Genomic DNA, 72089 nt, shown 5'->3' on the forward strand with positions numbered 1-72089 from the left:
ACTAACAAATCGTCCTTAAAAATAGGCTTCTATCATAAATAAGCTGCATACGTTTTCAAATGTTTTTATTTAGTTTTTTATAAAAATAGTATAAAATAGTTACCTGATTCTTAAAAAGTATATATAAAATTTTGTGGTCAGCCTATCTTTACGAAAAATAAAAAAATAATAACTTTTTATAAACCTTATTTAGATTAATAACAAAATAAAGTAAGAGAAATAAAATCTTAATTATCATTTTAGTAATTTATTATTATTATCAAAACTACATAGATAATTACAAGTTGAAAAACAAAACCGATGCAAAATAATTTAACTTAAGTAATATGAAATTAAACTAGTTGTAAAATGTGTAAATAAAATAAATAAGAATCATCTACTATACTTTTCCTAGACAGTTGATATTTTTTAGTTCTACTATACATAACAATTACTGTTTGTTGTTATTTAGTAAACTGTCCCTAGAACAAAAACTAAAGGTTTTATCAATTCCGCTATGCTTAGAAACTAAGACAGAAACAAATACTTTTTAAGTGTAACAAAACGAATGTTGGGGAGTTAATATAAATGTTAATTAATATTTTGTTGTAAAATACATTAAAAATACTAATAAAATCTTTAATAAGAAAATCCAAATAAAAACTTTAAACTATGAATTGGTGGTAGTAAATACGTTTCAAAAATGTAAAGTTGATACATGTATGCAATTAATTTAATTTTGTATAAAGATATTTTATATACATATCAAGTGTTATAATATGATGCTATATAAAGCATAATTAGATTTAGCTGTGATAAGTTTTGTTTGCGTTGTATATGACAGTTTCAATTAGTTTGTTAAATAACAAAAAGAAACGCTAAAAATATTTGGTCCTAAGACCTGGTGTACAAAGAACCTTTCGGTTGTCGAGTCGAACACCACGGATACCTTTTAATGTCTTGTCCAGGATAAAGGTTATACAATAATGATACTTGTTTTTTATATCTAATTACCAGCACTAAAACTTTTATCAGAGAAAATTATAATCTACATCAACGAATAAATAAAATTTAAATATAATTTGCAATAAGTTAAAATTTATAACTTTAAGTCAAATTTATAAAAACTAATAATATTTGTTTAATCCAAGTTTACCAAAAGTGAACAATATCGACATATGAAAAGTTTAAGTGATTCTTTTATGGAAAATAGGTCGTTATTAAAAATAGTTTTGGAAATCTCGTTGTTAACAGAATCAAAAATTTTAGTGAAAAATTAATACTACAACGCTTTTAATTCAACCCAATAACAGAAACAAACTAAAATTGCAACAAATCAACCAAAAGCAATTATAGAAACAACAAGTCAACAATCAGCAGCGCAAAATGCGAGTGCTTGAAACAAGCGTAGTGACGTAACGAAAATTTTTGCTACAAAAATTTATTTACAAGCAGAATAAGTTGCGACAACAAATGTTACATGTATCTGCTGGCTAGCCATCGCATCATAATGATAATTGTTTGAAACAAGCAAAATGCTTGTACATTAACCATTCACTTATTTAAATTCTTTTATTATTAGCTAAATGTGTTTTGTTTTAAATTAAAACGTTTGCAAAACATAAATTTGCAGTACCCTATTTTTAAATTAAAAAAAAACAACCGCCAACATTTATTAATATTAATCTTTACTAATTAATTACCCATATGTCTTCTAACCCATTCACTTCTAATTCCCCTCTTACAGCCAGAATCGCTCACTTTGAGAAAACCTGATATAAAATACTTACAACTATTTAAATTGTATGTTAATGAGTAAACATAATCATAACGTACAAGCTTGTAGAGTGGATACTTTTTACCTTTGGTATTATTATAACTATTTTTAATATTACAAATGTACTAAAAAAGTTTTTTACTACTAAGTAGTTTTTATAAACAGTTTTTATATAGAAAAACAATATATTTCTTTTGAACCATTATTCAAAAAACGAAAATTCGCTATAAAATTTTATTTACGTGAGACGAATAACAAGATGTTATATATTATAATTTTATATTTTGTACTAAAAGTCTACTCATAACCATACTAAGTATTAAATTTTCATTGTTTAACAACCTTTTTTTTTGTAGTTTTTATGTGTCGAAACACTTTGAATGACAGACAATAACTTAGAAAATAACTTGATAGTCAGTAAGTTTTAACTTAGTTTTATTTTGAAAACTGTAAGCATATCTATCTGTAGTTAAAAAAACAAAGCAATTAAATTGTACTCTACATAACCGTTCTAAAAGCCACATAAATCCATCTAACTGGAATTATTTTAGAAGTATTAGTAGTCTTCTTTTTTTTTCCGAAAATTGGTGCAAATCTTTACATTTAAGTCGGATCATAGGAAAAAAATATTAAAAATCTATAGAAGCTTAATAAGCCTTGGTTTGAATATTTTTAAAAATTCTAAAAAAGTAATTTTAATTAATAAAGTGTTTACAAGCAACATCTAAACATATTTTAAAGTAAATAAATTGATTTAAACATACGAACATTGTAAATAAAAATTACTAAAAATATTTTGTATAGGTTTACGTAGCAAAAACAAAAGAGTAACTAATTTAGTTTTATTCAACTGATATCTATAAACAGTTAACAAAGAACTTAAAAACTATAAGCTTTAAGTTTTTACAAGCTTAACCATTTTAAACTCTAGTTGAAAGAAACTGAAAGCTAACAGATAAATTTTTACTTGTTATATTTCTAAAATATGATTTATCAATGATATAACAAGTTTCCTCTACAATTTTCATCTTTTTTACAATTGCAAAAAACTGCTATCATAAACATTCTGGATTTAAGTAACTTAAATTTTAAAAGTTTAAAATTTCATTGTAACGTACTGATAATACCGACAGCAAATTATAACTGCGCACACTGTAATAATAAATTTTTACAAGTGTTAGGAATAAGTTATTAATAAAAAACAAACACCTGAGACAGCTGGTTATATGACAATTCAAATTCTTACACAAAAATTTAAAAGACTATCTTTCAAAAAGTAATATAAACTTTAGAAAAAAAATATACATGTAGATCTTATTAAAATCTAAAAACCACTTTTTTTTTTTTGCAAAATCTTAAATATTTTTTAAGCTGTTTTAATATTACTAAAAATAACCACGTTTTTTACTCTATTTACACCATATCTCAAAAAATAATTAGTATTTTGCATAAAGAAATAAATTTCTTGTAGATATTAATAGGAACTACATATGTATTTTTTATATTTGACAAATATACATTGCTTTTTTTAATTGTGGCCTTTTCAATTTTTTTAAGAATTTGAATTGTCGGAATTTGAATAGTCGTGCAACCGAGACAGCTGATAGGCAGCACAAAAATGGTACAGTGTTAGTCAATATTGTACATGTTTTTTATAAGTTAATGAAACAAAATTGAGTACTATTGTTTATTGAACGATAAAAAATTCTCAAAAAGTTTGGTCTAAGGATCTGGTGTACAAAGGAACCTTTCGGTTATCGAGCCGTACACCACTTGAACCTGAAGTTATCTGAAATGAGTAGCTTGAATCTGACCTGCGAGTCTGAAGAATTACGTTTGTAGTGAATCAAAATTCAATTGTTCGGCAAGACTGTTGACCTTCTTGATTTTTATTAGCATTTGCAGTGTCATGAAGTTTATTAGTCTGTATAACATTTTACAATTAATAAGCTGTTATAAACGATTTTGGCTAAATGCAGCTTGCAAAGTTCACTTTTGACTTAGAACTATTTTGCTTTCATAGAATTACTATGTTGAGCAAACTAAATTGTCTACTTTTTTGTCAATGTTCAAAATGCTTTAACTTTTTAAAGGATTTTATGATGGTTAATATATCAAACAATAACAAATAATTTAATGGTTAGGTATTTTAGCATATTTTTTACACTCCCCGAAACTGCTGAAAAACGACTTCAAAACATAACTTAGTTTTTTTTAATAAAGCTTAGTATACTTAAATACACAGAAAACAGAAAAAATATTTAAGAACTAAGTTTTTATAAATACTTAGTGCTAAATTTTGTATAAAAATATTTTTTTTTACTGTTTAATTAGCTCTATATGAGTCACATTAGACAAGGTTTGTTGTGCTAGGGCAGAACAAACAAGACTGGAATCAATTAAGTTAATATGCTAATAAATAAAGTACTTAGATGCATTCCATATAAAATATATAGTAAGCAACCTAACTGTGATAAAAGGATTATTAAATGTTAAAAAGAAATTATGTACATATTTAAATATGACTTTTTCCTCGATAAATTATAATAATGTTTTTAAAATGTTGATAAACCAAATTAATGCTCGACATTTTTTTACAAACAAACTTTATAAAAAAAATTACTCTATATGAGTCACGTTAGATAAGAATTGTTGTTTTAGAGCAGAACAAAAAAGCTGTATCAATGAAATCAATATTTTATAAATAAAGCACTTAGATGCATTCATTATAAAATGTATAATAACAAACAAAATAAAGTAATAAAAAGAATATTAAATGTTAAAAATTTGTTAGTCAAGAGCATTTATGTACATTTTTTATTATGACTTTTTACCAGTTAATTTTAGATTGTATTTTTTAAATGTTGATAAAGTAAATTAACACTAGACATTTTTTTACAAAATTGACTATAGACAAGGGCATAAATTTCTAATTTATCAGTGTAATAAACTGTGGACTATTATACCAAATGACTTATTAAGACTATCTAAAATTATATAAAAATAAAATTAACTACTTTGTAATTAACTAATAACACTTACAAAACATATATTTATTTATATACAAAAGTTTTGTCTAAAATTTAACTCATTGTAAATAATAAAACAAAAGTGTTTTGGTTGCATTTTTTTAATAAATAAATAAAAACACCACAAAAAGCATTTTGACAAAAAAATAACAATATTATCTATAATTGTATAAAAGTACTTTATGGACTGAAACTTAGCATTAAAAGAAATACAATAACTATATGATCAACTTTTATAAAATGTTAGACTATATTTGTGTTTTAGTTTGACAAGAACTTATAAAATTTTCAGGTAAAAAAGTAGACACAATTTTAATATATATTGATCAAAAAATCAGACTTTAAATGTATTTTAAACAACAATTTTTCTAAATATACTAAAAGCACTTTTTGTTTTGTTTTCTTTAAAAAGCACAACATAAATAAATGAGAAAAACGCAATTTAGAGTCAATAAAACAAAAGTTTTAAATATTATATGGGAACAAAAACAGAATTATTCTAACTAAACATAAACTGTTTTTTTTTGTTTTTTTTGTTTAATTGTTTTTCTTTAGCACAATTTTTAAATGAGCTAATTACTCAAAAAATGAAAAGCACAAAAAAATTACTCTTTTTAAATAATTTAATAATTAAATATTAACAGCTAGCTCTAGGCTAGATAACATTAAACAAAAATATATTCAAATTATAAACTTTGTAACCGTTTTTTTAGTAAATAATAAATATAACTTTTCATATTAAAATTGGCCATGGATAGAAATACTTTTAAAAATCATTTCAACATATATGTATAACTGTACGTTAAAAATCTATTTCGAAGAAAATAATGTATAAAATATTTTTTGACAACTCTACAAAAAGTACTAATCAACAACAGTACAAAAAATTTAAAAATTATCTTTTCAATTGAAATAAGAATTCATATCAGAAAAAAAAAATCAGCCTTCTTAATTTAATCTTATCTATAAAAGTTCAAAATTTTTAAATCTAGTTTTTAGATCATAACAAATTACATCTCATTCAAAATATTTACCAGACAAACTTATAAATTCATAATAATTTAGTCAACTATATGGTGCTAATTTATAAAAGTTCAAACATTATATACTATTTTAAAATAGTTTTTTTTTTATTTTTTATCTTCTTAGTTTGCTGATTTGTTTCCTTATCTGTTGCATGTGGGGAGCCACTGTTGAAAAAAAACATAAATTAATTTTGAGTAAAGATTTGATTAAATAATATGTACAGTGCTTATTCACTTATCCGGACGCTCACTTATCCGGACAGTTTCGTTCAGAAGAAATCGGGAAAATCTTGCGCAATGTGTCCGGATAAGTGAATAAGCACTGTACCAAAAATTGATTGAAAAAAAAAACTCTGTATTGAGGTTTAACACAAAAGGAAATTTTAGATTATAACATATATATATATATATCTTAATTATTGTAAAGGTGCTACTGTTAATAAAAATACATAATTAAATAATTTTTACAACTCAAATATATTATATATGGAGATTGATTTTAAAAATGGGAAATGTATATCAGAAACAATAGAAAGATTTTTGATATTTAGATGTACTTATAAGCGAGCTACAGTTATTTTAACTAAAAAATGTTCTATTTCTTTTAGGTATTAAGTGGCTAAAAATAATATTAAATTTACTTTTTTAAAAAACAACATAGCATTCTATTGTTTGCAACTTAAATAAATAGTCTTAAAATGATATTGAAAATCAAGTTTATCATATTGTTATCGCTTAAACATTTAAAAACAACTCTAGTCATATATTTGAATTGCAATAAAAGCAAAATTTATACAAATTATTCATTTATAGACTAATTTGATTTGATAAAGTTAAATGAAAATAAAAAGAAAACTTAAATAAACTTAACAGCTTATAAAACTAGAAAAAAAACTCATTTTCTAAAACCAGTTAAATGAATAGGTAAAGCACTATATAATAACTATAACAAGCATCAATATAAAGTAAAATTAATAAACAACCTTTCTTTTTTCTTTGTTGTTCAGCGTACCTCCTTTTGAAATCGTCTCTGTTTCTTTCATTGATAGAAGAAGCAGTAATTTGACCGGGTCGAACGTTCATTCTTATCTGGGACATCTTATCACGCATACTAACACTCGACTTTTCTGAAAATTAATTTATTATTTAATATTATTTGTTATAAGTTTTACGTTCATCCTTATTTGGGACATTTTATCACGCATTGTTACACTTGACTTTTCTGAAAATTAATATATTATTTAATTTAATATTATTTGTTATAAGTAAAATTAATATATTATTTAATTTAATATTATTTGTTATAAGTAAAATTAATATTTTATTCAATATTATTCGTTATAATTTTGAAATTCATTCTTATTTGGGACATTTTACCTCTCATACCAACACTGGATTTTTCTGTATAAATACTAGATAATTAATTATTTATTTGTGTTATTTATATTCTAAATTATAATTTATTTGTCAAGGTAGAACATTCATTCTTATCTGGGACTTTTTATCACTCATAGTAAGAGTCGATTTTTCTGTTTAATTATTTTAACATTTCTCTATTTATATTTAGTTTTTTATTATTTAATAATAAATATTTATATATCTATCATTCATACGGGTTTGAGACGTTTTATCTCCTATTAACCAACTGAGTTTTTCTGTAAATTCTTTTATCATTCAACATTATTTATCATACATAGATCTAATATTCATTCTAATCTAAACCATTTTATCTATTATTTGAGTATTTGATTTTTCTGTAAAAACAAATAGTTTAAATACACACTTTATATTAATATATTAGGTAAATCTTAATTTTTTTCTGAAACAACTTAGTTCAGCCTATACACATCAGTGAAATTTATTATATAATTTTATTTTATATTAATTTAACATCTTCTAAATGCTTAGCTAATTATCTGAATATGATATTTCAAAACTTTTAAAATAGTTTGTCTGATCAACTTTGAAATAAAAACTCTATTAAGCTCATAAAACAAAAAACATTGATTAGAATCATTTTAAGGGCATATTATAAAAGCTCTTTTATAAATTAAACTAATTTATTGATTTCGATTGTGTAAGAAGCAAAAAAAAAATATTTTCAAACAAAGAAAAAGTTCTAAAAAATTCTATAAAAAAAAACAGAACTTTTATAAATAAGTTATGCTAAGATCATTACTTTAAGTCTTTTTGTTAAAAACTAAATACTGTAATAAAGATATTCAAGTATGTCTACAAATTGATTTGGAAAATTTAGAAACTTATTTGTAAACTAAGAAATATTTTCATCAATAGAAATCAAAAATAATGGAAAAATTTTAATCAAAAATGAAGTTATGCTTAAAAAATACACCAAAATACTTTTAAATATTTATAACAATCAATTATTGCTCCCTGTGTAATTGTTGGTTTCAAATCTTATTTAGCGATTAGTAGCACATCAGACTTATAACAGATTTTAATTTTTTCTCAAACACATTAATCAATCTATACGAACTTACTAGATGTCTTGGTTAATCTAAAAATAACCCATAGCAATAATATTCTAAAAATAAAGTAGTGCCTAAAAACTGTATTTATAGCTTTAATTTTTTTTTTAACTTATATGGTAAAGATATAACTAAAGAATATAAAACTTCTCGAGTTTTATTGCATTGAAAACTAAATTTTAAGGTAAATATAAAGTTTTAGTGCAATATTAATTTATTAAATTTGTGCATATTAATTCAAAATTGACCGAAATCCAGGTTTTATGGCAAACCTGAAAATCAAATAAATATTTTTATGAATGCTATCTATTAAAACTTATTTTTGTATTTTAATAAACTTTAAACGATAATTCAATACTACTTAAACAACGAACATGAAATAAAACAACTAAAAAATTTGTTTGAAAAAAAAGTTTTTGTAAAAGGTAAGTAGCTCAACATATAAAAAACAAACAAAAAACACTCGACAGATATGTTAAATGTTCTTTTTTCTTTTGCATGCAAAGTATGTGTGAGAAACTTAAAACTAATAAACACTTGATCGACACATTTTAATTGTATTCATGATCATGAAGATTAAATAACTACTTTCTGTTTTAAAGTTCCTATAATTTATTTAAAGCTTTTTTAAAATAATTTAATTTAAAAACGGCAAACAGGGACGCATAAATATCTCAGCATTTTTTTATAATATACTTTTTTTTAATCCTACAAATAAATAGATTTAATATAAAGTAAAGCATCATATTGATTTGGAAAGCTAAATTTAACTGAAAATAAAATTAGTTAAGCTAAAAAAATTTTAATAAAATTTTTATTTATAGCATTTACAATCATTTGTGGTAATAAACTTGTCACAATTATCTTAAAGTAACTAAAATTTTTATAACTTAAAATGCCAAACCTGTTTCTTTAACAACTTATAAACTGCAACTAAAAGTATAAAAATAAAATAACTTTATCACCACAAATTAACTCTAAATTAATATATTGATTTTAATTATGTAACGCACAATAAGCAGAACTTGTTTTTAACGAACTATTTTTATTTCATTTTGATTGCAGTAATTACAAAGATAAATCATCAATTTACGATAATAAAACAAAAATAAACTGTTTGAGATACATCTAATATTAACTCTACTTTAACACTAAGAACAATTTAATCTAAAAATATTGACAATTATTTTTTCTTTAATTTTCACATGGTATTTTTGATAATTTAATTTCAATGAAAACATCTTAAAATTGCAAAATTTAACAACTATTTTATCTATATTCATCTTTTTTTATTACAAACTAAGCGCTTTTAGGTAAATATTTAAGTTCATTTGTTAAAAAGGAGTTCAAAAAAATACGACAAAACTGTTAAGTAGTTACTTTTTTATAAATTCTTTTCAAAAGTTTTATTTTTTTATGGTGAACTTTGTTTACAATCTGTTTGAAGCAACTTTAGTATACAGAAGTTGATTTTTTACTTGTTTTTTTTCAATCAAAGTTTTTTGTTATAAAAAGAACTTGCACAAGAAACATAAGAAAATAAAACAAAATGTTTAAGAAAAATAAAACAAAATGTTTAAGAAAAATAAAACAAAATGTTTAAGAAAATAAAACAAAGCTTTATAACTAAAGTATTGACAAGTGTTATTGAATGCTGTACTATGACAAATTTAAAAGTTTATTTACAAGTAATATTTAAAAGTTTTAATTCGATAACTAAAGGTATTGAAACTTTTTAGTAAGCATTTAAACATCAAAAAAGCAGGTAAAAAACGAAAATACTACAAATTCCATCAACTTATACAATGCTTTAAATACATCAAAACTTTTGACTTTAATTTTTTTGTTAATTACAAATGAATTTAGCATTGTTAAAACCCTAGTCAATATACTTATGTGTTTAGTTAAATACTTCACTATGTACATTGTTTATTTAATACTTGAGCAGAAAGTATGTATATAAAATGTGAAACATATATTTTGATATTTAATCAATACTGTTAATATATTTAAACTGATCATTCAAGTATAGTTTTAGTAAATGATAACATAGTTTTATGTATTGATTAATTTTATAAAATTTTAAATTTTTGCTGGTTTAATTATTAATAACTATATAAAAAAACCAACTCTTTATATAAATAATCCAAATATGCTTATCAATATAATCTATTTAACACCATATAATTCTTAAACACTTTTTATGAATATTTAAATAATATTCATAATTATAAATAAACAGTAAAAGTAAAAATAATTCATACAGTAACTGGTAAGTTATATGAGTAATATTTTAAACCACAAGTTTTCCTTTTGTTAAAAATAGAACATTACCTAATTTTTAAATATAACTAAAACTCATTTTGTACAAATATTTTATATCATTAACTCTATATTACCGAAAATTTGTGGTTAACAAAAATTTTGACATGCAATTTGAACTTTAAAAAATAAAACTTTGAGTTCAAAATTGAAACTACCTCACAAAAAACTTTTGATTTTAACAATAAAAAAGGACTATTTGTTTAAAACATAATGCCTGAAATTTTGGTTAAATACAAAATTATTTATAAAAATTAATTAGTTACCAAGCCGTGATAAAAAATAAATTGGAGTTATATACGATATTTTTAATCAAACTACTTTGAATTAACTTGAAATGTATGAAATAATAAAGTTTTGAATAAATAATAACAGTTTTTTCTTGACTAGAAAGTAAAATCTAAACGACATATGGCTTTGCAAAATTTTGATTTTTGACAGATGTTATTGGAAAGTTCAGTTTCGTGGCTAGCATAGTTACACGTTTATATGTAAACCAACATAAATAAAGTATTGTTGTGCAATTTATATAAACTACACATGAACTTTTACATATATCTAGCAAAATTAAATTGGCAATAGTAAACTAAAAACTGTTATTCAAGATTCTATTTGTCTTAAAAAACTTTAGTTTATGCCCCTGTACAACTGAAAATACCAAAAATAAGTTGAAAAAATATGATAAACAACTCTTCTTTTCTTTAAGTTTTGTAAAACTAATGCAACATGTTTATTACTTTCAAAATGTAACTTTTAAATTATCAACCTTTACATTATTTACTTGTCAAATACTCGCTTTACCATTACTGACCGATTAGAAACATATAATTACATACATAGAAAACACCCACCTATTTTTACTCCAAGCTGACTATTGTATTTCTTTCCAGTACCGTTTCTTTCCTGTGCTTTCCTGATATTCCTGGGTGCTTTCGCATCCCCGATGCCAGTGAATGCCATCTTTGTACGTTTTCCTGAAAAACTAAATATTTAATTTTTCCTGGAAATAGTATATTATTTATTACATAATAACAATGGAAGCTTGTTCAAAATAAAATGTTGTATCAGTGTTGTGTGAATTAATATATTTTGATGAATTATAATATTTGTTTAGAAATTAATCTAAAGTGTTCGTTTTCCTGTAAATGTATTTAATAGTTGATTAAAATAAACAAAATTTATGCTGTAATAGAATGATGTTTATATATAAAATAAAGTAGGCAAGAATTACTATTTACAGCATACTAATAAAAAATTACAATGTTTATGTTTAGTTTTAAATCACAACTACTTAAAAAAACACAGTGTATGCAACGAAAATCATTAAAAAATTTATCAAAATTAATTTTAGTTTAAGCTAAGTAATTATGTTTTTTAAAGTATTATCAAGACAGGCCAATTATGTGCAAAATTAGATTTATTACAAGAGATGATCACTTACAATCAAACTAAAAACTGTATTCGTGTAAACAAATATATCATATTACTATTCAAAAAAATTACAAACTTAATCACTTTTAATAATATTTGAACAAGTACTGTTTTGTAATGGTTATCAATCTGGGTAAAACCCGGTGTTAAGACAAACTCTGAAACAATTAAACTTTAAATTTAACAACTTGCTTAGACTTTAAAGTATGAAAAAATGTACTAAAAAAAAACTTAAAAAAACTGCTAAAAGTTTTATTGTGAATATATAATTGAGTTCTTTGGGGTTTATATCAGTTTAGATAATAAATCAGTACCATTCGTTTTGTTATCAGGAAAAAAATCGTTAAACTAATAGATCAAAATTATTGATGTGACAGTTTTTAAATTTTATATAATAAAATATTTCGAACTTTAGACAAAATAAATCAAAATAGTTTATAACTTACCCATGAAGAATGGTTACGCTTAACCGAATTGAAAAAATTCAACTATACAAGCATAATACATAAGTTATATAAACTAGAAATTTGTTAACATTATTTGTTTAAAAGAAAGCTTTACATGTTTTAGTTATTAATAAGAGTTTGGTAATATTTATTTAAAGTTTATTCCTTAAAAAAACATAACATATATGTATTTAAAATGAAACAAATATAGTTGAAAATACTAAATAAACTGTCATATTTCTTTTTTATACTAAGTAAATTCTAAACCCTGGAACATCTAAATTCAATACTTCTACTTTGGCTTAAATGTATAATTTAAGTGATAAAACTTAATTAATTAGCTAATACAACCTTGACATTTTAGATTAATGAATTAATACTTGCTAATACAAACTTGTAATTATGTTATCTAAACATATTAAATCGGCATTAACAATTTTGAAGTGCTTTTAAGGTCGTATTAATGATTTCAACTAATTTTAAATACGTGGATATTTGTATAAATTATTATTGTGACCTCATAAAACTTTATGGTCACTCAAGCATATAATTAGTTTGATATATTTTGCGGCTCAAACTATAAGAATTTATATTGAAAATTATATAAACTGTCAGGAATAAATACATTTATTGACATAAATATTACTACAAACTTTGTAATACTAGTCTAAAACTTTGTCATTAAAGTTACATAAAAACATTGAAAAAAAGTTTTATAAATTATGTTTCTCTGTTTAAAATTTTGTGATATCGAATTTTTACTTAAACTTATTGATTATAGACAACAAAAATTATAGAAAAGCCTTTTTTATAAATAGGAAAATAATATTGTGGTTTTTAAAAAAATTTTAATACTTTTTTTGAGTAATTACATACATTTTGTAATTTTATAAAAATTATTAGTTATGTCATAATCACCGAGGCATGAATGTAATAAAATTTAAAAAGCCATAAACTTATATGAACTTTTATTTTTTTAATCTTTAATTTTTCTTTGACTGTGATAGTTTATATTTTATAATATTTTTCAATTTACCTTAAAACTTTAGAGTTTAGACAAATTTTCATTTAATTATGAGAACTTATATTAATTAATCATATCTTAAATTTAAATTAAACATAAACTACACATTGAAAAATATCTTGGAAAAAATGACATAAACTATACTTAAGTATAATAATATGATACTAAAAATAAATTTAACATTTTTGTTACAGTTTACAATTTGTAATATGAGTGTCTTAATGCAAATGTTAAACAAACGTCAAAAACTATTTATAACGTATCATATTCATTATGAATGGCATGAAATTGATTTTTTGTCACGAAAACTAATAGAGAAAAGAATTCATTAAAACTAATATTTGTTCTAATAAAACTAAACTTTAGTAAGTGAATGAATGAGCATAAAACATTAAAAGAAACGTTTTTGGATTTTTTCTTTAAAGTTAATTTGTTGAGAAAGCTAAATAAAGTATATTTAAAAATTGATATTATTGGAATTTTTTTTTTATCAAAATCCATTTAAAAACATTAGTTGTATATAAACGTTAATTACATCAAAGTCCAAATATTTAATACTTAAAATCAACCTTATTATTCTAATAGAATTTTCAGAATAAAGTACCAACTGATAAAACTCAATTCAAAATTTAAACTTAACAACTAAAGCTTTCACAAACTCAAGCTATATAATATTCTTAAATTTCATTATTACTGAATAAAGTTGTAATGAGTTTTTTATTATTTCAACATACACACGAAATATTATTCAAACCCAAAACTTTTCAGCAAATTTGCATATTGTTCCATAAAATTTCAAAACTTTGAGCAACCATTGCAACTTTTTAACTCATTTTAATCTTATAAATTTTGTCTACAACAAAAAACTTATACGAGAAATTGGGTTAAACTTGGTTTAAAGATAAAAATATTAGTAAATGATCTTATAACAACAAATCGGTTTATATTAACTTGAACTTATAACAAAATTAAACCTATAAATACATTCAACATTTTACAAATATTCGATTGATTAATACTGTCTTTCAAAATAAATGTATTTGTTTTGTAAAAAATATAAATTCTGTTTATCGTAATTTCAACGAACTTGATTTAAAATAATAAAAACTGATAGATGTATATACACACAAATCAAAACCGCAAACTTAACAGGATGTTTTCGAAATTTCAATACTTTTATGCAATCGAAATATTACCGGCTTCTAAAAACTTAAATAGCACTTGAGTATTGCAAACAAAAAACTTAAATTGAAATTTTTGATTTTAAAAGTGTTGACACAAAACTCTTTTGAGTGAAATAAACAAAATTGAACTTTAAAAGTTGCACAATATTTTGACATGTTAAAAGAAAAATGAGGTTTTTAACACAACCTTTCCACGAATACAAAATGTAAATTTAAAGTTTATTTTCTTTTAAGTTTTGCATAAAGAGCTTATATTTAAACTTATATCAATTAAAATTGAAATTTTGTTAAATATATTTAGTTAAAACCAGTCAAACACCAAACTATTCAAATTAAAATTTTAATCTTAACTTTTAGTACAAATTTTTATTAGATAACTTTAATAGCTTTTCCTACTGATTTTACAATTAAAGCTTATATGTTAGTTAATTATGTCATTAAAATACTTATGCAAACTTTTATGATTTTTTTAGAATTTAAATTTATTAAATCTTTTATCAAAGTATAAAATAACGATCAGTAAACTATTTTAAACAGCTCAAAAAATTTAAAAATATTTCAAATTTGTAAATTTAAACAATTTTTAGGATGTTTTAATAAAATTTCCAAAATTATCAAGCTTACACATTTATAGATTGGAAATTTTTATTTTATTACACAAAAAATCATATTTATAAACTTTTCACAATTGTAAAAGTTAAAATGTTAATTCTAAGTGACTTTTTTTAAATGGGTTTGACGCAAACATTATATTAAATATTTTTCTATGAAAAATAACATCTATTTTTGTGGTTTACATGTTTTTATGCTAATAAATTATTTGAAATTTCTTAAAATAACTTAATATTTTACATATAAGGTCATACACACTTATATTTAAAAGTATATCAAAATCAGATTATATTATTAACTTTTTATCAAGTTTTAACAATTTTAATCGTGTAAATAAACAAAAGGTAGACTTTTAAACTGAATAAACGCTAATTACCAATTCAAAACAAATATAACGTTTTATTTATAATTCATATGTTGCTTATATTAAATTAGGTAACATTTCGATAATAGGACTAATCAAATATTAGAATTTAAACACTGTTTTTGTTTGTAATATAAAAATTGATCTTTTATAAACAAAACTTTGTTAAATTTGGAACATTTCAAAATAACAAACAATAATTAAGTAACATTTACAATCAAAATAAAATTTGCATTTTATTTTAAATATACAAACTTAATTGACTTATTCTATTGCAATTTACTGTGTAATGTTATGCTTACATTAGTAATTGCTTATATTTAAATTATATCGCAATTCAAACTTTACTCAAAATTTAGATAATTACAATAATTATCTGTTTAATCCAAGGTCTAAAAACAATCTATATTACAAAACAGAGTGCAAAATTTCATTCTGTTTATTAATTATAAGTTGTCTACAAAAGTAGCAAATATTTTTTTTTGTATATATGTCTCAAAAAAAAAAATAAATGTAAAAACACAAACTCTGAATTTATTAATTCAAATAATGACTATGTGTTAAAAAACTGAAATTCGAAAAATTTAACCTGAAGTTTTAAGTTTTGTTTACAAAAACAAGTTGTTACAAAACGTTTCAGATTGCAATCAATTTAAACATATCGTACAGCAAAACTAAGTTTTGTTACTAGTTTATATACAGTTATTTAAGTTGTTTTTCATTGTAAAAATTTTAACTTACACCAAAAATTCACAAAAACTTCAAATTATGTAAGTATTTCAAATTTAAATCATGCTGTAAAATAAAACTTTTAAGTCTATTATCACTATATTGATAGAATTAGTTAAACACTAACAACTTTTTTTTTAGATAAAAAAACTTTAAACTAATTAAATGTTTGCCTAGTCAAGCAATTTTGTTTTTGAGTTTTGTTTTTGAAAAAAAAAATGTTTATGAAAGTTACTCATGATTTTAAAGTTCAAACTACTTAGTCATTGATAAAAATTGTTGTCATTCATAACTTTTTTAAAATAAATTACATAAGCTGTAAAAAATAAAAGCTGCAAAATAAAAAGAAAATTTTCTTTAGAAAGTAATAGTTTGAGATTTTATAAAATAAGTATTTAATGTAAGTTAAACATTTATTCAAAAACTAAATTTAATCAATGAAATGAACAAATATTGTACTCTAATAATTTAAAATGTAAAATTCTGTAAGTAAAAATCGTTGTCAATCATAAAGTTTACTTAAAATTTATTCTGTGATTTCTATGTAAACTGAAAAATTTTAAATAGATAGTGTACTTGTAGGCTGTCTTTAAAAACTTCGTAGCTTATGCAAGCGAAATACTTAAAATAAATAAAAAACAATTAATCTTACAAACAGAATTGTCTTTTCAAATTTAAATTTTCCAAACTAATTATAAAAACTATCTAAAAAATGTTAAATAAACACATTCTCTTAATTCTAATGTATATATTTATACTAGAATAAAGATTAACTTAATCTTAAAAACACATTACACATTTAAGTTTGAAACATAATGATATGAAAGTATAAAACTTATACAAAGTAATAACTATACAAACTAAACTTTAACTTTTATATGTTTCATATTTCAAGATTATATAGCTTAAAACAAAATTACAACATAAGAAATTAGATGTACACTAATTTTTAACTGGCTTTGTTCCAAAATGTTATAAAATCGTTTACCTTTGATTGCAACGCAACTATAAAACCGTTTGTTAAATCACAAGATTTTAATTCAGCTGTAATTTCTTTTTTGATAAGTTGTATAATTTTTATACACTTATATTATAATAAAAGTGTAAATACTAAAACTAAACTCTTTTTCTTTAATCATGTATTTAATAACACTTACATTTATAACAATTAATATAGTTATATCCTGATGACCCATGATACAGTATTCTTTTTTAAATTATTTATGTGTTAACTAATATTATTTCAAGAATTAAACTTTTTATCGACAAGTACCTTTAGAGTAATTTTTATTTAAAGTAATTGTTTTAGAGTAATTATAATTTCAAGCTTTACAACATTTTTTTTGTATTTTTTTTCTTCAATTAATATAATAAATAATATAATAAACTTAAATATATTTCTAACTAGCTGGTTCATGCAATACAGTATTGTTCTTAATTTTATTCAACTAAATTTATATTTGTTAATAAAATACATTTTATTAAACTTATAGGCTTATACAATTATTTAAGTTTTTCGTCTTCAGTTATTTAGTTCTTTACTTATTCTTCAGTCAATATAATAATTGATATTAAAAAACTACCTCGAAAATAAATAAATTAAATCTTACCATCGGGTTCTGCAAAACTGTATTCTTCTTTATTTTCTTCGTCAAAAATTAATTGAATAAAAAATATATAAATAATAATTAAATATTTCTCACCTGCGGGTTCATGCAAAACAGTATTCTTCTTGATTTTCTTCTTCAGTCTCTCCAACTTCCGGTCTCTCTCCTCGCAAAGTTCGAAGTAAAGTTCCCGCCACTCCTGGAACTCGTTCTTGCTCTTTATTTTGTTCCTGAACTCTTTCTTGCAGTGCTTCTCCCATAACTCGTGAGTTGATGAGATTAGTTCCTGCAAAAATAATAAAAAATATATATGAATTTAGGGAGTGCTTCATCATAATTCATGAGTGGAAGAAATAAGTTCCTGTCAAAATTAATTAATTTTAATATTTGTATTCGTGAGTGAAAGAAATAAGTTCCTGCGAAAATGAACATAGTTTAATATTTGAATATTATTATATGAATTTAGGGAGTGTTTTTTCGGTAATTCATGAGTGGAAGAAATAAGCTCCTGCGAAAACATTGATAATTTTATGTGTGTTGAAGAAATAAGTTCCTGCGAAAATGAACTTAGTTCAATATATGTATATTATTATGAGCAATGTTTACAGTGTTTTTCCCATAACCAATGGGTGGAAGATATTCTTTGAAGATGTTTAACTACTTCGTTGTCAATACTTTTGATACTTTGTATATGTTTGAGTACTGTTTAGAACATATTTAATATTGTTTTTCTCGTAATCTGTTTGCTAACAAAATAAGTTTCTAAACAGATATCATTAACTTTTTCTTAGAAAAAAGGTTTGGTAAGCTACTTTTTGTATGAATACTATTTTATTTTGTTCCTGAATTTACTCCTACAAACTGGAGAGACAGACCTTTTTATAATGCTATGTATGAACTATAGATTTTATTATTAATAAACTGTTGAGTCAATTATATTTGTACGGTAGTTACAAACAACAATCATTATGTTTAAGGTACACACTTCAACTTTGTAATCTAATATTGGTGATTTAAATTTTATTTATTATTATATTGTTTATTGTCCAATGTTGGACTCAGACATCAAAACCTTAACCACTAAAACAGGACACTTAAGAAAAAAAACAAAATAAGTTTACATTCAACAATTTAACATAAAAAAATCAACTCTAGCAGTTTAAGTATCTTTATTTTTTTTCTAAAAATTCAAACATCTAATCTCAAACAAGTACATCACATGAGAATATACAATTATCCAAACACTGACATACAATCGACATTTAAGAAAACTTTTGCAAAATAAATTGGTGGAAGTAGTATTGTCAGTGGGTGGGGAAAAAAATTCTTAGAAACTTTTAAACAACTTTAACACTAAAACTGATTTTATGTACAAAAAAAAACTTAAGTCAAAATATAGAATACATATTATGACACAATGACAGCTATGTGAACTTATTTGATCATAAAATGTAAAAAGTGCGGTGAATTTATTAGTTTTACTTAAAAAATATATATTACTTGATAAAAATAACTAATAAGACAACTGATAACTTATATTAAATGATAAACTTGTAAAGTATGGTACTAACTTCATTATAATCTTCTATTCTGGACAATTGCTGAGCTGTGCATTTTTCTAATACAGGTTTCACTATATCATACGGAATGTTTAACTCTTCAATTTCTAAAAAATTATTAATTTTATTTTTAATTTTACAATACAGGTTTGACTATGTCATATGGAAGATTTAAATTCTTCAATTTCTATAATTTTTTTTTTAATACAGATTTTACTATTTCAAATGGAATGTTTAGTTCTTCAATTTGTAAAACAAACAATTAGTATTTCAATAATATTTTAAAACATTGGTTTTACTATTTCAAATAAAATGTTCAACTTTTAGACTTGTGTTAAAAAAAATTAATTGATTTTAAATCATTAATTTATCATTATTTCCCAGACTTTTAAAACAAATCAACAAAGAGAAAATTGAATTAAAATTTAGTTTTTAGTGAATGTTTTACCTTGTAGTTATCTAATTAATGTTATAAAAAAAGTTAAACTTAATACAATTTAAATAAGAATTGAAACTCACTTTTGGTTTCTAGTCCTATACAATTGGTAAAATGTTTTTAATACTTGTATATGTTAACAAATAAATAAAATAATATTAATATAATAAATAAACAAAACTCACTGTCAATATTGTTGCTGAGATACTGCAGACAAATATCGTACAATGTGTAGACCTCTGTTGAAAAAATTAAAATTAATTCAATTAAATTAACATATTGAAATATAACGCAAATATCGTATAATGTGTACACCTCTGTTGAAAAAAATAATAAAACAAAAAACAACATATATACACAACAGTAGTACAATGTGTAGACCTCTGTTGAAAAAATTAAAATAAACTCAGTTAAAAAAATACTTAATTATATAAACATAGACTATCTAATATCGCATTTTTTTGGCGTCACTTTATATGTGTAGACCTCTGTTAAAAAAAATTTAAAAAAATAAAAATTATATTGAAAATATTGTACAATGTGTACACCTTTGTTGAAATATAAAATTAATTCAATTAAATTAACATATTGAAATATAACGCAAATATCGTACAATGTGTAGACCTCTGTAATAGTTTACATAAACTAATTAAATTAGTGTATTGAAATATAACTTAATTATTGTATAATGTGTAGACCTCTGTTGAAAAAAAAAATTAATAAAAGACAACATATATACACAACAGTAGTACAATGTGTAGACCTCTGTTAAAAAATTAAAATAAACTCAGTTAAAAAAATACTTAATTATATAAACATAGACTATCTAAGGTCGCTTTTTTTCGGCGCCACTTTATGTTAGGCTTCTTTTTAGGAAATCAAAAATAACCTCTGTGTAGATTTTTTTTTTTTAAGATTGCACATAATTGCCAGCTAGAAACTCAAAGATTGCAATTTCTATAAACACCCCAGTTATTAATAAAAAAAAATATTTATGAAATACTTACTGTTAACAGTTTTTGTAGTTTTTGCCAGTAATAATGTCCTTCCTTTCTTCCTACTTGAATGCAACGCTGCAGCTTCCATATCTGTCATCTCATTTGCATCCAATTTCTTTTCTTTTTTGACAGGATTCGTGTACAGGTTCTGTAAAATATTATTTATATATCACTTATATCTTTTTTTTTCCTTCCTAGCTGGTTGAGTGTATAAGTTTGAAAAAATTTAAAAAATTTTATGTTTTCGATTTTTTTGCAGGAATTTCATTAACTTAAGTAAATCAATAAAACTAAACTAAAAATTCAGACATTTTTGTAGTTAATTTATATAAATAATAATAATAACATAATTATACTAAGAGTTTATAATAAAACTAACTCTTGACATTTCGCTCATTGCTTTTTGTAGTTGGTTTATTCCAGGTCTCTCTTCTTTTACCTTGAGAAATATTATTAAATATTTTTCAACTAAATTTACTTAAAATAGTTAAACTTATATAATTTTTTTTTAAATAATTTTCTAATGTGCTCTAAATTATTGTTTAAAACAATTATTTATTTGAAAAGTTAAAAACAATACTTGAAAAATATAATGTAATATTGCATATAGAGACTAAACTGAGAAATGTTTAAACTTATAATCTTAAGAAGCATACATCAGACTCATTTAAATAAACACCAAAACATCTAAATTATTCCAAATATTCTTAATTTTTTAGAAACATTTTTCAATCAAATTGACATAACTGGGTGATGACTTTCTTTTTTTAAGTTTCAATTAAACTAACACTACTTCAAAAAAAATTATTTTTTTTTAAATCTCTTAAGTTTAATTAAATTTTGATATGTAAAACATTTAATGTTTTCTACTTAGCTACCATTGTGGAAATTTTTAATATAAAAAAGTTATTATTTTGAAACATTTTCCAAAAAAAAAAACTTCAAATAGAGTTACTTTTGTCCATAGTTGCTATATGTCCATAGAGTTACTATTGACAAGTTTTCAACTTAGCTTAATTGATTTATTAGTCTTATAATCTATTTTTTTAATATTATAAATAATAAACATTAATAATAAAATAATAATAAATATTAATAAAACTCACATTACTGGGGGGCAACTTTCTCTTTTTGGGCTTCTTGACAACGGGAGCAGAGGTCAGCATATCTTCGAAACTCATCCCACTGTTACCAGTTGGTTTACTTGATTTTTTACTCGACTTCTTGCCGGGGTGTTTTTCCTTCTTCTTGATTTTCAGCGGGTTCTCGTAGCTGCTGTTCAAGCTGTTGGATGAAGTCGATCCGCTTTCTTCGTTCAACTTTGATTGGGGTTTGTATCCTGAAAATATGTAAATAAATTCTTACTTTTATGTAATTGGAACTTTTGGTCAATAAGTTCATTGAGGTTTGTATCCTGTTTAATGTTTATTTGTTAATATAATAATAAAGTATTGTTTTTTGTTAAGCATAAACAGTTAAGTAAGTATCTCTGTTTAATTTTGACTGAGGTTTGTATCATGTTAATTTAATTAAATCAAGTATAACAATATTAACAAACTATACTTTCATTAGTGGTCAACACTAAATTATATATTTTTCAACTTTTTCTTTGTTAGATTAAGTTCACATTTAGACAAACTTTTTTTGTTGTTGTCAAACTTAGATCTTTAATTTTTACTTTCTTGTAAGCATTCTACTCAGTTTTTTAATTACTTAAATCAAAAATACATAGCAGAGTTAATATGTCATTAACACTTAAACTTCAAAAACAAATATCAAAAAATAAATAATCTCACCAATAATGTCGTCTTCAGAGCTGCTACTGAGGTTGTAAGCATTTTGTTGTTTTTTCTTCTTCAATTTCATGTTATCATAGCTACTGTCAACCATATAGTTCTTCTTTTTAATGGATGATGAAGCACTTGGTTTGTATTTAGATGATTGTTTCGATGATGGATTGTATTCGTTGTTTGATGGAGTGTAGTCTTTTTTTGATGCTAGAAGATAAAATACCATTAATATTGATTTAAATCTTTGTAATATATCGAAAGTTTGTTAAATGCTCATTACAAAATTGTTTCTTATAAACTTCTTTCATGATAGTCATAACTCTGAATAACTTTAAAAAAGGTATGTAACTCCTAGCTTAAAACAATAAGAATTTTGTGGATATTCTTCCAAGTTTTTACAAATATTGTGAGTTTATTTATCAGAAAAAATAACAATTGAGCATTTTATCATAATTAAGGTAATTACTTTAAGTAATTTTACAAACGTAAAATATAACTTTGAACTTACATTTCTTACTGGGATTGTAGTCCAGCTTACTTTTAGATTTTCCAGGATTGTACTCATTATAACTGCCCACTTCTTTGGTTGGACTGTACTCTTTTGTGGGACTATTATGGGGACTGTAACCTTTAGGACTATTATGGGGACTGTACCCTTTGGGACTTTTATGAGGACTGTACCCTTTGGGACTTTTGTGAGGACTGTAACTTTCTGGACTAACGATGTACTCTGTTAAATTTTTTTTCAAATTTCTGAAATGCTGCAAATAGATATAACTTTAGCAAACAACTTTTTAGAACTATAAATGTAGTATCTAATTATGAATTAACTTAATTTAAAACCAAATAAATAATAACATGGCTTTTCTCTGTAACACAAAGCTGCTTTTATACAACATAAAATATAAAAATATCATTATTTGTGATAATTTAAAACTATTACCGTTTGTACTGTGTTTAACAGGACTGTATTCCTCTGAGTGGGGATTGTAATTACTGTGGTTGCTATTTGTAACCGGGTCGTATTCCTTAGAATTCTGGTTACTAGTAGAAACCGGATCGTACACTCCAGAGATCTTTTTACTTGCAGGATTGTAACCCTCAGAACCTGGGTTGTATTCAGATGGACTTCCCGGGCTGTAACCCCCGCGATTTGGATTGTATACTGGAAGTAAAAATTAATAAGCAGGATGATTTTATTTTCAAAACAAAATGAATTTAAAATACTTAACTTAACGTCAAAGTATGTTTAGTTAACTTTTTAAATGTTTATTTACTGTAAGTTGATTGTAAGGTTTTTTATTGTAAAAAGTGAAATGGTAAGTACCTAAAAATAATTGAGAAAAAGTTCTCTAATATAAAGATTTTATTTTTGTAGTTATTATCACAAATAGTCATGAAAAGGACGTTAATATATCTAGCAAAAAAAAAGTGAGTCTTACTCGGGGAGTCTGGTTCGTAGGTGTTACTGTCCCCGGCTGGATTGTAAGGTTCAACTTCCTGTTCGCGCGGCTCGTAAGAACTCTTTTTGGGTTCGTACGAACTCTGTTTGGGTTCGTATGAACTTTGTTGACCTTTGTACTCGGGTTCGTACGAGCTCTCTCGTTCTCGAGGTTGATACTCTTCCACTCTCTTCTTTTTGTTCTGGTGCTCTCTCGCTTTCTCTTCCTTCCTCCGCTTCTTCTTCGATCTGTCTTCTTTCACTGAGGGCGTGTACTGGTGCTGCTGCTGTTTGGTTTTTTGGATAAATTTGCGTTTTTGGCGGACAAACAAACCAATGTGGTCCTGAATTCAAGTAAACAAAAAAAAAGAAAAAAAAGTCAAAGTTTAATGTTGTTTAAATTTATTTTTTATAATGAACAAAAAAGTTGTAGCAAATAAGAAATTAATTATCTTAACCCAGTATTTTTAAATAAGCATAACTGCTGGCCAAAAACAAATAAATTGAATAAATCTGTACCAAAAAAATAAACAAGTGTAATATTGAAACAAACATCATCAGTTTGCCAGTTTTCGCTCGGATCGTAAGATTTTTGTTGCTGCAGATTAGTTTTGTACATTTGGCTCGGAGTGAGTTTCTTCCAATCAGATATTATTGACTTGGCGTGCTTTCTGCATTTTTCACAAACTTTCCTCGAGTCGTTTACAGATTTACCTATTCCTGTTTCCTATGAAATAGTTGTTAAATAAAATTTGTATAAACTATTAAACTTTTAATTCATTTTAATATACATTGTATTCTGCATTTCTCACAAGTATTCCTTGTCCACTGAATTACCTATTCCTGTTTCCTATGAAATTATTAACTAGTTGTATAACTTATTAGATTTGAATTTATTTTAATCTTTATTGTTTCTGAATTTCTCATAAACTTTCCTCAAATCGTTTACACATTTTCCTATCCCAGTTTCTTACGAATTAAGACAAATAAGATTTTCCTATCCCAGTTATACAAATTGTTATATTTTAACTTATTAAATCTACAAAGTTCACAGATTAACGGTTTCCTAGTAAGATGGGAAAAAGTTTTTAAAAAGTCTAGCACAAATAAATTTGTAAAAATAATTTGCTAGAACTACCTAAATTTAAAAATTAAAGGAAACAAAATTAAGTCATTTACAAATTCGTCTATTCATATTTTCTTAAAACAGAAAAAGGTGTGAAAGATTTTTGAGTGTTTAAATTATTTTGGGTAAGAAAAAATTGTTTAAAAGTGTTGAAAATATTTTTTTAAAGAAAAATAAATTAGATTGTAATGTTTAAACTTATTCTGTTTTGTAAATAAATAAGAAACTATCTATAGCTCTCTTACACTCTGCAGGGTTCGTGCGCGAAATTTTTTTCATTTAGCCTGACTGAGACCAATTTTTTTAAAGTAAGAAAAATCCCCTTTAGAAGTCATTTTAGGTATTAAGGGGTCTTTATTAGTACTATTGTAGTCTCCAACTTCATCCAGCTTGATCTCAAAAAAATTTTGAGCTTTATAAATCTGCAAAAAGCAACTCATAGCTTAGTTACAACTCAATAAAATAAGACTAAATTAGGAAAAGGGTGGTTGACCCCCCCCCCCCCCCCATATGCCCTTAACATAACAAATTCAGTGGTAAGTTGTAAAATAAATGTTTTATTTGATCTATTACTAGTGTAAATGTTTAATAATATTACTAAACAAAATTGTTCAATTTAATTAAGCATTAAGTAAAAACATTATAACCAGAAGATTTATAATAAAACAATGTGCATTGTTGTTTTTTATTAAAATTAAAATGAAACCCTTACAGCAGTATTAAAGTACGTAAAAAAATTTTATTATAGTATTTTGACTAATAATTAAAATTGATACATAATTATAAATCCTAAACTCTAAATAAATAAAGTGATTGGTGATATCATATCAGTTTTAAAAAGCTTACACTTAATAAGAAAAAAAACCTTTAATAATCTTGTATTCTTAATTATTTGTTCTTGTATAGAAAAATGAATTGTTCCTAAAACTTGTACTCCCACAAAACTTAGTACTTATATCTTAAAGCTAAGTTTTAGTGTTGTGAATATCTGTTTTTAAAACAAACAGTAACATACATGAATAAACTTTTATTAATTATAGTTTTAATCTAAAAAGTATTTGGTATAAAGCCTTTAAATTGGAAATTAAAACAGTTCAACCAACTAAGCTTTGAAAAACATAGCTGATGTAAACAAATTCAAACAAACAGCTAAGTTGTTGAACTAAACTGTAATGTTTAAACTGAGTTTTTATTATGAATTTTGATAAATATGACGAATATAATCTACTCAAAACAAAATAATGAAAATTCTAATTTTTTTTAGTGATTCAACAAAAGGTATTAAGCATTTATTTTTAAAAATACGGACTGATTTTTTTCTTTAATAACTAAATCTTTATTTACAAATAAATTCACATTTCAATCTGATCTTAAAAAGATTTCTTTTTTTATTTATCAAAAATTGTCAAGCATTTGAAATGAGAAAAACTGAGATTCTCAAATTTTTAAATAAAAAAACTGATTTAGCCTGACTTAGACTGATTTAGCCTGACGCGCACAAACCCTGACTCTGATTAATTCAAAAGTATGAAATACAACATTAAATGATTAGCATCAAATATTCAAGGTCAATTCTTTAGTACATCTAGACTATTTATTTTAGTGACAAATAATTTTAAGTTTACCTTTAAAATTTCATAAGTGATGGGCAGTTTTGCTAGTTTGTTCAATGTTTCTGAAATCTGTAAAATAAAAAACTTACAAACTATTATATATTTAGTAATAAGGTTAAACTCTGATTAAATTCATTTAATTGTTATGTAAAAGAAAAAATAGTAATTAAAAAGCAAAGTAGAAAATAAAATATTATAATTTTTTTGTTAATGAAAACAAATTTCATGACAATTGATATTAAATTATTGCACAATGAAAACTGTTATATGGGAATCTTTAAAATAAATTTCATACCAATATAGTTCTTTATATGAATAAAATTGTATTACAATACATATTTTTTATCAATTTGTAGGGAATACTCTAAATTGCACAGATCTTTTTAAAATTTATTTAACAGAAAATTTAATATTAATTTGTATAAACAAAGCATTACAACTATTGAAATACTCTTATATATAGATTTTACAATATATAATGTAAAAATCCAGTATTTGTTTATTTAAGGGCATAGGGAGGTAAGGCATTTTTCATATGCTGATCTTATTTTAATAAACTTTACTTAGCTATCAGTTGCTATTTACCCTTTTGAAAAACTTAAACTAGTTTTAGAGATATGATGGTACAAAGACGGGAAGCCCAATCGCCTCCTTATGGAAACACATAAGTAAAAAGGCCAAAAAATAAAAATCTATCTTCTCTTACAGATTTTAAGCAATTTTTCTGAAACTTTTTAAGTCTGATCTCAACATAAAAACAAACACTTTATATTGAAGGATTATTTTTGATTTAATGAAAAACATATTTTTTATACAAAAAAAATAAACATTATTTGTTTTTTTGTCATAAAAACTTGAATTAAAATATAAATCTCAGGAAATTTTCCTTGCATTAACTATTTATTAAAAATTTGATTCTTTTAATTAATGCAAGGTACATTTTATTAAAATTTGAGGTAAATTAACAAAAAAACTTTTACTTTAAACTTTCTACAGAACTAACAATATCTCACAAGTTAATAAATATTTTTTTCCATCTTGTAAAAAGTATATTAAGTACATAATTAGAGCTTTAACATAAGGTCTAAAGTTAATTTTTGCAAAAAAAATTTTGGACCCCCTATGTCTTTAACTAAAAAACATGAAAATAAATCAATTCATCAGTGTTAAAACCAATATTTTAATGAACACTTTATGAATTTATCAGTCAAGTTTTACATTAACTGGAAATCTGTTCATTTAAAATTAAATATTCAATCACAATTAAGTTGTAGTAGCTATCTTATATATATTTGAAAATGTATATATTTGAGATTATATTTGAAAAACATTTATACAAAATGAAATATATATATAAAATTAAACTAACTTTTTCATAATCGTTTTGTGTGCAAGACTGAAGTCTTTGTTGGTATCTCAAAACACGATTAAATGTGGAATTGTCAGACATTTTAATTAATCATATAATAACTAGAAAAACAAATTTTCAGAAATTTTAATTAACCATACAATAACAACAAATAAAAAAATATTTGCAAATGAATTGTTAGACAGAAATAATTCAAACAATTTATAATTGACCTCTAAGACATTTAAATTATAATAATAATAACAAGGAATTAATTGGTCATCAAACTGTTTTTACTATAAAACATATTTATTTCATTCTTTTTATATTTTAGTACATATAGTTATCAAATTATTAACAGGTTAAAAAGAATTGAATAATTGCTGTGTAACATTGCTAATTTTACAATTACTAATTATTGATTGGCAAAAAAAACCGTTAGACAATTAAATTGCTGTAGTAAAAAATAAGAAAATACTGAAGGCAAGAAATATTTGGATTGGTGAATGGTTATTTTGATGAAAAACTAGCTACATAAATGCAGAAAAACAATTTAAATAAAAAGCCATTACTAGTACTTGAAGTCAACAAAAAACTTGATTAATGCATAACACTTTAGTAGAAAAATTTTAAAACATGATTATTGTAAGTTTTTTTACTTACTTCTGTGAGCTTAATAGTTTTAATTAACATTTAAAGTAGACAAATGAGTTAAAAAAGTAATAAAGGGTCATAGTGAATAAACCTAAATTAAATAAAAACAGTATATTTGCATACTTAATAACTTATAAGTATAATTGACAAGTGTAAGTTTTAAAAAGTACATATAATTAAATTGCAGTTTACTGCAATAACTGTGAAACAGCTTAAAAGTCTGAACATAAAACAATCCTAGGCAAGCATAAAATAGCAATAATTTTAATCAATATTGTAAAGTTGACAAATGACTTTAAAAAATATTGAAGGTTCATAATGAATAAACCTGAAGTTTACAAACAGTAAATTTGCAAAGTTAAAAACTTAAATGCATAATTGAATAATATAAGTCTTTAAAAGGTTACTGCTTTACTTATGAAACTGCATAAAAATTTAACATAAAACAAAACAAGCATAAAAAGTGTAGGTAGTTTTTACAATGTGAACTTAAGTACATAAATTTTAACTATGATTATCAATTTACTGCATCATGTTACTTTCTGACTCATGATTTGATTTTTATGTGATTATTTTTATTTTCATACTGCTGTTAGTTGGAAAAATTTTTGAAATAAAAATTTAAAAAAAAAATGAGTATATTTCAAAACAAGCTTCAAAATTTTAAAAGTTGAAAAAAGTAAGCTATGAATTAAATATACAATTTTTTCAAACAATTATAAGGCTAGTTTCATATTCATTTCAACTCAAGTACAGCCAAAGATTAAAAACAACAAGCAAACAAACAAAAACTCAATAAACAGATCAACAAAAACTGTATGGTACAAATTATTGCACACATAATTCAATGTTTGAAATTTCAACTCAAAAAAAATAACTTAATACAAAAAAAAAATGATGCCAAGCATAAATAACTTTACTGAAATGAAAATAAATATCAGTACTCAAGGAAAAATTACATAATCAATTACAATTTCAAAGCTTCATGGTTAGAGCCAAAAAACAAAACCTCACAATTATCTTTAACAATAGCATCGACACTCACATCAACATCCAAACTAAAATGTTTATTAATAAAAGCAACAGTTAGCTTGTTATTTAAAAAAGTTATATCCTTAGGTTCAGTTTTACCATGCAGACCCAACATTTTTGGCACAAAATTCCCTGCAAAGTAATAAGAAGTGTCACTCTGTGATTGGTGGACTGAACCTCTAATTGTGGCCAATTGGCGTTCAGCTTTCACATTTAAAATTTGGTTTACATGGTACAAACCCAGTGGGCGGTATTTTAGGTGAAAATCAGCAGAGTTTATGAACAATATTGGCACATCTTCACTCAATTTTGTATGGAAGTCTTTGTTTAATGAGTAGGTCCACACATCCATTGCAACACCAACTTTGAACCTTTTGTCTTTGCTGATACAATCTATCATGGTTGCACCTCCAAAAGAGTGGCCTAAAAGTGCACTTTTCGAAGTGTCAAGTTTTCCTTTGAAGTAAGAAAGGTCAACACCTGATTTAAAGCACTTAAAAGTCCCATTGTTAATTTCAACCAAGCAGTCTAGTGCCCTGCTACATTCAAGTGACCTCTGATTGAGCTGATCATTTCTCAACTTGTGCTGGTCTTCCTCATTAAGCTGATTCAAAACTTGATTTTTCAGATAGTAGACCCACTTTTTATCGCCATGATAGTCAAAATAAAAAGTTGCGCTTGCAGACTTGTCAATGTGCTCCAAAGCTGCCACAACAAAACCTTGTGACGCAAGTTCAACACAGCATGATGAATAAACAAACCTGCTGCCCATCAGCCCGTGACTGAACACCACCAGAAGGAATTTCCCCTTTCCAAGAACTTGATCTTTAACAGCAGGGACTTTAAGATCTGACCACATCCAATTTGCAAAGGAGGCAAAAAAGTCAGGGGCGCCAATGAATGAAGTGATTCCTTTGATGTAGTTGACGTCTTCAAAATAATCTGAAATTACCTGATGGGGTTCTTTTGAAGGGTAGAAGAGTCTCATCAAACACCTGTCTTTGCCTTGTTTATCTATTATGTCTGTGAAACTGACTGTGTACTTGCCTGTGGGTTTGGGGAGTTGTCTTGGCATTCTAGTTTATGTTTTATTAATCAACCTTTAGTTATGAAGTAATTTTTGTTACTTTTTAAATTCTCAATTTATAAGTTTCATAACTTCAACTTTAAATTCAAACTTAGGTTTTGTAATTTTTTTTTTAACTTTTAATATTTTATCCTCTCAAAAAAATATGCTTTGAAATAAAAAAACTTTAGAAAATGGAAGCTGTTAAATGGCAAAAAGCTTTATACCAAACTATTTTTTTGTACATAACAAGTTAAATATTGTTAAATACTGCCAACTCTGGTAAATTTTTAAAAGCTCAAGATAAAACATACTTTTACTTTTTACACATTGCTCTTTCAGAATTGCCACTTATTATAAAGGTAAAACAAAGCACCAAAAAAAAGCTTGACTAACAATAAGCTAGAAAAAGTTTTACTTATATTTTAAAAAGGTTTAAAAAATTAAGTGATGTGAGATAAAAAGTGGGAAGAATATCTAAAATCAGAAACTTAACAACAAAGAACTTAACAGAAACAAAATTTAAAATAAACTGTTCAAAGCAATAAAAAATAGCCTGAGATTTAATGAAAATAACCAAACCAGAATAAGTACATTTAATAAGTAGAAACTTTAAAATAACCTGAGTGTAAGGCAACACTAATAATTACATTTAGAATAAATTTTTAAAAAGTGTACAAATTTACAAGCAATATTGAAACGAATTGTTTTCAAACTTATAAGTAACGAAATACCTGCTATAATAGTTTAAAAAGTAAACCATAACTTTTTCTTGTTTTTTAAGACAGAAAAGTAGCAAAGCTGTTTAGGTTTTATTAGCACAACTATTAGAACTTAAGAGTTTGATGAATAAACCAAAAAAATTATTAATTCTTATCACAATATACAGTGGGCTCTTTAAGAACAAAATGAAGAGATAACTAATAGTTTAAAAAAATATTATTAACATAGCTTATTTCTATAACACACAAAAAAGCAGTAATTTTTTGTAATTTGTCTTTAAAAACCAAATAAAATTAAAAGATTTGAAAGTATATAAGTACTAAAAAATCTCAAATTTTAAGAAGTTATTTAATAATATAAGAAGTGGCTTATCTTGTAAACTTTTCTCATTTATAAGCAAAATATAAACAAATAGCAACAAAGGTAAAAAAAAATTATAACTATTATTATTAACTTCATGTAGAAATTATAAATTTTATAAAGTTATACTTTTTTGAAGAAATTTGTTTTGATAAACTAATAATATTTCACTTAAATTGTGTTTGATATTTGTTAAGTTTTTTTTTGGCTACTCATTTAAGTATCTATTTTTAAAATTTGAGTTTAAAAACTGGTTTATATCTGGCAACCTTGATTTTGACCATAGTTGATATGTTAGAGTATTGCCTTACAATTACATTAGCATGACCTTTTAAGTTTTAAAAAACAATAAACAATTATGAGTGTTACTTATTAGAATTCTTAAATGACAGCAACTATGAATATGACAGAAGAGGTGATGTAGGGATTTAATTGAAGATGTTAAATTATTTCATACCTCAAATATCATAAAATTCTAGTAATTAAATACTTAACTATTAGTTTAGTATTTTAAATATAAAGTTTAAACTGATAAGTTGAAAATTAACAAGGGTACAAAGTTTAAAAATTAAAGATATGCCTAAATTAAGATAACTTCAATATTTCAAAAAATCTAAGACAACAATGCTTGTTTTGATAACTTCAAAAACTAATAAACAAATTTTGACTTATCACTCCTCTTAAGTTATGAAGTTTGATGAACAACTTCAATAAAATTCAAGACTGAACCTTGTCAAACCAGTCTACAAAAAGTAAATTTTGTTTAATATCAAGAAGATGAATATACTCAAGTTAAATTTTAGTTTTAATATTGATTTTTATAGCAATAACTAAAAAAAACTACATAACTTCTACTGATTCACAGTCTTAAGAAAATAGCAAGACAGTAAAAAAAGTCAAAAAAATAAATTATTTTATATAAAGCAGGGCAACAAAATATTTGTAACATTTTTTTATCTAATTCAAAACTAAATTTTAAGAAAAAATTATTGTCAAACATTTAGAAAAATTATTTCTAACAATTTTTGAATTCACTTTTAAGTAGATTATATCTTGAATTCATTTTTGTTATAAAATGATCTATCTCAAACATTTTAGGAAATAATTCATTAATATTTTTAAACATTATTTTGAAATGATAAATATGCTCTCCTTTTTTATATAACTAATTCAGTATTCTAAATTTTGTATTCAAAATAAATTGTTTTTCTTTATGAGCGAAATTTCTTCAATGCCATACTCAGATTATAGACATTTATACATTAGGTTTGCTTTCAAACAAAAATCATAAGATACAAGATATATTGACCTGTGAAATAATCAAATAAAACAGTTTTGAAAAAATTACTTTTCACTCATAGAGCAGCTATGAATTTTTAAGTTAGTTTGGAATTATGTTTTATTTGTTTAAATTTGTCAAAAATTAAAATATTTTATTTATTTGTAACCAAAAAAAAAAACATTTGAAGTTTTGAACAAAGTTACACACAAAAATATTTATACTACACAGTAAAATAAGGAAGTTTTTTATAAAGTTTTCAATGTGGCAATAAATTGAACAAAATTTTTTTTTTTTTTTTACACTTTAGTGTGTCAAATACAAAGAACTGAAATTTATAAATTTGAAATTAAAATATTTAGTATAAGATCTAAAGATATATCAACTTTTTTTATTCTAAACAAATTATTTTGCATATACTAGTGAAACTAGTTTTATAAATTTTAGCCTACTACCAAGTTGGAAAATTGCTCTTAGTTATCATAAAACATAATTGTCAAACATTATCTTAAAATGATAGTTGTTCTCTTGGTTTCAAAATGTAAATAACAGCAAAATACAAAACCGACCAAACACTACAAAATACAAAATTTACTACAAAAATGTATATAGAAATACTATGATATGTTTTTCTGAATCACTTGTACTTGTTAATAATTAAATTTTACCTTTAAACTAGCTTTGTAAATTACATGCAAAGTTTCTAAGCTTATAAGTTAGTCAAAATAAAACCTAAGTTGGTGCATATAAAACAGCTGGCTTTTATCTCTTTATTTGATACCTTTAATTTTTCAATTTATAAAGTTATGATTGAATCTCCTTATGGTATACCTTGTTTTGTCAAAATATAACAGTTCAATAAATGATTTCTCATAAAATGTACAAACTTAAGCGCTATATTTTTTTTTGTTTTATTTTTCTACAGTTGTAAATCATTCATTTCAAAATTTTAAGTAAATAATTGTAAAACATTTTTTTAATTGAGCTAGATTCCTTGATAGTCTCAAGCATAAATGCACCTTATTTGGAAAATATTTTTTGAATTAACTGTATTTAAAGTCATGTCATAAAACATTGTCTATTAAATAATGCAGTAAACCTATTAATGCAAAATTTTTAGCTTTAAAAAACTATTTTTTTCTATCTCTGAGAAAGTTGAAAATAAAAGTATATTTTCCATATTTTTTTCAAAAAATAAAACAAAATGCTCTTAAAAATTTGTTGTAAAGTTTATAATAATAAAACAATTACAAGTTTATAGTAAGGCTTATAAAATGATAAAATGTCTATTTTTTGTAAAAATAGTTATAGACTAATCCCATTACATTAAATGTAATAAGTTTATTAACTAGTCAAGTATAAGTAAAAAATAAAAGGTGTTGTACAATAATGTGTACTTTTTACACAAAAACAACAAAAAAAAAAGAAATTAATAACAAGAGTTTTTTTAGAGATTTTTTTACAAAGAATCTCTTCCTGCATCAAACTTTATCTGAGTTACCTTTTTTTGTAATTTAACAGATTAATCATTAAATACTGTTTCACTGTTAATGATACACATTTCTATAAGCTTTAGCTCAAAGTTTAAATAAAAGTTATTCTAAAGATGTAAATTTGTAAATAACAGGGTTGCGTTTCTTTGAGGCAAATAAGCAAGCCTGATTTTTAAGGAAAATACAAAATTAAATAAGTTTTAAAAATTTAAAAAAATAAAGTTTATGATTTCACTTGACCCAACTTTGTAATATTTAACATTTTAGAAATAAAAACTTTTTAAGCTTTACATTCTTTTACGATATTTAAGTCAAAAGTTGGCCAGGTTTGTATGAAGATTTAAGACACTGATTTTTTTAAGAAAAAATTATTCAGTATTTCTCAGAATTTTTATGAAATGATGGATGAAACTAAAAAGTTCTAAACTGTTTGTGCTTTTGATAGTTCTTGAATATATTGGTTAATATATTGATACAATTTGGGTAGTATATGACAATTAAAAAACTTTTTGTCCCTGACCTATTTTTAGATTGAATATTACTTGTGCAATTTCTAAAAAAAGTTTTTTAATAAAGTTAGATTTGTTTTTGTAACAAGTTAGCCAACTTTATTTAGGTATTTTTTTCAGGTTTTTTGAATTTCTTCCAGGTTATTGAAACTACACATTTTAGGTCCATTTTTAGATTAAAATTAATATTTAAAGTAAAAAAATGTATTAAATAGTTTAACAACATTTAAAAGATACAGTAAAACTACTTTAAATGTGTTTATTAATAAAAAAATTGAAGATGATAATTACTTTTATCTATGTGATAATTTTTTTGTGTAAAATCAATATTTTACTACTTATTATGTACAAATTATTTAAAATTTCAAATATTTCCAGGTTTTTAGTGATTTTTATTCAAAATTCTAGGTTTTTCCAAAATTTTTTGAATTCCAGGTTTTTTGGCCATTCTCTTCATATGACACAGTATTGAACCATAATTTTCTTAAATATTTTTCAAGTTTTGAAGACTGTTTTAACCATTTTGGCCCACAATAGTTTTTATTGATAAATCTGGCCCAAACAATAGAAAAAATTTTCATCAATAAGTTATACCATTGTTTTAGAACTAGACTTTGGCACAACTTTTGTTGATAGATATCCAAATAGTCAACATAGATATCACTTACCCATGAAGTTTTTTGACCTTAAACACAAAAATAAAATTGGACATTTTATAAAATAGCAAAATGTGTTGTCTAACACCATAGGTGTCCTAATGATATTAGTTTTCTCACTTGATAAAATCAGATTGGAAAAATATAAGTGTTGTTTTTAAAGTACAGTTCAGACAATTGTAAAACTTTTTATATTATAGTTAGAACTATAAAAAACAAATGTATACTAGATTTTACAATCAGCAATGGGTCTGCAAAATTAAAATTGTTTTATAAAAAAATGCTTGTGTTAGAGAACTTTACCTTATTTTGTCCAGTGAAAAAAGGATTACAGTCCTAGTGATGGCTTCAAAACTCTTAAAATTTTGCAAGATCAAAACCTTATGAAAAAATAAATACATAGTACATAGTTGACACATGGTCATGAAAGCTGTTTTTGTACATATTTTTTAAAGGTAAATTTTTTATTCAGGGGTAAAAATGAGTTGACCACTGGATTTCAATCTTGCAGCTCAAGTTAGAGTTTTAAATACCACTTTAGAACCTCTTTATCATAAGACCACAACAAATAAAACTTTCATTTCTGCTAAATTATCAGGAAAACTTCCCTGGATAATTGATATCAATATATCATTTTTATCAGTTACTTGCTAGGTTTAAAAGTTTCTACCATAAAAAAAACCAATAATATTCAAATTGCATGTTAGTAAAATTTTCATTTTATAAATTGTGTCCCCATGATAAATTTTAAAGTTTTCATTTAAATTATTAAAATTCATGTTATCTGTACTTCTGATTTAATATAATCATGTCTACTTTATATTTAACTTTTCTTGAATTAAAGACTTGGTTTTATCTTAGCTTTTTTGTTTAACTTTTCTTTCAACAAAATCTTTGCTGTCAGCTGGTTTTCTTTAAAAAGCATTTTACAAAGCATCCAATTTATCTAAACTAAATTATTTCAGGTATTAAATTGTTTAACATTGAAACTGTATTCTAAACAATTTAACCGTTTTTTTTTTTTGTTTTGAATTATACAAAAAGTTTTTAATAACTTATAGAACTTAGAATATCTAAAATAATAAAATTCAAAGATCGAATAGTTTAGTTCATAAAAAAAATGTGTGCTTATTAAAATTTATAGTATTTCAGTAACTCAATAATATCTACCTTTTATATATGTTAAATTTAACAAGTTCTAACGTAATCTTAATTAGATTTTATCAAACTACTTTTAAAGAAAAAATTGCTGTCTGTCAGCTTTAAAACAAATTTTATAAAGCATCTAATTTATCTTATTAAAATTTTTAAGGTTTTATATACTTATAGCAAATTTAAGCGTTTTTGAGTTAATATAAAAATTTTCATTTAGAAAGCTATTTTTCTTGTAAAAATAAAAAGAATTCTGATCGAAAAACGGTAGAAAATCAATTAACGGCATTATTTAAAAAGCTTTCATCTTAAGAGAAAACATTAGACTCGTTTCAAATATATATTATGACATGGGTTTCATTATAATTAGAAACTTAATAAACAGTATCATAAATTGTTGTTGTAGCTTTTATTTTAAATTACGTGCATAAGTTTACCTACAGCTTGTTTTATATTGTTTTACAAATAACGGTAAGCTCTAAAGCAATTACGCATATTTAAGAACAACGACCATTTATTTTGAACAGACTTAATAACAGTTAGTAAAATGTTGTTTTTTTTTAATTTGTTATCAATTATTAAACAAATTTTCAACTTTTCTTAAAAAAACGCAGCAAATAGCATAGTTATCAAAAATATTAAAATAAAGAGCTTAACAAACGTTTTTTTTTTTAATATTTGAACTTTGAATGCGTAATGACAATGAGTAGTTAAATGACAATTTTATTATAGAAATGTAAGTTAAAGTTTTTTAATTCCAAACACTTTGATTTTTAAGGTGCTAATCAAACTTGGTAAAAAGCACTGTGCTTGCTTTAAAAATCTCTGGTAGTAGGATTTAAAATTTTATTAAAACTATTTTAACTTCTTTAAACTAGACTAGACACAGTGCTTTTCACCAAATCAGGTGTATTACTCGGCACATTATATGTATTAAGGATACATATTTTGCTGCTCAGTTTCAACTCACAACTCCACTCGATCAAATACGCTTACTTACCGACAAATGGTAAAGGTCATAGGTTTTAGTGATAGAAAATTTAAAAAGATAAAATAAGTTACAACTTAAAAGATACTACAAATAAAAAAAATGTTGAGTGGGAATTATGCAGTTGGAGTTAGGCAGTATACTTTCTTTGGTAGGAATCACCAACGTAAAAAATTACTATATACTGCAAAAGTGAATTTACGTTATGATTTTAAAATAGTCGTTTAAGTATTATATTGTCTTTTTATTGTTTAACTCTTTAATGTTTTTTTTTTGTATGAATTACAAAACTGTACAAAACTGAAACTTGAACTGATCAAGTAGAAAAACAAGAAAAAAATTTGTTAAGATAACATCTTAATGTTCAGAAACCACATTATAAGCCTAGTTTAGATTTTTTTGTTGGTAAAATTCGTGAAAAAAATTAGCCAGGAGAAAAGAGTATTAGCAAAGAAGCAATACCTTATATTTGTGTACTTTTTCTTTTTATTTTACATAATTTGCATTTTTTACAAGAAACAACTTTAGTGTATGTGCTGTAGGGTCCTTATGACCGTTTTGAAAAATCTCTGTGTTAAACGTTGCCAGATCGGAACGCAGTGGTCGACATCTATAAAAAAAGCAATTAATTTACAGTTTAATTTTAAATTTAAAGCTATAATATATTAACTTAATTTAATATCCTTAAGATTTTAAATATAGACCATTTAAATGGACCATTTAAGAAAGCTAAAGTTTCGCTAATAAAAAAATCAGAAGTTTGTATAATTTGATACTTTTATTTTTATTTTGCCTAATGATAGTTTATTTTATAAAATTTAACAACTCTAATTGAGTCTAAATTAAAATTGTTGTGCACAATTTGCTTGTCCTGTTAATATCGCATTTTTTGTTTAGATGTAACAAAAAATCCAAAATTTACTTCTAAACGAGTTTAAGTTTTATTTATTTTTTACTTGTTTATTACTTGTTAAAAGTAAATAAGTTTCTATTTTATTTAATCACACTTAAGTTTGTTATTTTTTTTGAACATGAAAGTCTTAAACGACTCGTTACACATTGAAAATAAAACATTTTTGAACTAATTTAAACAAAAAAAAATTTTGAAACCTTAAATTTTCATTTATATATATGTGTTTATTTATTTTAAAAATAAGCACTTTTTTTCATAAGATTAATTATATAGATGTTTTTTCCATTTGTTTTGAACAATAAACATCTTAAACCTCTAATTTAAATCTAAAAAATTGATGTCAAAGTGAGGTTTAAATTCTTTTATTCTTTATATAAGCTACTTGACCTAATAAATAAGTATTGCTCTGTAAAGTAAAGTGCTTAGAAAAAACTAGTAATAAATGTGGAAATTAACTATTTTATTCGCTATCCAATTACTATTTTGTTAATATATTTATTTACTATTATAATTGTCAGTTAATTTTTGTTATTCTTGTATTAATATATTCCCTATTTTGGACCCTATTTATATTAATATTTTCCCACTGAAACCGGGTAGTAAATAAAATATAAGTATGCTCATTTTTTGTACATAAACATTTAATTTTTAGCCACATGTCGGAAACATTTAAAAATTCAACAAAAGAGATTATCTTTTATCCTTCAATACCTTCTTGAAAACAATTTTATTTATGTACAATTTATTGGTGCTGAAAGTTGCGTTAAAAATGTGATGACGTCAATAGGTTACTTTAATATTTAATGAGTTGTTATTAGCTGCTATAAAAAATTATTTTAAATAATACTCTAGAAATCTAATTGCTGTTCAAAGTTTTTACACAAACAGAACTTAAAAAAATGATGAATTTTATTATTGATGATTTAATATTACATTTTTTAGTTTTATTTTTATTTTAAGTTTAACATTTAGTTAACCAAACTGTCTGCTAAAGCAATAATTGTAAATATGTTTGCTGTTTGAAACTTTCAAAAAGGATAATTTAATAAAAGATCTCCAATCTGATAAGTTTACTTTTTATTACAAAGTTATGTTTATTGGTCTCTAATATAACTATGACTAAATAAAAAAAATACTGATTGTTACTATTTACTAGCTTTGTTACTATCATATTTTTTTAGATTAAGCACAAACATACATTAGATACAACTTCTACAGCTTTAAAGTAAAATCAAATTTGCAGTATATTGGTATCATTATACTTCCAAAAATAATAAAACAAAGTAAGTTACAATAAAAAAAAAACAAATTTTAACTTTAAATTTAAAATAATATATTCAGCTTCATACATATAATTGATTTTAGCTTTATATTAGTGACTTTAAAGATTTCTGAAACAGGTAATAAACATATAAACTATTAAAAACATTTTGTTATACACAATATATAAAGTATGATAACGTTATTAAGACATTAAAATTTATAGTATTTTTTCAATGATTATAGTTTTTTTATTAGCTGCTAATTTGTTATACTGATAATTTTGTTGGATTTGTATACTTATCAAAATTTTTTTTTCAGAAAATTATACTTATCAAAAAACTTTTTTTTAGTTTGATGACAAATTGTTAAAGTTAAAATAAATAAAAAAGTTTTTTTTCGACATTTCTGTTGTTTTAGTTTCTTCCGAAGTAATCTACCAAAACAATGACATTAAATATAACTAATATATATTTGAATTTAAACAAACACTTTTTTGTTTTTTGTTAATAACGAGACACGTTTAAAAGTTTTTATCAATTTTTAGTCAGTAAAGCTTTTTTCAAGGACTAATTTTTTTCTTATCCGCTCCGTCGATTAAAAACGTTGCACATCCTACTTTAATGTAAACTTAAATTTTTAGCCACTTTTAAGTGGCTTTCAAAATTTTACAACAACTTTATAACCTACTTAGGAAACTTAATTGAATAAAAAAACAGTTATAGTTCTATACATATCGTAAGTGCTAAAAGTTGCGAGTAATGAATTGTGACGTCACTAAGATAATTCATTTTTTTTAATATTTTTAAATTTCAAGTTATCATCGGCTGCAATAAAAAAATGCATACTGAAAGTTCAAAAAAAAAACTTGACAAAAAATTATACAAAGTTCAATGTTTGTATAAATCTAATTAAACTTATATAAAACTTTAATAATATTTATTCTATTAGTATATATTTATAATTTTTATGTTGCTTAATTTTACTTTTATTTTCATTTTTATGTTTGAGTTAACTAAACTTTCTGCTGAAACAATGTCTGTAAATATAACTTCTTATACTGTTTTGTTTCTTGTAATAAAATTAAATAGTAAAGTGCTTAACAAATTTTTTTAACCATTATGGTAAAATTTAAGTATGAATTCTTTTAGGTGAATTCTGTTAAGATTTTGTCCCTAATATAATTACGAATTTTACAAAAACATTACTGAATGTTACTATTTACTAGCTTTGTTACTATCAATTTTTTTTAGTTCAAGCACAAAGATACATTAAATACAACTTTTAAATCTTTAAAATAAAATAAAATTTGCAGTATATTGATATTATTATACTTTTTAAAAGTAATGAATAAAAGTAAGTTACAATAATAACATAAAACATTATAACTTTAACTTTAAAATAATAATATTAAAAAGATATTATTATTTTTTTAAAATATAATTTAACTTCATATATATAACTATTTTAAGCCTCATATTAGTGACTTTAAAGATTTCTGAATCACATAATAAACAAGTAAAATCATTAAAAATACAATCTAAAAAATATGATTACGTTATAAAGCCATTAAAGTTTATAGTATTTTTTCAATGATTATATTGTTTTATCACCTGCTAATTTGTTATACTGAAAATTACGAATGAATTTGTAAACTTATCAAAATTATCTTTTAGTTTGTAGACAATTTTTTAAAAGTTTAAAAAAAAAAAAATTTTTACAATATTTATGTTGGTTTAGTTTTTTCCGAAGTAATCTACAAAAACAATGACTTTAAATATAATTAATATACAATTGAATTTAAACTAACACTTTTGTGTTATTTAATATAACGAGACTTGTTTAAAAATTTATATAAATATTTAGTCAGTAAAGCTTTTTTCATATACCAATTTATCCTGGTCCGGCCCGTCGATTAAAAACCCCATTCCTACTTTAAAGTATAATTTAAATTTTAGCCACTTACAACTAGCATTCAAAATTTTAAATCAAGTTTGTAACTGGTTTAAAAACAGAAGAAATCACTTAAAAACAGTTGTATATATGTACGCATTATTAATGCTAAAAGTTGCGAGTAATGTGTTGTGAAGTCACAAAAATACCTAAAGTTGTTTTTTTTTTGAGTTTCAAGTTATTATCAGCTGCAATAAAAATAACATACTGAAAACTCAAAAATACTTAACAAAAATTTATACAAAGTTCAATATTTGTATAAACCTAATTAAACTTCTAAAAAACATAGCAATGTTTATTATATATTAGGTTAGAATTTAGTAAAATGTGCAAAGATGTCCCTTTGTCCATTTTTGACGCTTTTTAAAGTTTCTTTCGTGCAAAAATGACACTTCAAGTAAAAGTGTCCCTTCGTGCGTATTTGACACCTACTCACAAAAAAATTATTTAAACAGTAACAGACGTTAAAGTTTACTAATATATAAAAGTTACAATAAAACATAAAATTGTAAACAAGTATTTCACTTGTGTTAAAATTTTGTGGAGGGGTAAAGAAATCTAACCGTTGCAACTATTTATTTTCGATCTCTATTTATACTATACAAGAGGAATTTTTTATTAGAAAATTTTTTGTTACGTCATTAAGCTTGTTTGGCGTAAAGTTAACTTAGAATAAGTGGATTTATCAGTACGGTTTCAATGAAGCGTATCGTATCCATTATGGGTTTTTTAACCGCAAAAAAAGTACTATTGCATCTTTATGACATTCAAACTTAAGTCGATAACCAAACTTTCCATTTTAGAAATTGTTTATTGTTACATTTTAGTTAGAACAAAGGTGTTTTAAGATTTTCGTCAAACAATGACATATAGACAAGTTAGATGAAAAATATATTGTTATTTAAAATAAAAAAACATAGCACACCTAAGGTTTTCAACTTACTTCAAAAGTTATCGTTGTAAACGGGCTTAAAAGACAAACTTTTAGTGCTCAAAAAAGTTAGTGTGTTCTATAATCTATTGTTGAGTTTTAATTGAAATAATAACAGTATTGAACCCATTATACTGACCCTAATTAATAAGTATTTATATTATATACCGTTTACCTAAAAATAAACATATTTTAATATTTGAGCTAAACAAAATCGTAAAAGTATTAAAGTATACATCTTATACAAACTTTGCAATCAGGTAAAATAAATTAAAAAAAAAAAAACTACAGTCAAAGTATAATGTAAAACGTGAGTTAAATCTTTCAGCTATACAAAATCTTTAAAAATATTAAAGGAAGTATTTTATACAAGTTTATAACTTAGAGAAAAAATTCAATAATAAAACCTTAAGCCAAGCTTTTTATTATTAATAAGTAAGTGTATGCCTTTTGAATTAGTTTCTTGAGTAATAATTTGTATTCTTTAAGTTCTATATTTAGCTTCCGTTAGCTAATAATTTGTCAAACAAAACTAAATACTAACTAACTAATGAGTTGTTTTGAAAATTAGTTTCTTTAATTGAATATAAATTAAGTATGAAAGTTAAAACATAAGCTTTAAAAACACTTGAGTTTTTGTACTATATAGTGCAATATAAATGTAATTTTACTTTCAATTTAAATACAGTTTTAGAGCTAAACTTCGTCTTCAGAATTCTAGCATATAAAAAATACATTTCTTTGTCTTCATAAAATTTATTTATATAACTCTTAGTTGTTAACAATGTTTTACCACATTAATATAATTGAAATTGTTTATTTATAATCTAAACTAAACGAAACTTTACTATTATTTACCATATTTATGTAAATACTAAACAATTTTTGAACAATATAGTTACAATAAGTTTAAATTTGGTAAGGTATTTAGGTTATATTTACATTATATAAACTGTAGCTAATTTTGTAATGTCCTTGAAAAAATAAATTGTATCTGTGGTGTACGAATCAATAACAAAGATTTTTTTCGTACACCAAGTCTTTAGAAAAAAATATTTGAGTGCTTAACTTTTTTGTTGGGCATTAACCTCACTTACTAAAATAGGCATTTATCTCATGTTGTACCACATACAATTTAAAATTGTTATTTTTATATATACAACAAATATACTTACTTACTTTTGAATTTATTTTTGATTTTATCTATTCGTTAAAGTAAATTATTATTTCTCTGATATATGTTTTAGTGGTGTTAATGTGATATATAAAACAAGTATTATATTTTATAACCGTTATCCTGGACAAGACGTTAAAAGGTATATGTGGTCAACTCGACAACCAAAAGGTTCTTCATACACCAGGTCCTAGGACCAAATATTTTGAGCGTTTTTTTGTCGTTCAACAAACTATCATGCGATTTCATACACACACAAATAAATAGCTTATCATAGTTAAATCTAATTATGATCCATACAAAATTATATTATAATGTATAATATGTACATAAAATATCTTTTATACTAAATTATAACACTTGCATATGTTTAGCAACCAAGTATTTTTGACATGAATTTTAATCAAAAACTAATAATATTTACATACTATATATTTATATATATATTAACTAAAACTATAGTGTTTTTCGGATTTTCTTATTAATAATTGTACTATTGTTTTAATGTGTTATTTTGATACAAAATTTTAATTAACAGTTATTTTTAGTGGCTAACATTTGTTTCTTAAATATTTTATTTTTCTGTTTAATACGTAGTTTCTAAATATTGCAAAGTTTATAAAACCTTGAGTTTTTGTTCAGGGAACAGTATTTACTACCACTAATTCATACTTCAAAGATTTTATTCGGTTGTTTATATTAAATGTTTTACAAGTATTTCAAAAATTTGTTTTTTGTTACAAAACATTAATTAACAACTTTATTAAGTCCCTTATATTCGTTTTGTTGGACTTAAAATGTATTTGTTTTCGTTTTTGTTTCTAAGCATAGCGGAATTGATAAAATCATGAATTTTTGTTTTAGGGACAGTTTACTAAATAATAACAAACAATAATTGCTATGTATAGTAGAAATAGAAAATATCAGCTGTTTAAGAAAAGTGTAGTATATAAACCTTTTTGTTTTATTTTCCACATTTTACAATTAATTGAATTTCATATCACTTAGGTTAAACTTTTTTGCATTGTTTCTTTTTTTGTTTTTAACATAGAAACTATCTATGTAGTTGTGATACTAATAGAAAATTACTAAAATGATAATTAAGTTTTTATTTCTTTTACTTTATTTTATCACTTTAAATAAGATTTATAAAAAGCTATTATTTTTTTAGCTTTTTAAAGATAGGCTGACCATAAACATATATATATATATATATATATATATATACTTTTTAGAATCAGGTAAGTATTTTAAATTAACTTTATAAAAAACTAAATAAATAAATTTGAAAACGTATGCAACTTATTTATAGTAGAAGCCTATTTTTAAGGACGATTTGTTAATCAATTATCCTAAAAAGAACAAAACAACACATAAATTTAAGTTCATTATGTTTCATACCAAATGTTGTAATAATTTTGTTTTAAATCTAGCTCATGAATATTAAGATCAATATTCAAAAACTTTTTTAATTAATCATTCAAGTACCACAAGTATGACAATAATTACAAAATAGAAACAGAATTTCATCATTTTTAAATAAAAAGTAGGTCTACTAGTTTTATCATTTATTGTAGTAACAAAAACTAAAAATATACAAAGTTAAAATTTGCAGCATGTTATTGAAAATAACCTAAATAATCTAGATACACAACTTTGTTTTTATGTATTGTTCTTTTTTAATGATAAACGTTTTTTTTTTTTTGTTGTTTGGTAATTAAATTTTAAAACGTTTTTACCGTATATATTGACTTACTAATTCACAAGAAATTCAATACTACAAAAAAAAAAAGAAACGGGTCAAGTATGTTTATTATTAATATTTTTTATGAAGTATCGAATATAAACGAGGGGTCATTTATGAATAAAGACACTTTTAGCCCGAGAGAAAAAAACTAAGAAATATATATAAATAAATAAACATAAAAGAAAAAATTATTATAAAAGTTATAGATAAGTATAATTGTAACAGTGATAGTATACATAAAAAATAAAAAACAAATATTAACTTTGAAAACCTTTATAAACGAAAAAAAAACAAATTAACGACCGAAGGTTAGTGTTAGTGGTAACAGTTATAGAAAATGTTATAAATAAAATAAGTTATTAATTAAAATAGACGTGCATATTTGATCCTTCGTGCAAAAGTGTACTTTCGTGCATACTTGACACATTAAAAAGGCTTTTATGAAAACAAATTTTAAAGTTAATTATCAAAAAATTGCAAATAAAACATAGTATTATCAACAAGCATTTGGCTTGTGTTAAAATATCAACAACTGGAAAGTTAAAGTAACCGCATCGTTGCTAAGATTTAATTTGAAGCTGATTTTATACTATGGTGAAGCAACTTATTGTGGGTAAATGTTCTGTTACGTCACTATTATTGTTTCTCGTACCAGTAAGTTTGAATAAATGGATTTATCAGTAAGGTTTTAATGAAGGATATCGTATACATTATGGGTTTTTTCTATCTGCAAAAACAGTACTATTGCATCTTTATGGCATATAAATTCTTGACATTCATCCATATTTATCGATTTAAAAAAAATTGTGTTTTTACCTCTAATTCAAAACAGTAGATAATAATAAATAAAAAAAAGCAATTGTAATAATTGTATAATAAAACTTAAATTTAGCATAAAGTTTGAGATGAAGCACAATTTATAACTATTATTAAAATATTTAATTACTAGAAAACGTTCATTTGTAACTGAACTTATTTTATTAGTGTCTATTATTTGTTATTAACATACAAATCAATATATTATACTATTATTCATAAATACTTGCACAGTCAGGGTTATTTACTAGGTGTTCTTCAATTACGTCCTGGACAAGACATTAAAAGGTATCCGTGGTGTATTACTCGATAACCGAAAGATTCCTCGTGCACCAAGTCTTGAGACTAGATAATTTTAGCGTTTTTCGTTTGTCGTTCAATAAACTAATAGCAGAGATTTTTGAATCATTTACTACTATTTTAGATTTAAATTTTTTAAATTTACGTTAGTATTCATTTAACAAATTCATCAATACTTTTTGGAAAATGTTCTTTTACTTTTGTTACCAGATTGCCTTGAGGTTATACCGACATAACTATGTTCTAAGAAGAACTTGAGGTATTAAATTGGTAAAATACCGAACTTTTTTTTATATTCTGATATCGAATATTTGCCCCTTAAGTCTAATTAATGGTCTAGATAAGAAAATAAATCTCGGTTTTGCTGATTGATAGTATATATTTACTTATTTAATGGTTGATGTTTCACTCTATAACTCTTGAGTTCTTATTGACATAAGGTTATAATAAAGTAATCTAACATTTCTCTGGCCCTGCTGGCTTTATGTTGTAGAAAACTTTAAGCGTTAACTAATAAATTTCTTTACAAGTTTTTCTAGATAGCAAATATAGTTTATTATCATTTTTTTTCTGATTCATTTCATCAGCAAATAATTTTTTGAACAAATTTATATAAATCGAAAAACTTCCAGTCGTCAATCTACAAACGGTTTATCATGCTTTCATAAAAAGCCGTTCGTAGATTGACGACTAAAAGTTTTAAGGTTGTGACTGACTGATGAGTCCTAATAACCACGAAATCAGTCTCATCCTACTGAAACTTATGGTCTGATGATCGAATTGCTAGATAAACCCTTTTGTTAAATTTGAGCTTGTTTCACGGCAAACGAAAGTCCAGGCTTTTGCTTTGCAGACTTTCGCTGATGTTTTTTGTTGAAAGCTAAACTAATATAACTTATTTCTTATTCTGAAAACGGTGTTAAAAGGTGTTTATCTGGTGCGAATCGACAACCAAAAGATTCTCCGTGCACTAGGTCCTAGGACCAAAATTTTTTATTATTATTATGGAAGTTTATTGTCAAACGAAGGACCTAGGCATTAAAATCTAAGTCATTTAACTTTAAACACACTAACATAAAGTATAAAAAAAATTACAGTGTTAAAACAAACATAAAACCCATACAACGGACAAACTGAAAAAAAAAAAACTTTCACAACCAAAATATTCAACGATTCCAAAGTCACCAATTTCCAATTATACATTGCAAAACAACAAACTTTTTAAACAAGCATCTCTTGAAAAAGTTCTTCCGAACCTGGCTAGAAAGTCTAGAAACTATTTTATAGACATAAGTCAACTACTCTTCATGAAACAAGATATTTCAAAAAGTCATTTATTTTAAACTTTAGACAGAAATCTTCATCTTGCAGAACATTGATCTCAACACTATTTGCCATTCTTCATGTTTTCAAAGTTTCATCATGGCAAATTCAGTCAAAAATCACTTCAAACATGTGGCAGCAACAATTCACAGATCTAGCTCACAAATCAACTGAGCATCCAATAGTTTTAGAATCCAAAGCCCGAAGCAAGTTAACAATAGGCCGGAAAACAAAAAATCAAATTAAAAAATACTTAAGATCTATAAGGAGAAGGTGTTGCTTACAAATCAAACTATTAATAAACCTCATGTCTTTATGTCAAACTATTAAAGAGATTAACAAAACTAATTTTAATGATAAATATTTTATTTAAACCACATTGTTTTAACTTTAATCGAAAATGTTTAAGAATTTTGCAAAATACTAGTTTATTTTGAAGTTCATTCCACATTTTTACAGAACGATAGAAAAAAGAATTTTGCCAACTAACATTGTTGAAATGATATTTGCATGTATATTTTATATTATTACCTCTAATTAAGTAACTATTTTTATAAGGTTTAAAAAAAGTTTGGGAATCAATAGTATTTCAATGTTAATTAGTTTTAAAAAAGCAATAGGATCAAATATAAGTTTTCTGTACTTTAAAGTTTTTATATTGAGCTTTGTTAGTCTGTCTATGTAAAACGAATATGAAATGTTGCACCGATTAAAGATTGATCTCGTAAATTTTCTTTGAATAAATTCTAGTTTGTTGATGTCTTTTATAGAACATTGAGACCATAATGGTGTGTTGTATTCAATCTTAGGACGGATTTAAACTACTTATATATATACTCAGTTTTTTTTTTAATGTATTTCTATTTTATTAATGATAAACGGTTTTTTGTTGAGTATCAACATTTGAAGAAAATTATATTGTATGTATTTATAAACGAATTGACTAGAAATTCATAATTACAATAATGTGTTTGATTAAATATCATAGTATACTATTAAAAAAAGCTTCCACAACAAAAAAAATTAACAAGTATTTCACTTGTGTTAAAATTTAATCAACAGGAGAAGTAATGAAACTTCATCGTTGTTACTATTTTTTCCAAAGTGTTTATATACTATACTAAGACTAATTTTTTGTCGTAAAACTGTTGTTACGTCGTTAATCTTGTTTCGAGTACTTGTAAGTTAGAATGAGTGTCTTTATTACTACGGTTTTATTGAAGCGTAATATTCTACGACTATGATTTTTAATGGTATAAACAGTAATAAAACGTCTTTAAAGCTTTTAAATTTAAATCACTGAACAACATTTCCCCATTTTGAAAATCTATATTTAATCTTTCATTCTAAACACTAGGTAACAAAATTCTCATAGTATTATTACATACAAAATTAATATGCTACAATAACTAATAAGGTGTAAAATGAGTAAGTGTCAAATGTGCAAGAAGGGAAACTTTTGCATGAAGGAAAATTTTTACATGAAGACATTTTTGTACAAAGATACTTTTGCACGGGTTGAAATTTTTTTTTATTTAACTACTTTATATTGGTTGTAATTTTCTATTTATTTTATTTCTACTGTCACTGTTACCCTTAAAACTCTCCTCGCTTGGTAATTTTTTTTTTTTAAGTTTTATAGGTATCAATTTATTTATATATACTTTACTTTCTATTTTGTTTTAATAAAGAATTTTTCAAGTTATTTTTTATTTTTACTATTACTGTTACTCCTAACCCTTACCCTTGGTTAGTAACTTTTTTTTTCCTTTGTTTTAAATTAATCTTTTTGTAATTATATTTTATTAAAAAGTGACCCTACGTGCAAAAGTGACTTTGTGCAAAATTGTTTTTGTAAAATATATCTTAACCCTTTATCGTAAAAAATAAAGTTGCAGAAAAATCCAGCAAAGTAAGTTTACCTACCGACATCATTATGATTAAGATAACGTTTTAGATTCATCACAGTTAAGACTATGGATCATTAAAAGTTCTAATTTAAGTTTCTTAAATAAGCCTAAATAACATTAAAATACACTAGTTTTTGTCTTCAAACAAAAATTCCATGTTTGGAGTAACAATCTAAATTTTAACTACAGTATAAACTTATTAATAATATTAAGCCTATTATACTGACTAAATTACTAAATACTTATATTTATTACTTGATAACCAAAAGGTTCCTTTGTACACCAGGTGCATAGACCAACCTTTTTGTGTTCTTATTTTATCGTTCAGTAAACAATAATACTAATGTCAGCATTTAGTATAAGTTAAGTATAAATTTGATTATCGGGTAGCTGGCAAATTTTGACAAGCGTACAAAATTGCACGAATGAACAAAATTGCAATAAGAACTTTTGCACGAAGACATTTTTGCACGGGTTAATTTTTTTTTTTAATACTATTATATTGTTTTAACTTTAACTATTTTTTTAGTATTTTTTACTATCACTGTTACCTGTAACCCCTCGGGTGGTAATTTTTCATTTGAACTTTTCTTTAATTTTTTATTCATTTTTTGACTATTATAATCATTATCACTGTTACCCCTAACTCTAATCCTCAGTCGGTAGCTTTTTTTTAGGTATGATTTTTTTGATAATTTTCACTACTTATTTTTTTTTTTTTTTTTACTTTCCCTGTTACCCCTAACTCTCACCCTCATAGAATAACTTCTTTCTTTATTTTTTTATTTTTTAGTTTTATTTTTTATTTTTTTACTCTCGTGCAAAATTGATCCTTGGTGCAAAATCGTCGTCGTGCAATTCTGTTCCCTCGTGAAAATTTGGCTTCGTGGAACTTTTTCTTCATGCAATTTAGACCGCTTCCCTTGATAATGGTTTTTAGTGTGGTTGTACTACATAGAAGCCTAAATGTTGTCCTTATGCAAAATTGACGCATTTCAAAACTGTCATATACAAATGTCTCTTCGTGCAAAAAATTTTTTGTGCAAAAGCGTTCCTTCGTGCATACTTGACACCTACACATTAAAAAGGGTTTGAAAAAAAAATTAAATATTACTTATTAAAAAAATTTTACAACTAGAAGATAAATCTATAAACAAGCGATTTGCTTGTGTTAAAATGTCAACCACAGGAGGATTAAAAAAACCGCACCATTGACAATGTTTAATGTTAAGCTGTTTTTATACTATAGTGAAACAAGTTTTGTGGGGAAATGCTTTGTTACGTCACTATTATTGTCACGCGCATTAACAAGTTTAAACGAGTTGATTTGTTAGTAAGGTTTCAATAATAAGTATTGTATACATTATGGCTTTTTTCTAACAGCAAAAACAGTACTATTGCATATTTATGACATCTAAACTTATGCCAGTAATATACATGTATCATGATACAAAAAATTGTATTTATTTCTCTCATTTTAAACAGAAGATAATAATAAATAAGAAAAAGCAAGTATAACAACTGTGTAATAATACTTAAATATAGCATGAAATTTGAGATAAAGCACAATTATGACTATTATCAAGATGTTAAAGTATCAAAAATTAATTCATTTATTACTGCACTTGTTTTTTTAATGTCTATTGTTTGTTTTTAACATATAAATCAATATATTATAGTATTATTTATAAATACTTGCACAATCAGGGTTATAACTAGGTGTTCTGCAATTTCGTCCTGGACAAGACATTAAAATGTATCCGTGGTGTACTACTCGATAACCGAAAGGTTCTTTGTGCACCAGGTCCTGAGACCAAATAGATTAAGAATTTTTTTTTGTCGTTCAATAAACAAATATGAGTTCTTTTGAAACATTTACTACTATTTTAAGTTTAGATATTTTTAATTTACAATATTTTCCATTATACAAAATTCATAATAAATTTTGTGAAATATTTTTTATTTTGTTTTTTACTGAATTGCCTTGAGTTTTTAAAACATAAATATCTTCACAAAAGCAGTTAAAGTAGTAAAATACCAAGCCTTTTTAACATTCTGATATTAATTATTTGCTCACAAGTCCAATTAATGGTCTCGATAAGAAAATATTTCTTGGTTTTGTTGATTGATAATATATATTTATTTATTAACTGGTTGATGTTTTACTCTATAATTCTTAAGTTTTCATTGACATAAGATAATACTAAAATAATCAAACATTTGTTCGGCCCTGCTGGCTGTATTTTGTTCAAACGTTTAAGGTGTAAACTTTTTTACAAGTTTGTGTGGATAGTAATTTTTATTTAGTATCAAATTTATCCGATTTATTTTATCAGCAAATAATTCTTTTGAACAATTTTTATGTACACGATGGCAGATATTTTTTATCAAAATTGTCATGCTTTTATGAAAAACCGTTCGTAGTATGACGACTGCAAGTTTTTCGGTTGTGACTGACTGATGAGTCCTAATAAGGACGAAATCAGTCTCAGTCTACCGAAGCTTGTGGTCTGATGATCGAATTGGCATGATCAACCCTTTTGTTAAACTTGAGCTTGTTTTACGGCAAACGAAAGTCCAGGCTTTTGCTTTGCAGACTTTCACTGTTGTTTTTTGTTGAAGGTAAACTTATATAACTTATTGCTTATTCTGAAAAAGACGTTAAAAGGTATTTATTTGGTGCGAATCAACAACCAAAAGATTCTCTGTGCATCAGGTCCTAGGACCAAAAAATTTTTCTTATTATAATTGAAGTTTATTGTCAAACAAGGACCTAGACATTAAAACCTAAGTCATTTTAATTTAAACACATTAACATAAAAAAATAAAATTACAGTGTTAAAACAAACATAAATACCATACAAGGCACAAACTGAAAAAACTCAAACTTTCACAACCAAATTATTATCAATTCCAAAGCCACCAATTTCCAACTATGCATTCAAAAACAACAAACTTTTTAAATAAGCATCTCATATAAAAGTTCTTCAGAACCTGGTTCGAAAGTCTAGAAACTCATTTGTAGACATAAGTCAACTACTCTTCATGAAACAAGATATTTCAAAAAGGCATTTATTTTTAACTTTAGACAGAAATCGTCATCTTGCAGAACATTGATCTCAACAACTATTTGCCATTCTTCATGTTTTCAAAGTTTCACCACGGCAAAATTAGTCAAACATTACTTCAAACATGCGGCAGCAACAATTCACAGATCTAGCTCACAAATCAACTGAGCATCCAAAAAGTTATTAGAATGTGAATTACATCAAATTTAATTAAAATAAAATAATTTTATTAAATTTGTTGTAATTCACATTCTTATTAATTAATTTTTTCCTTTTATCAATTTTTTATCTAGGAAATGGCCAAGGCAAATGATAGTGTAGTATACATCATTTTGATTTGGGGCCAAATCGTAAAAAAAAATACTAACATTAATTATAAAATAAACATTTAAAAGATTAAATAACATGCAAACCAAGGGAAAAAGAAAATAAAATATAAGAAAAAATTTTATTTTCGGTTTTAATACTATATGATGAAAATAAACAAAAAAAAAATTTTTATTTTTGAGGGACTCAATGAAATAATTCCAACCCTAAACCAAATATATTTTTTTTTATTTAAAGACAAAGGTGCGTTCTCTAAAATAAAAAAAAAATTTTTAGATAGCTTTTAAGATAAGGAAAATAATTCACATTAAAGTTTTATGTTTTTTGAAAAATTAATAAATTTGCCTATAAAATTAACTTTATGCTCGTCCATAAATCCGGGTGGCTTTGCGTTTAGCCACTAAATCCTTCGCTCTACTAAGCGTGTTGTAGTCTCTGGTGTGTTGTATTCAATCTTAGGACGGATGTAAACAACTTAGATATATACTTAAATTTTTTTATGTATTTCTGTTTTATTAATGATAAACGGTTTTTTGTTGAGTATTAACATTTGAAGAAATTATATTATATGTATTGATGTACTGATTCACTAGAAATTCATAACTACAATAATGTGTTTGATTAAATATCAAAGTATACTATTAAAATAAGCTTACAAAAAAAAAAATTAAAAACAAGTATTTCACTTGTGTTAAAATTTATTCAACAGGAGAAGTAATGAAACTTCATCGATAATACTATTTTTTCCCAGCTGTTTATATACTATACTAAGACTAACTTTTTGTCGTAAAATTGTTGTTACGTCACTAATCTTGTTTCCCGTACTTGTAAGTTAGAATGAGTGTTTTTATTAGTACGGTTGCATTGAAGCGTAACATTATACGACTATGATTTTTGATAATATAAACAGTAAAGAAACATCTTTAAAGCTTCTAAATTTATATCACTAAACAACATTTCCCGATTTTGAAAATCTATAACTGATCTTTCATTCTAGACAGTAGATAATCAAGCTTTCACAGTAGCATTACATACAAAATTAGTATGTTAAAATAACTAACAAAGTGTAAAATGAGTCAAATGTGCACGAAGGATCACTTTTGAACGAAGGGAAATTTTCGCATAAAGACATTTTTTTACAAAGATACTTTTGCATGATTTGAAACTTTTTTTATTTAAATATTCTTTATTAATTTCAATTTTTAATTTTTTTATTTTTACTGTCACTGTTACCCTTAACCTTTTCCTCGCTAGGTAACTTTTTTCTTTTTTTAGGTTTTTTAGGTATCAATTAATTTATATATACTTTATTTTCTATTTTGTTTTACTAAGGATTTTTTGAGTTATTTATTATTTTTACTATTAATGTTACCCCTAACCCTTACCCTTGGTCAGTAACTTTTATTTTTCCTTTGTTTTTTAATTAATCTTTTTGTACTTACATTTTATTAAAAAGTGACCCTACGTGCAAAAGTGACTTTGTGCAAACTTTTTTTTGTAATTTATGTGTTAACCCTCATCGTAAAAAATAAAGTTCCAGAAAAAATCCAGCAAAGTAAGTTTACCTACTGACAGCATTATGATTAACATAAAGTTTTAGATTCATCACAGTTAGGACTATGGATAATTAAAAGTTCTATTATAATTTTGTTAAATAAGCTTAAATAACACTAAAATACACTAATATTTGTCTAGAAACAAAAACTCCATGTTTAAAGTAATAATCTAAATTTTAATCACAATGTAAACATATTAACATAATTAAGCCTATTATACTGACTAAATTACTAAATATTTATATTTAGTACTATTTACCTTAATATGAAATTTAATTTGGTCTTTCAGCTGAACAACATTTGTAAAAGTAATAAAAAAAATATTTTGTATAAATTTAACATTCAGGTAGGAAACTATCAGGTAGAAAAACTATAGTCAAATTTGTTTTTAATAATTAGTAAGTTTATACTTTTTTAATGAGTTTCTTTTATAGTAGTTTTTGAGTTTATCATCGTTTTTTATAAGCTTACCTTTGGTAAGCTATTAGTTTATAAAACAAAACTAAGTATTACCTAACAAAATATTTTCTAAGCTAATTTATTTATTTGAAAGTCAAATTTTGTATGATATTTACAAAAACGCCTTCCAAAATACTTATGTTTTTTGTACTTAACAACATTCTAAATACCATTACAGGAAGGTTTTTTAAACGTCCTTATACATCATTTGCATCTTATTAATAACAGATAACTCATAATTATTTAACTTAAAAATAATAAACTTAATAAAATATGATAAAACAAATAAAAGATAAGTTTTAAATTTCGGTCAAAATTTTACACAAAAAAAATTCATTAATAGTTTAGTTTTAAATGTAAAAACATATTTCGATATAGATATTTTATTTTTGACAGTAGTTATAGACCAGACTTTGAAGCTTTGAAAAAAATTATAAGAAGTTTCCAAGCCTAATAACTAACTTAATTTTTCATGCATTAAGTAACTACAAAACATAAAAATAGACACGTTTTGATTTTTAACCAAAACATTTCCTGCTTGTTTTAAATTTATTTAACTCTCAACAAAAAAAATATTTTATTAGTTTACATCCCCTTATTTACTGCTATATATACAAAGTTTAAATACAGTTTTTTATGGCTTTAATAGACAGATGTAATTTGTAAAGTAAAATTTAATAAGTTGTAAGTTTTTTTTAAGAATTATTCAATGTTAAAGATCTATTCTTCAATAGTCATTATTAACTTTAAATATGTTATGTAATAGAGAAAATAACATTAAGATATTTGTTTAACTAATCAGTTAGCACAAAACCACAGTTGATTTTGTTTAGTTTTTACATGATGGGCTTTACAAATATTTCAAAAATAAATCTACTGAAGCAATCATTTTTTAGAGCTCTAAAACTTGTTTTGTACCTTATTTTCAGCTGATACTTAGTTTCAAAAAGTGCGAAGTTGCTAAAGTATAAATTTTTAAATTAAGGGAGAATTCGTTAATGTTGGAACTTTTTAATAACAGGCTACATATAAAATTTAACTTAATAAAACTATTGCAAAAATATAACTCAACATGCTGTTATGTAAGTTTAATTTTTTTTTAACAATATTGTGCAGGACATGACTTTAAACTGTATCCTGGTGTATGACTCGATAACCAAAAGGTTTTTTCGTACACCAGGTCCTAGAACCAAATGTTTGAGCGCTTTTTTTCGCTCAGTAAACAAAATAAGTGTAGGTATAATAGTTATGTTTCGTTTATGAGCTAATGAGAAATACTTTAGATTATTAAATTATAGGTAACTAATTTTGTACTGAAGTAAAAAAAAACTAAATATTACTCCTTAAATAACCTTAAAATAAAAAAGTTATCGCAATTAGAATTATATATCTTCCACAATAAACATTTTTGTTAACAAGTAATTACTTACATTTGAAATTTTGCCTGTAGAAGAGAAAGTTAAACTAATAAGTTGAAGTTGATGATATGAATGATAGAGTTAAATTTTTACTATATTGTGTCATCCTTTTGTTGTAACATTACTGTTACGTCATTATTCTTGTTTCGGTACTAGAAAGTTGGAATGAGTTTACTTATAAGTAATGAAGCGTATCGTACTATAACCATGGCTTTTTAACAGCAAAAAAGTACTATTGCATACAAATTTATGTCACTAGCCAACATTTGCTTATAAAAAAATCTGTATTGTTACTTACAATTCAAATAAGTAGGTAATAAGACTCTAAAAAGTAAAAGCATGTACACAATGTTATCGTAACAATTCCCATCTGATCAGTTCCTACCCGAATTTATTACCATACTCGATCAGTACCTAGAAGATTCAATACGCACCCAAGTGGTTCCTCACTTTTGTACGGGTTTAGTCTATGCTCGAAACGTCACTTTTGGACGCGTATCCACTTTTGCATGATGTCAGCATTGTACAAGTGATCACGTTTTGCACAAATATTTTTTTGCACTGTTTAAAACTGTATTATTATAAAATTGTATTTAGAATGAATTGAAATATTGAATTTGAATTCTGAATATAAATAATTTAAATTTACAAAACCTTTAAAAATACAAATAAATATAAAACTATTATAATCGCAGCGTTAGATTTATAATACTGGTTGTATTTATGGTCTTAGATACGTGGTCTCAGGTACTTAGTAAACTGCTTTACTTACGAGTAGCTTACAAGTACTAAAGTTACAAAACTTAAACTAGCTTATTCCTAAGTTATTAATAGTTTAAACTTTGAATTAAGGTATATTGTAAAACAGTTATTATCAAAACTAAAGAAAGAAACTGTAATGATCATAACAGATAGTCTATTATAATATAATTCATGCTAAATACTTACAACCTTGACAAAGTATAGTTTATTCTTCACTAAACAACGAATACTTTCTTCAATGTAGATTATACTTCATATGCTTGAATTTAGCTTGATATGAGATGAAAAATTTTTGTTCTCACTGCAACTATAGTACAAATATTGAACATAAAATTATAAAACTTAATTTTTACCCAATTTCAATTCAGTATTAAAGCTAATTTTGTTTAATTATCTATGGGCAATAGGAATGTTTATCTTATTAAAACTTACTTATAAAAACCCCTTCAGTAGCCAATTTAGTTTTTACTAACATGTGTCATTTAAGATAATTGTTAAAAATATAAACTTATCGAATTGATAAATTAAAAAACAATTGAATGTTATATGTATAAAATTACAATAAATGTTTAAACTGTATAGTTTTAACAAAATCTGGAACGTTTTTAGGTTATCACACCATAAGATGTTTAGTTAAGTCTGTTAAAAAACTCAACAGTTTTTATCGTAACTTTACAAGTAATTACTTGTTAAAAACTTTTTTAACTAGATGAAAACTGCTATTTTTTTGAAAGATTCTTATTTAAATATATTCTGAAAATATGATTTTGTAGCGAAGTTTATCGTTACGTCACCAAGCTTATTTCGCTATTTGTTTAATTTACTATTTCGTTTGCTTATATTAAATGAGAACTGCTAAAGCAGTAATTTTCTATTGAAACTATTCTGTAATTTTTATATTGTTTACACTAGAGGTAAGCAAACTGTGGCCAGCAAAAGAACACTTTCAAAACTTACACTAAAAAATGTACAGAGGTAAAAAACGGTTTAACTTTTTACTACTGTTTTTTACTATTCTGTCTGCCGCCGTTCGGTAATCTTTGTATTTTTCTCTGTTTACACCAGGGGTCGGCAAGGCCGCGGGCCATGAAATGTAAAAGTAAATTTGGTGTAAATTCGGCTGACAAAAGAAAACTTTTAAAACTTACATTGAATATTCTAAACTGAAGAGCAAAAAACAGTCGAGGTGAATTTTAAGGGAAAACTGAAAATTGTGTTTGATATTTTGGAAGAGTAAAAAGTAAATTTACAACTGCGGCCCGCAGTCCATAATATTTATCTAAGCTTATAAAAGTATATAAGTAATAGTTATGATAATAAAGTTAATTTTTTAAACACTAATATTTGTATTTATTACTTTTTTTACTGCTTAAAAGTTTATGCAATTATATAGCTGGAATGTTATATTTAATAGTTTGAAACAAAGTTAATGAAAACTTGAATATTTTTTTTGTTCAGACTTTTTTATGATAAACAGAAACAATGAAATTTTAAAATGGTGTTAGTTATTCTATTTTATCATTCTACTACATTACAACAGACCGTAATTTTTATTATTTATGAATAGCTAAACATTAAATAAATAGAATTTTTATTTGAAATGCTACCACAGCTGTTTTTTAATATATAGATTTAAAATAGTTCTACATGTTATGTCCATTAAACTTTACTGTGCATTATTACAAATAAGTTATAAAATGTAATTCATTATTTAGAAGTTTCAGCGAATCCAAAAAACATTATTGATGTTAGTGTTAGTGAGAAGTTAACAAATATAAACTCTTTAGAAACAGAGAAAAGAAAAATAAAATGTTTTTGTGGCGTCAAAATGAACTTACCACAAATGATAGCTACTTAATATTAATATAAGATCAATTAAGTTCACATACAGCATAGCAAAGTTTGCTGTCATGTTTATACTATGAAACTAACAGGGTTCAGAGTCAAAAGCGGAGCTTATATGCTGCTTAGTAGCTATAGTCTTTTTTGGCAGCTTCATGCTTATAAAGTGTTTACAGATCATTAAACTTAATTTTATTGCCAGTACTTATAACAACGTACAGTATTTTCAAACGATCTAGTTCTTACCTACAACTTAATTAGTTTATATAGTACTTTTAATTTTATGATATTTTCGAACACTTATGCTTATCACACATAACCCTAAATTTCACTTTCCAACACAATCCTAAATGTCTTCATTTGACTTAAATATATCTTAGAAACTTCCGTTTGTATGTTACGTCATTATTAATAGATGAATCAAACTCAAACTAATGATATAACTTCAAAATACTTCAAGCTTATGACTAAGTAATACGAGTATTGTTTAACACTGTACCAGTTTTGTTTCTGAGGTGTTTGTTTCTTATTGATGACTTGTTTAGTAGAAAACAGCTTGAAACTCGTTAGCTCTATATAGAACACCATATTATCATATGCACGTAAAAAGTTATTGTTTGCTGTTGAGTTTTTAGTACGTCACAAAAGTATTTCAACATGTGAATAGATATAATTATAAAACGAGCATTTTTATTTTAACCTAGTTTTGCAGTTATAAAAATATACTTTTGCGATTTGCTACAACTTAAATATAACATTATTTAAACATACATAGTTTAAAAGTATATCAAATTAAAACTCATCCGTTTATATAAACGATTTTATATTATAAAATTTAAGCTCTTTGTTTATTATACTAAGACTTAGTGAGCTACCAATTTGTAAAAAAACAAAACTAAAAAGTACCTTACTATTTAATTAAGTGTCTGTGATTTAAGGTGAAAAGTTCTCAAAATACTAAAAATTTAATACTGTGTTGAGTATGATTTTACTACAAATATCAAACAAATATACACCATACAACTGTTTGCTTCTTTTAAACACATTTTTAGAGCTAGTTTTGTTTACTTAAATATAGGCCATCACTTACATAACTTTTTTTTCTCGTAACTTATGTATAAATTGTTTTTAGTAGTCAATAGTGTTTTTGATCTATTTTAATTGTTAAAACTAATTGTCATGAATGCCAAACTTACAAAGTATTCAATCTACAAACTTAAAATTTAATTTTATATAAGTATTTCAGTACTCATATAAGTACATAGTAGTTAATAATTTACACCAAAGTTTATCCAAGTGGCGATTAAAATCTTTAGGGTTTTTGATTTGGATATTTGGTACAATAATTTTTAGGCTAATAAATTGGGGTGTTTAATTTTAAAATTTCTGTTGAATCGAATAACGACCATGAAAGTTAGTTTTAAAAACGATAATTTGATAAGAGACAAAATTACAAATTATTGAAATTTAGAAACGTTTTAATTAAAACTTACACCATAAAATGTAGCTTAACTTATAACAATCTAAATAGTAAATAAAGTACAAGCATTTCGCTTGTTCAAAAATTATCAGTGTGACCAGATGAAAAACAAGATGGTAAGTTCGAACATTTCTTGTCGTAATTTATTCTGCATGTAAATAATTTTTGTTGCTGAAATTTATTGTTACGTCACTACGCTTGTTTCATGCACTCGCATTTTCGCATTTCTGATTGTTGTTTTATTGTTTTTATTGTTGCGTTCGGTTGACATGTTGCATTTTGCAAACTGATTGCTGATCGTAATTTGAATGCAAAAACTCCAACGTATTAAAGCTTATCAATGTAATTTATTAAAACTTAAACATTAAACGTAGCTTAAGTTGTAACAGTCTAAATGGTATATAATAGTAATGAACAAGCATTTCGCTTGTTTCAAATAATCATCATTACGATGCGATGGCTAGCCACCAAATAATTTGAACAATTCTTGTCGCAATTTATTCTACATGTGAATTATTTTTGTTGCGAAAATTATCGTTACGTCACTACGCTTGTTTCATGCACTCACACTTTTGCATTGCTGAGTGTTGTTTTGATGTTTTTACTATTGCGTTCGGTTGACTTAATGCAACCGATTGATGATACGGAATGCTGAGTGTTGTTTTGATGTTTTTACTATTGCGGTCGGTTGATTTTGAATTTTCTTTTTATTTCTGTTCTTGAGTCTAACTTAAAATGTTCTAGTATTATTTTTCACTAAAACTTTTTATTCTGTTTACAACGAGATTTCGAAAACTAATTTTAATAACGACCTATTTCCATAAAAGAATCACTTAACTTTTCCTTTTGTCGATATTGTCCAATTTTGGTAAACTTGTATTAAAACAGGTATGAATTTTTATAAAAATTTTATAAACTTGACTTAAAAGAGGCATTATAATTTTTAGCTAAATACTTTTTATTTTATCTATTCCTTGATGTTAATTATTAATTTCTATGATAATTGTTTAAGTGCTGTTAATGTGATATATAAAACAATTTTTGTTATTCTATAACATTTATCCTGGCCAAGACATCAAAATGTATCCGTGATGTACGACTCGACAACCGAACAGTTGCTTTGTCACCAGGTCCTAGGATCAAATATTTTGAGCTTTTTTTGTCGTTCAATAAACTATCGTACAGTTTCTAACAAATAGTTCATCATAGCTAAATCTAAAAATAACTAACATAACATTATATTATAATATATGATATGTATATAAAAAATTTTTATACAAAATTAAATTACCTGCATACGTGTATTAACTATGCATTATTGATACGTATATACTACAACAAATTCATAGTTTAAAGTTTTTATTTGGTCATTCTAAACAAATATTTATTAGTTTTTTAAAAATAATTTAATTTTTATATAAAATACTAATTAACAATACTATTAAGTCGCTAATATTCGTTTAGCTACACTTAATTAATATTTGTCTCTGTCTTAGTTTATAAATATTGCGAAATTGATAAAGTGTTGAGTTTTTGACAAAGGGAAAATTTACTAAGTAACAACAAACAATAATTGCGATGTAGAGTAGGGCTAAATATGACTATGTTTTTAAGAAAAGTATAAACAAGCCTTATTTATATTGTTGACATGTTTTACAACTAATTAACTTTCACATTATTTATATTTAATATTATCATTTTATATTTATCTTAAAGTTTAGTTTTTATCTATGTAATTGTGTTTCTAATAGCGATCTACTAAAATAGTTAAAAATTGATTTTCTACTCTACTTTTATTATTACTCTGACTAAGGTTTATAACAAGCTAATATTTTTTAATTTTCTTAAAAATAGGTTCATCATTATCTTTTATGAACACTTTTTATGAACCAGGTAAGTATTATAAACTTTTTTTTTAACGTTTAACAATAACTTCATAAATACAATAGAAAACGTATGCATTTTATATATAATAGCAGACTTTTCTCTAAGAACAGTTTATTATTAAATGAATATATTAATTTAATTTAATGAATTAAGAACATATATAAGTTTGATATCAAATCAAAAACGATAAATTTTTTCTATATCTGGCTCATATATATCAGCCTAAATACTCATAAGATTATTTAATTAATCGTTGAAGTACCATAAATATGGAAATAATTACTATAAAGAAACTATTTTTCATATTAGTTTCATAAAAACATAAATCTATTAGTTTTATATTTTATTATAGTAATAAAAAGCTAAAAATACACAAAGTAAAAATTACTAGTAAATATTTGAAAATAACCTAAAATATTTTGATACACAGTTTTGTTTTAATGTATTGTTCTTTTTTAAATGATAAAGTTTTTTGTCGATTAAGATGTGAAATTTTGAAAACAATATTGTTGTATACATTGACTTACAGATTCACAAGAAATTAAAAACTACAAAAAAGGGGAACGGGTCATATCTGTACGAAGACATTTTTACACGAAGGATCAAGTATAAACGATTGGGTCATTTTTGCACAAAGACACTTTTGCACGAGAGTAAAAAAAAATTATATATATTTATATATACTAGTAAATAAAATAGAAATAAAAAGTTACTAGCCGAGCTTTAGAGGTAACAGTGATTGAAACCATAGAAAACAAATAATAACTAAGAATATTAATGTAAATAAAAACAAAGCGAAAAGCAAAATTATGACCAAGGGTAAGGGTTAGGGTAATAGTGATAGTAAATATTATAAATAAAACAAACTTTTTATTAAAATTAGTTAAAAATGAAACAAATTTAAAAAAAATTCTAACCTGTGCAAAAGTGTTTTTTGTAACAGGATTTCAAATTTCACTTGATAACTGTTTTTTCGGAAGTTTTGAGCTAAAATCCTTGTTTATCCAAACGTTCAAGAGAAAGTTTGCAAGGCCAAGTGTTGTACTGATGCAAGTTATGAAAAGCAGAAATTAAATAGGAGTTAAGAAATTCCTTATGTGATGTTAAGTTTAGTTAAGAACATTGCTATATAAATCAGCTATAGAGAGTGGTGGGGACATTCTAGCCACAGCCTACTGCAGTAAACATGATGATCCTGAATAGACATTTTCTTGTTATATATAAAGTGTTTTATAGTTATGTTAATTTTTATAAGAATTTTAATTTATACTATAAGTTCTTCTATCTTATTTATTTTAACTACATTCTTAAAGCATAGCCCTGCTAGATTAAATCTTGTTTAAAAGATTTGATCATATTTAAAGTGTTTTCTAAGTTATGATGTTCTTTATATATTTGTTAGTGTTTGCAATTATTCTTTAACATAAAATAATTTCATTTACTGACAAGCCTAGTTTTATATAGAGTAGCCCTAAATATTATTTATTACGATGGTTTAACATACATTAAAACATACATTAATTAACATACATTTATTACTTAATGGTGTACAACTCGATGACCAAAAGGTTCCTTTGTACACCAGGCCCTTAGACCCTTAGGTCCTTAGGCCCAAAAACCAAACTTTTTGAGTGCTTATTTTATCATTTAGTAAACAATAATACTAATATCAGCATTTAGTATAGATAAAGTATAAATTTGATTATTGGGTTGCTAGCAAATTTTCACGAGCGTAAAAATTGCACAAGTGTAAAAATTGCAAAAAGAACTTTTGCACGAAGACACTTCTGCAGGAGCAAACAATTTTACACGGAGACATTTTTGCACGGGTTTAATTTATTTAATTTTTTAAACTATTTTATTTTTTTAACTTTAATTCATTTTTTTAAGTATAATTTTTACTATCACTGTTACTCCTAACCCTTTCCCTCAAGCGGTATTTATTTTCTTTAAATTTTCTTAATTTATTTTTTTTTTTTAATTATTATTATCACTGTTACCCCTAACCCATACCCTCGGTCAACAACTTTCGTTTTTTATTTTTTAGTTTTTTTTACTCTCGTGCAAAATCGTCATCGTTCAATTCTGTTCCCTTGTGCAAATTCGGCTTCGTGGAATTTGTCTTCGTGCAATTTAGACCCGTTCCCTTGATTATGGTTTTTCGTGTGGTTGTACTACATTACAAGACTAAATGCCGTCTTTATGCAAAATTGAAGCAGTTCAAAAGTGTCATATACAAATGTCTCTTCGTGCAAATTTTTTTTTGCAAAATTGACCCTTCCTGCAAACGCATTCCTTCGTGCATATTTAACACCTACACATTAAAAAGGGTTTGAAAAAAAACAAATATTAAATTTTACTATTTAAAAAAAATAGAATTAAAACATAAATTTATAAACAAGCAATTCGCTTGTCTTAAAATGTCAACCACAGGAGGTTTAAAAAACCGCACAACTGCCAATATTTAATTTCAAGCTGTTTTTATACTATAGTGAAACATGTTTTATGGGGAAATGCTTTGTTATGTCACTATGATTATTTGGCGTACTAGAAAGTTAAAATGAGTAGATTTCTTACTACGGTTACTATAAAGCGTATCCTATATAATATGGTATTTTTTTAAGAGCTAAAGCAGTACTTTTGCATCTTTATGGCATCTAAATTTATGCCACTAATCTACATGTATGATACAAAGAAATTGTATTTTTAACTTTCATTTGAAACAGTGGTTAATAATAAATAAGAAATAGCAGGTATAATAGTTGAATAATAATACTTAAATACAGCATGAAATTTGAGATGAAGCACAATAATGACTATTATTAAAATATTAAGTTATCAAAAATTATTCATTTATTACTGAAATAAATTTTTGATCTCCATTGTTTGTTACTAACACATGAATCAATTTGTTCGGACATATACTAACTTTCTAGATTTTTAAGCTATCTTGTTTACTGTTTAACGAAACTTTTTTACAAAACATTTAAGATAAAAAAACATTTCTTGATTTCATTAGCCTTTTCTGTTAATATTGAGAAACTGACTGAATGAACAGGTATTTGTTTAGAATTAACAATAGTCGTTTTTGTTTGGTTTTTATTTTTTTTATTCTGTTTTCGATCTTATTTATTATATTATTTTTATTATAAATTTTATACGTTAAGTTTTTGTAAACAGAGTCTTTATTTTTTTGCAAACTACTAAATAAATAAAAGTTTGAAAACTGATAGGTACTTTTACCTCATAAAGAACTGTAAGAAAATTGTAAACTTTAACCAAGCAACATTTGACTTCTCATTCAAAATAGTAGATAAAAGAAATAGCAAGTACAACAATTTTTTAATGTTACTAATATAGTATTAAATTTTAGATGAAGCATAACTATGACTATTATTAAAATTAAAATAATAATTTAAAATATAATTATAGTTACTAAAAACAATTTATTCATTAGTGAACTTATTTTTTTTGATGCCTATTGTTTGTTATTAATATATAAATCAATATATTATAGTATTATTTTTAAATAATTCCACAATCAGGGTCATTAACTAGGTGTTCTGCAATTTTGTCCTAGACAAGACGTTAAAAGGTATCTGAGGTTCTACTCGACAACCAAAAAGTTCTTCGTGCAACAGGTCCTAAGACCAAAAATTTGAGCATTTTTTGTTTGTCGTTCAATAAACTAATAGCAGATATTTTTGAATCATTTACTACTATTTTAGATTTAATTTTTTTTAATTTACTTTAGTATTCATTTAACAAATTCATCAATACTTTTTGGAAAATGTTCTTTTACTTTTGTTACCAGATTGCCTTGAGGTTATACCGACATAACTATGTTCACAGAAGAACTTGAGGTATTATACTGGTAAAATATCGAGTTTTTTTTTATATTCTGATATCAAATATTTGCCCCTAAGTCTAATTAATGGTCTAGATAAGAAAATAACTCTCGGTTCTGCTAAGTGATAGTATATATTTACTTATTTAATGGTTGATGTTTCACTCTATAACTCTTGAGTTCTTATTGACATAAGGTCATACTAAAGTAATCTAACATTTCTCTGGCCCTGCTGGCTTTATGTTGTAGAAACTTTTAAGCGTTAACTTATAAATTTCTTTACAAGTTCTTCTAGATAGCAAATATAGTTTAGTATCAATTTTTTTCTGATTCATTTCGTCAGCAAATAATTTTTTGAACAAATTTATATAAATCGAAAAACTTCCAGTCGTCAATCTACAAACGGTTTATCATGCTTTCATGAAAAATCGTTCCTAGATTGACGACTGTACGTTTTTCGGTTGTGACTGACTGATGAGTCTTAATAAGGACGAAACCGGTCTCAGTCTACCGAAACTTGTGGTCTGATGGTCGAATTGGCGTGATCAGCCCTACTGTTAAACTTGAGCTTGTCTCACGGCAAACGAAAGTCCGGACTTCTGCTGTGCAGACTTTCGCCGATGTTTTTTTTTAAAAGCTAAACTAATACAACTTATTTCTTATTCTGAAAAAGACGTTAAAAGGTATTTATTTGGTGCAAATCGACGTCCAAAAGATTCTCCGTGCACCAGGTCCTAGGACCAAAATATTTTTTTATTATTATTGAAGTTTATTGTCAAACGAAGGACTTAGGCATTAAAACCTAAGTCATTTAAACTTAAACACATTAACATAAAGTATTAAAACAAAATTACATTGTTAAAACAAACATAAAACCCATAAAGGCACAAGCTAAAAAAAATCAAACTTTCACAACCAAAATATTCAACAATTCCAAAGCCACCAATCTCCAACTATGCATTCCAAAACAACAAACCTTTTTAAACAAGCATCTCTTATAAAAGTTCTTCAGAACCTGGCTCGAAAATCTAGAAACTATTTTGTAGACATAAGTCAACCACTCTATATGAAACAAGGTATTTTAAAAAGGCATTTGTTTTCAATTTTAGACAAAAATCTTCATTTTGCAGAACATTGATCTCAACAACTATTTGCCATTCTTCATGTTTTCAAAGTTTCACCACGGCAAAATTAGTCAAACATTACTTCAAACATGTGGCAGCAACAATTCACAGATCTAGCTCACAAATCAACTGAGCATCCAATAGTTTTAGAATCCAAAGCCCCAAGCAAGTTAACAATAGGCCGGCCAAAAAATCAAAATTAAAAAGTAATTAAGATCTATAAGGGGAAGCCGTTGCTTACAAATCAAACTATCAATAAACCTCATGCCTTTATGTCAAACTATTAAAGAGATTAACAAAACTACTTTTACTGATAAATAATTTAAATCTATTAATCGAAAATGTTTAAGATTTTTGCAAAATACTACTTCATTTGGAAGTTCATTTCACATTTTTACAGAACGATAGAAAAAAGAATTTTGCCAACCAACATTGTTAAAATAATATTTACATGTATATTTTTTATTATTACCTCTAATTAAGTAGTTATTTTTATAAGGTTATAAAAAAGTTTGGGAATCTGTGGTATTTCAATGTTAATTAGTTTTAAAAAAGCAATAAGATCAAATTCAAGTCTTCTGTACTCTAAAGTTTTTAAATTGAGCTTTGTTAGTCTGTCTATGTAAGACGTATATGAAATGTTGCACCGATTAAAGATTGATCTCGTAAATTTTCTTTGAATAGATTCTAGTTTGTTGATGTCTTTTATAGGCATTGAGACCATAATAGTGTGTTGTATTCAATCTTAGGACGGATGTAAACAACTTAGATATATACTCAGTTTCTTTTTATGTATTTATGTTTTATTAATGATAAACGGTTTTTTGTTGAGTATTAACATTTGAAAAAAATTATATTATATGTATTGATGTACTGATTCTCTATAAATTCATAACTACAATAATGTGTTTGATAAAATATCAAAGTATACTATTAAAAAAAGCTTACAAAAAAAATATAAACAAGTATTTCACTTGTGTTAAAATTTAATCAACAGGAGAAGTAATGAAACTTCATCGTTTTAAATATTTTTTCCCAGCTGTTTATATACTATACTAAGACTAACTTTTTGTCGTAAAATTGTTGTTACGTCACTAATCTTGTTTCGCGTACTTGTAAGTTAGAATGAGTGTTTTTATTAATACGGTTGCATTGAAGCGTAATATTCTACGACTATGATTTTTAATAGTATAAACAGTAATAAAACATCTTTAAAGCTTCTAAATTTACTTCACTGAACAACATTTCCCGATTTTGAAAATCTATAATTGATCTTTCATTCTAAACAGTAAACAATCAAGTTTTCATAGTATTATTACATACAAAATTAGTATGTTAAAATAACTAACAAAGTGTAAAATTATTAAGTGTCACGAAGGATCACTTTTGAACGAAGGGAAATTTTCGCATGAAGACATTTTTTTACAAAGATACTTTTGCACGAGTTGTAATTTTTTTATTTAAATATTTTTTATTAATTCTAATTTTTTTTTTTATTCTTACTGTCACTGTTACCCTAAACCCTTTCCTCGCTTGGTAACTTTTTTTCTTTTTTTAGGTTTTATAGGTATCAATTTTTTTATATATACTTTATTTTCTTTTTTGTTTTACTAAAGAATTGTTTAAGTTATTTATTATTTTTATTATTACTGTTACTCCTGACCCTTACCCTTGGTCAGTAACTTTTTTTTTCCTTTGTTTTTTATTAATCTTTTTGTACTTATATTTTATTAAAAAGTGAACCTACGTGCAAAAGTGACTTTGTGCCAAATTGTTTTTGTAAAATATGTCATCACCCTTTATCGTATAAAATAAGGTTCAGAAAAATCCAGCAAAGTAAGTTAACCTACCGACAGCATTATGATTAATAAAAAGTTTTAGATTCATCACAGTTAGGACAATGGATAATTAAAAGTTCTAATATAATTTTCTTTAATAAGCTTAAATAACATTAAAATACACTAGTTTTTTTCTTCAAACAAAATTCCATGTTTGGAGTAATAATCTAAATTCTAACTACAGTATAAACATATTAACAGTATTAAGCCTATTATACTGACTAAATTACTAAATTTTTATATTTAATACTTTTTACCTTAATATAAAATTTAATTTGGTCTTTCAGCTAAACAACATTTGTAAAAGAATTAAAAAAAATATTTCGTAAAAATTTAACATTCAGGTAGGAATTTGATAAAAACTATAGTCAAATTTTTTTTTAATAATTAGTAAGTTTATACTTTTTGAATGAGTTTCTTTTATAGAAGTTTTTAAATTTATCATTTATTTATAAGCTTACCTTTGGTAAGCTTTTAGTTTATGAAACAAAATTAAGTATTAACTAACAAATTATTTTCTAAGCTAATTTATTTATTTGAAAGTCAAATTTTGTATGCTATTTACAAAAACGGCTTTCAAAATACTTATGTTTTTTGTACTTAACAACATTCTAAATACAATTCCAGGAAGGTTTAAAACGTAGTTATACACCATTTGCAGCTTATTAATAACATATAACTCATAATTATTTAACTAAAAAACAATAAACTTAATAAAATGTGATAAAACAAATAAAAGATAAGTTTTAAATTTCGGTTAAAATTTTATACAAAAAAAATTCATTAATAGTCTAGTTTTAAATGTAAAAACACATTTCGATATAGATATTTTATTTCTGACAGTAGTTATAGACCAGACTTTGAAGCTTTGAAAAAAATTATAAGAAGTTTCCAAGCCTAATAACTAACTTAATTTTTCATGCATTAGGTAAATACAAAACATAAAAATAGACACGTTTTGATTTTTAACCAATATATTCCTGCTTGTTTTAAATTTATTTAACTCTAAACAAAAAAAAATAATCAATTAGTTTACATCCCCTTATTTACTGCTATATATACAAAGTTTAAATACTGTTTTTTATGGCTTTCACAAACAGATGTAATTTGTAAAGTAAAACTTAATAAGTTGTCAGTTTTTTTTTAAGAATTATTCAATGTTAAAGATCTATTCTTCAATAGTCATTATTAACTTTAAATATGTTATGTAATAGAGAAAAAAACATTAAGATATTTGTTTAACTAATCAGTTAGCACAAAACCACAGTTGATTTTGTTTAGTTTTTACATGATGGGCTTAACAAGTATTTCAAAAATAAATCTGATGAAGCAATCATTTTTTAGAGCTCTAAAACTTGTTCTGTACTTTATTTTCAGCTGATACTTAGTTTCAAAAAGTGCGAAGTTGCTAAAGTATAAATTTTTAAATTAAGGGAGAATTCGTTAATGTTGGAACTTTTTAATAACAGGCTACATATAAAATGCTACTAAAAAAAACTATTGTAAAAAAAAATAACTCAACATGCTGTTATGTACATTAAGTTTTTTTGTAACAATATTGTGCAGGACATGACTTTAAACTGTATCCTGGTGCATGAATCGATAACCGAAAGATTTTTTCGTACACCAGGTCCTTGGACCAAATATTTAAGCGTTTTTTTTTCGGTCAATAAACAAAAAGAGTGTACGTATAATAGTTATGTTTTGTTTATGAGCTAACGAGAAATACTTTTCATTATTAAATTATAGGTAACTAATTTTGTACTGAAGTAAAAACACAATATAAAGAAACTAAATATTACTCCTTAAATAACCTTAAAATAAAATAGTTATCGCAATTAGATTTATATATCTTCCAAAATAAACATTTTTGTTAACAAGTAATTACTTACATTTAAAATTTTCCCTGTAGA

The 72089-nt window shown here is 24.4% G+C and overlaps 2 protein-coding genes across 3 annotated transcripts; both read right to left on the bottom strand.

Moving 5' to 3' along the window:
• Window positions 1-5496: 5496 nt before the first annotated feature.
• Window positions 5497-28453, bottom strand: LOC145831632 (uncharacterized). 2 transcript variants are annotated; one of them, XM_082938942.1, is made up of 16 exons: window positions 28351-28453; window positions 26994-27050; window positions 24796-24969; window positions 24244-24526; window positions 23745-23966; window positions 23310-23531; window positions 22808-23008; window positions 22118-22350; window positions 21391-21450; window positions 21021-21159; window positions 20199-20252; window positions 19590-19684; window positions 18115-18304; window positions 11473-11595; window positions 6794-6937; window positions 5497-5975 (listed from the first exon to the last, which is right to left on the bottom strand). In XM_082938942.1, exons 1-16 carry the CDS (start codon window positions 28429-28431, stop codon window positions 5923-5925), a joined length of 2331 nt encoding a protein of 776 aa, XP_082795068.1. In that variant the 5' UTR covers window positions 28432-28453; the 3' UTR covers window positions 5497-5922. The 2 variants fall into 2 exon arrangements, with proteins under 2 accessions (XP_082795068.1, XP_082795067.1); XM_082938941.1 differs by having other exon boundaries at window positions 24244-24529.
• A 1340-nt stretch (window positions 28454-29793) lies between these two features.
• LOC145831852 (platelet-activating factor acetylhydrolase-like) lies at window positions 29794-31101 on the bottom strand. The gene has a single exon (XM_082939194.1). The coding sequence runs from the start codon at window positions 31088-31090 to the stop codon at window positions 29951-29953; it is 1140 nt and encodes a 379-aa protein (XP_082795320.1). The 5' UTR covers window positions 31091-31101; the 3' UTR covers window positions 29794-29950.
• Between the last annotated feature and the right edge of the window lie 40988 nt (window positions 31102-72089).

This window comes from Thalia democratica, chromosome 3, assembly GCF_965202585.1.
Source record: "Thalia democratica chromosome 3, ktThaDemo2.hap1.1, whole genome shotgun sequence".
In the NCBI taxonomy this organism is placed as follows: Eukaryota; Metazoa; Chordata; class Thaliacea; order Salpida; family Salpidae; genus Thalia; species Thalia democratica.

Excerpts from the sequence above, each read along its gene's own strand:
- LOC145831632 (XM_082938941.1), bottom strand. The coding sequence starts at position 28,431 with ATGTCTGACAATTCCACATTTAATCGTGTTTTGAGATACCAACAAAGA. Across the intron at positions 27,051-28,350 it reads CACAAAACGATTATGAAAAA|ATTTCAGAAACATTGAACAA; the intron begins GTTAGTTTAATT and ends TTTATTTTACAG. Across the intron at positions 20,253-21,020 it reads AACTACAAAAACTGTTAACA|AGGTCTACACATTGTACGAT; the intron begins GTAAGTATTTCA and ends TTTTTTCAACAG.
- LOC145831852 (XM_082939194.1), bottom strand. The coding sequence starts at position 31,090 with ATGCCAAGACAACTCCCCAAACCCACAGGCAAGTACACAGTCAGTTTC.